Source organism: Vigna unguiculata, chromosome 10, assembly GCF_004118075.2.
Source record: "Vigna unguiculata cultivar IT97K-499-35 chromosome 10, ASM411807v1, whole genome shotgun sequence".
NCBI lineage: Eukaryota > Viridiplantae > Streptophyta > Magnoliopsida > Fabales > Fabaceae > Vigna > Vigna unguiculata.
In genome coordinates, this window is record NC_040288.1 from 3176509 (window position 1) to 3248597 (window position 72089).

The following is a 72089-nucleotide window of genomic DNA, read 5'->3' on the forward strand; positions in this document are numbered from 1 at the left end:
ATATTGTAGTGAAACAAAAAGTTTTTTAAATGAAACAAAAATTAATAATAACATAATAAAAAAGAATTTTTTTATTTTACCTAGTAAATGAAAGGTTAATGCGATTGAAAACTTAACTTGAGAGTGCTAAACATTCTCATGTGGAAAGAAAATGTACAACAAATAAAAATATTAAAGAAATAAAAATATTCAAATGTTAGATATAAAAAGAATTTCATTGACATACATCATTTGAGCATAATTGCATAAAAATTGTGATAAGAAGAAAAATATTTTAAAGATGCAAATGAATTTTCATGACAACACAAACAATAAGAAAAAAATAGAAAAATAAAAAGTGTATATATATATATATATATATATATATATATATATATATATATATATATATATATATATATATATATATATATATAATTACGTTAATCTATCAATGAAAAAAAAAACCTAATTAAATTTTAATTTTATTGAAATCTCTCCTTTGGGTATATTTTTTTCATCCACAAAAATTAAAACCCATTTTTTTATGGTTAAGATGAGTTCAACACCAAATTCCAAGATTTTTCCACTTAATTAATATTACTGTGACGTCTGGGTCCTTCTCAACAACCATCCTTATTATCTTCAACATTCATTATATTCAGCCCAAAGTCGTGAATCTCGACCTATCCATTAAACACTTGGTTTTTCTTCCTGCACCCCCAATTTTTCTTCCTACAGCCCCAACTTTTTTACAATTTCACTGCTACCCTTTTGGTTTGTAGTTACCAATTTTCAGAAATCAGTGTTACCGGCTTTCAGAATCCGGTGTTACCGGTTTCCAGAAACCGGTGTTACTGGCTTTCAGAAACCGGGGTATCGAATTTCATTATGGGGGGTGCGGGTTACGGAGGTATTTAGTTTATAATTGTTTTTATTTTTTTGAAAGATATAATGGTCTTCACAATCAAACTTGGAGGTGCAGGAAGAAAAATTGGGGATGCAGGAAGAAAAACCCTTCCAGATAGATACATTTTCGTATTTGATCCAACAATCTAAGTGTTTATCTTCCTGCACCCCCAATTTTTCTTCCTACACCTCCAACTTTTTATAATTCCACTACTACCCTTTTGGTTTGTAGTTACCGGCTTTCAGAAGACGGAGTTACCGGCTTTCAAAACCCAGTGTTACAGGCTTTCAGAACCCGGTGTTACAAGCTTTCAGAACCCGGTGTTACCAACTTTCAGAAACCGGTGTTACCAGCTTTCAGAATCCGGTTTTATCGATTTTCAAGATAAGAACAGTGCCGAAACATGAATAAAAATTTTAGGGGTACCAATTTAATTTGTTTTATATATAAATTAATTCTCTAGTTATATAAAAAGTTCTTCATTTTCTTTACTTAAACCATTTTTATATAGTGATTCACTTATGCACTTTTCAATTTCTAATATTTCTAAATTATTGAATTCACACAACAGAGGTATTCTAATTTCTATTCCAAATCAAGGTTTTCCAACTAATTCATTATGTGTAGTAGAATTTGTAATGCAACCCAATATATATCCATAAATTTTACCATTTCAGCAGAAACACAACCTTTAAATTTCATAATTTAAGGTTGTACTAATTTGGGTAAAAATATAATTAAGGTTCAGGCCAATTTGATAAAAAAAATTCCTAAATTATAATTAAGGTTCATACTAATTTGGATAAAACTTAATTTGGTAGAAACATAATAGGAGAATCATAAATTTAAGATACATAAACCATAATAAAATATTAATGATTTATGACAAATATTGAGATAATCATTTATCTCCTTACTTTTCTTGTTTACTTTAATACTTTCTTGATGACTTATTGAGAAATAATTTTATTATGATCACAGATAGAACCTTAATTTCTTTTATCAAACAACATCCATCAAATTAATTTTTATTTTTAAACAATAAAGATATAAAACTAAAAAATATATAAATAAAATTATTAGAAATTTTCTTAAACTTAATATAAATAATATAATTATATATAAATATAATTTTAAAATATATAAAAATATATATAAAAAAATTAAAAACAAAATTGGGGTTACCGGCTTTTAGGAACCGATGTTACCGGCTTTCAGAAACCGGTTTTACCGACTTTCAGAAACCGGGGTACCAAATTTCATTCTTGGGGATGCGGGCTACGGAGATATTTAATTTATAATTTATTTTTATTTTTTTGAAGGATATAATGGTCTTCACAGTCAAACTTGGAGGTGTAGGAAGAAAAATTGGGGATGCAAGAAGAAAAATTGGGGGTGCGAGATGCAGAGATATTTAATTTATAATTTATTTTTTTGAAGGATATAATGGTCTTCACAGTCAAACTTGGAAGTGCAGGAAAAAAAATTGGGGGTGCAGGAAGAAAAATCCTAAACACTGCCCCTTTGATTATTATTTTCACTAAGATTGAGTTTAGATGAATTTTAAACTTTTTAAAAAATTTAAATTATTATGATATATATATATATATATATATATATATATATATATATATATATATATATATATATATTCAAAATTATAATATTTTAAATTTTTATTTTGCACATAATAATTTAACTTATATTTGAAAATGACAAAAATTCTTATCCTCACGAGTATTTAAGAATAAATTCTCTTATAAATACTTCAAATATATATTTACGGATAATGAACAACTGATAATTCAATACCTGTCACTAAATAAATAACGTGTGGGTGTCATGTCACTCGACTTAGGATTATCTACTACCTATAAAATATTAAAATTGAAATTTAAAATATATGTAATATAATTTATATTATATTTTATTACTTTTTTGTAATTTTATTAAAATTTTATTTTAAAAAAATATAAATAATTTTTTTAAATATCTGCAAGTATGAATATCCATGAATTTTAAAAGATATGTGGATATTTTTTAATTGTGTATCTAACGTTCCATCTCCGACTCAATATGTTGTTATTCCTACTTCTATATAATTAACAAAGAAATTAAAACATTAATTAACTTTATATATTTAATGCAACATAAGATACATAATTTAAGAAAGGATAAATTAAAAAGCATTTCATTTTTGATTTATAATCTTATAAAAATGAAAGTTTACAATTTTATATAGTCAAATATTCTTATAAATTTTGAAAAAAAAATTTCTTCTTAAAGTTACCTACAAAACATTAATGTTTTTCCTCCAAACCACTTATAATAGTCTCTTATATTACCATTGACTAAATTTAATTATGCATCCAATGGTTAGAGTTCAATCTCTCCAAAAAATATTATTAAATATGTTAAATATGATTTACAAGTTCACCACACTTTATTACTATAAAAACTTTCGTGTCTGCATATATAACTTTCCTGGCGAATAAAAAATTATCGATAAAATTTCGATTTTTAAAATTTCTATTATTTTTAAAAGAATTTATTATATCTATAAAATTTGTTGTTAATTTAGTAATGTTATTATCAACGAATATTTTTATAAATAATAAATTCGTTAATAATTAAATGTTTTAATAATTTGTCAGTAAAATTAGTGTCAAAATTTCTGTCATTTATTTTAGACTTTGACTATTTCAATAATAAATATTTTTTTTGTAATTGAATGTTTTTATAAATTTGTATGTAACTTAAACATTAAATTTCCAGCAAAATTTGACGTAATATTCTATTAAATCCATTAAAGATGGATGAGAGGAAGAAAAAAAGAAGGAGGAGGAAAGTCAAAGGAAGAGGAGAAGTTGAAGAAGTAAAAGAAGGAAAAAAAAGAACACTCAAATCGCTAAATTATTTATAGATACATAATTGTTAATACATACATATTTACCGATGAACTTTTTAGTGCCGCTTTTTTATTAGAAAATTCATTTTATTAACGGAATTCCACTATTATCGATAGAATCTTCCATTTGATAATTTCTTTTTTTTTCTTGTAAACCGTATTAATTATTTTCTATTTATTAAATATATAATTATGAATTTGAGTTCTAAACTATAAAATTCAACAATATTTAAAAAATAAATAAATAAATTTATTAGTTTAAAATTTAAAATAGAAAATAATGTCGCAATATTTTATATGGATTATTCCGTATTAATATTGATTTTTTTTATATACATCTTTTTGAAATATTCAACATTCATAAGTGTGTCGTTGACATGGCATCCAAAGACTTAGTTCACCCGAATCATACACCAAAAAGAATCACAATTTTTTCTTCAATTTCCTTTTTTTGAATAAAAGATGTCAAATATAAGAAGAGTGCATTAATGTCAAACGTAATAAAAAGCTTGAAAATAAAGCACACCTACCCATGTTTTGGGTTATAAATTAGAATGTGTTGAATACATTGTGGTACGAACAAAAGTAATAATGGCTTCTAATAGAGTCTCTTTTATTTGGGTTCTTCTCTTTGTTTTTGTGTTAGGTTTGTTATTTGCTAGGGCATCAACACTTAAGTTAAGGTAGCTGATGCCTCCGGGTTTCATGCAAGTAAGTGAACTCTTTCATTCTTCTGGTTTTTTAATGTTGTTGTCTTTCCATAGACAAATATATATGTGTTAAATATAAATTGATTTCTACATTTTTTTCAATAAGTGATTGTTTTATACACGACTATTTAATCATATGCATGGAATGAAAATTCTTTCCATAAATATTTTTAAAGGTAAAAATAATTATTTGATAAACTAATTTTATTTTATGTATAAGTTAATTAACTTTGATGGAGATCTCATATTGACCAGAGATACAAGACAAATTTACTCTATGTAATTGAGTGTAAATCTTACCTCCCAAGTCAATATTTTATAATTGAATTATGTTTGTAGTTCATTACTTAAGATGGTAACAAAATTATCCAAAGTTTATTATAACAGAATTTATTTTTTGTTGGATATATTGTCTTATCTATTATCGAGTCATTATCATATCATCGTTAATATCATGTTGAAGATGTGTATGTTTCAACGTGAAGGAAATGTGTTAGAGATCTACATCAACTAAAATTAAAGTAGATGACTAAAACTTTTTAATAAGTAATTCTAAGGTAAATAAAAATAACAATACAAGAATAGTAAAGTTTTTTAATTTATATTAAGTTAAAATCTAATTTCAGAGATTGTAAATACCACGCAAAGAAGATAATACCATTTTGCATTTTTCTCCAAAAATATAATTTGTTTTTTCTATTCCAGGTAGTTATTCTAGTTTTAATAATCACAAACTTGCTCTTCTTACTTATTTAGTTCTAGAAGTTAAATATAATTTAAGTGACAAACAAAGACTTTTTTTATTCTTCTGGTACAAGATTTCATTCAATCCAACGTTGATAACTAATGATGGTTTTTTCTAGCTATCATTTATGTTGTGTTTGGATGAGGCAATTTAATGAAGTAATTAATTTATTTGAAGAAATTGAAATGCTTTGAAGTAAGATGACATGTTTGGATGAAGAAATTAAAAGGAAATTGAAACTAATGAATTTCAAAAAGGTATTTTAAATAACTAAAATAATAGAATTTGAAATTCACTCAAAAAAGAAGAAAATTGAAATTCCACTCCTAGAACGAGTCGGTCTAGAACGAAGGTCGAGCCAAGTCAGCACGAGCGGATGGTCAAGCCAAATCGACCTGGGCCAAAGGTACAGTCAAGTCAGCCTAGGCCGAAGGTTGAGCCATGTGGTTCGGGTCGAAGGTTAACTCGAGTTGGTCTAGGCTGAAGTCGAGCTGAGTTGATCCAAGCTAAAGTCAAGCCAAGTCGGCCTAGGTCAAAGGTCGAATCGAAGGTCAAACCGAGTCGATTAGGGTCGAAGGTCAAGCTGAGTTGGCCTAAGCCAAAGGTTGAGTCGAATTGGCCTGTACCGAAGGTCGAGTCTGTAACATCCCTATTTTTTTAATAAACTATATTATTTATTTTAAATAAAACATTTAGAAAATATTCTATTTTTACTAACGTTTTGTATTTTATTATGATGTAGTTTAAACATTAAAAATATTATTAAATAGGTGTGTGTAAAAAAAAATATATATGGAGAATTTTCTAAAAGAGAAAAAATAATAATAATAATATAGAAAAAAAAAGAAAAAAAAAGAAGAAGAAGAAGAAGAAGAAGATAAGATTAGAAGAAAAGATAAGAAGAAGAAAAAAAAATAAAAAAAAATAATAAAAAGAAGATAAGATTAAGAGATAAGCATTATCTCTTTATTAATGTAGGTAATGATAGTTTTGAAAGAAAAAGCACATGGCTTGCTTATATATATATATACATATGAATGTTACGTAAAGGGAGGTGAGAAAGTGAGAAAGAAAGAAAGAAAGGAAGGAAGGAAGGAAGAAAGAGAAAGAAAGGAGAGAGAGAAAGAAGAGAGAGAAAGAGAAAGAGAAAGAAGAGAGGGAAAGAGAAAAATAGGAAAGAAAATTTAGAGCAAAGATTCAAAGAGATCCTAGTCTTCTACAACTATTAGTGTGCTCTTCAATCAATAAGGTAAGGGGGAGTGAGGTTAAGCTCTTATATATTAATCTTGATAAGCTCATGGGTTTTATATTAATCTTTTATTTATTTTGACTCATATATTATTCTTTTTACTTTCATTCAACTTATTTTCATTTATTATCCTCTTATATGTATTTTATTTAATCTCTAATTATATACTGATCCTGTTTATTTAGTTTATTTTATTTATCTCCAGTTACGCACTGGTCCTGTTTATTTATTTTATTTATTTTATTTATCTCCAGTTACGCACTGGTCCTGTTTATTTTATTTATTTTATTTATCTCCAGTTACGCACTGGTCCTGTTTATTTAGTTTATTTTATTTATCTCCAGTTACGCATTGGTCCTGTTTATTTATTTTATTTATTTTATTTATCTCCAGTTACGCACTGGTCCTGTTTATTTATTTTATTTTATTTACCTCCAGTCACGCACTGGTCCTGTTTATTTTATTTTATTTTATTTATCTCCAGTTACGCACTGGTCCTGTTTATTTTATTTTATTTTATTTATCTCCAGTTACGCACTGGTCCTGTTTATTTTATTTTATTTTATTTATCTCCAGTTATGCACTGGTCCTGTTTAATTATTTTATTTTATTTAATCTCTAATTACGTACTGGTTCTGTTTAATTTATATTTTTGTTTATTTATAACGTTCTTACCCTTATCTAATTATTTACTTAAAGTTCTTGCTTTGATTCTTATTTTATCATTATTTTATAATTAAAAATAAAAATAAATGTGAAGTGAAGTGAAAGTAAATATTATTTTATTTAGTGAGCTTGGATAGAAGAAAATTGCATATCCATTTTATCGTTGTTTTATATCCTTTGTATATTGTTTATACAATGACATGGACTGATAGTCATCACATTTTATGACCTTTGAAAATACCCAAGAGTGTGTCAGTTAAGTAAGAGTTAAGTCTGGTTTCAATAAGTTGAGATTAAACCAGTGTCAAAGTGTTTGTATTTGGGAAGTCACAGTTTGGTACACTGCGGGATGAAAGGCAGGGACCATGGTGGGGTCTAAGGAAGTTTTACCAAGTAGGTGAATATCTGGATAGTTCAGAATAGCGCCCTGGACTAGGATATTCATAGGCCAAACTTGGGACTGTCCGATACTTGCTCGGCATCGCCAAGGTTAGGTAGTGAGTATATATCTCTTTTGTGAGCCGATGAATGGCCAGTATTCTCGAGAAAGAAATAATTATGATTGTACCAATGTTTTATGAGAAATACTCAACTACCTAATCACTTCCCAAAGCAACTTTTGATGTTCAGATTGGATCATCAGAAGTGGAATATGGATCCATATGTCTGGTAAAACAAGATCAAGTTTGGTGGTTATAGGTCCAAATCTAGGCCCCGGTGTCTGCATTGTTTGTTGAGTTTATTAAGATTGATATTTAAGGCTTATAAAGACCTCACTCCTTTCATATTTTTCTTTCATATGTACCTGTTGCATGAGCAGAAGAGGAACCTGCTCAGTGAGAGTTGTTCGGGATATTATTGGTGGATCTTCTGAAGATTGACTCATGGATAATTTCTATTAATATCTTCAGGAGATGTTAAAAATATAGAAAATCTTCTATTCTGATGTAGGACTCTTAATATTTAACAAATATATATTTTTGTAATATTTTATGAACAATTACATAGATGCAAACTACATATATGAATATGAAGTTATGTTATTATTAATATTCTCTCAAGGATAATCTTATGGAAAAAAAAAATTTGATTCCATATCTTTTTATCAAATAATAATTATTTAGTATAGTAGTCGGGGCGTCACAGAGTCGAGTTGGTCCAAGTCGATGGGCAAGCCGAGTCAGCCCGAGTTGAAGGTCAAACCAAGTCAGACCAAGACGAAATTGAGTTGAGTCAGTCTGGTCAAAATTGAGCTGAGTCTGGCTACCGAAGTCAAGTTGAGTCCACCTGAGCTAAAGTTAAGTCAATTCGGCTCAAGCTAAAGGTCGAAATGAGTCAACCCGGGTAGAAGGTCGAATCGAGCTGACCCAGACCGAAGATCGAGCCAAGTCGGCCAAGCCGAGTTGGTCCAAGTCAAAAGTGGAGTAGAGTCGAGATGAGTCATTCTAGATTGAAAGTCGAGAACTCAAGCGAAAGGATAAAGTTGAGTTTATCTTAAAATAGAAATTAAATTGCTTTATCCAAACAAGAAAATTAAAATCTAAAATATTTCAATTACTCAATAAAACAAACTATTTAATAAATGAAGGAATTCAACTGAAATATACATTTCAAATTTTTGAAATCTCTCATTCAAACACATGAATAGGATTTGCTTAAATGATCCAAGAATGTCCTGTTTTGGTTTTACTTTTCTAGTCATTTTAGATTCAATCATTGGACCTTTTTTCTTTTTTTCGATAAGTATTTATTGAAATTATTTATCCAATTAGAAATGCTTGCTTTACTTAGAAGTAAATTTCTTTGATAAAATAAATCCTTAACTATATTTTTCTTCACAGGTTCATATGAAAAATTTCAGAGTAGAAGGTTAGTGGACCAGAAACGAGCAGATATTCCTCGTGATGGAAATTATTATCCATGATTTGGATGTTGCATGTCTTGTGTTTGAAAGAATATTAAGAAATAAAAAGGTGTATTAGATAGCATGGTTATGCATATTTATAATTGGTTGGAATGTTCTATATGTTAAAATTTAAGTTATTTCTTTTATCTTGATAATTTTATTAGCAGAGAAGGTGAACTTATCATCTATCTTACTCTGCTTTTCAAACCCTTTAAATGAATTATCTTATATATTTCAAATATTAGTGTAAGAGTTGAATCCAAGGTCTCTCCAACCCTCCATTTCAAACAATGTGAAATCTTGTTTAAAATAGTGCTGAGTTTATGCTTTTATGTTTTAAATTTTACTTTGTAATTATATTTCAAATTCTATGAAAGAAAGACAATATATATTACAATCTTTATCTTTAAATTTTTTTTCTCTTATTTACTGTATTAAATATTAGTTTAAATACATCAAAATTTTGTAAGAAAAACTTAAAACGTAGAAACAACTTTTTCAAATATCAAGAGTGCGAAAAATGTTTACTTTTTGAAAGATAATAATAATTCAGGTAACGTTTAAAATGAATTCATATTATTTCGTCTCAGCTCTCATCTTAAAAAGTAATTGACGAGAGAAGTAAAAGATGGGTTTAGTCTTTCAAGAATTTTAAGTTAAAATTGAAAAATAAATTTTCATCTTGAAGTAATATTTAATATAAAATAAATTAGTCACAATTTTCATGATATTTGAAAGACTAGATAAACAGTTCTTTAAATTTTTTACTTGATATAATTTAAATTTTTTACTTGCTATATAATTATTAGTTCTTTAATTTTTTTTGGTTCATTATTTTTTGTCTTTTTATTATTTGTCGGTTCAATTTAGTGTTTCAATTATTTAAAAAGATTTAATTTGGTCATCTCTGTTAAGCTGAACTTGACATTCTGTCAATACATCACACATGTCAAATCGTGGAATTTTCAATTTTCTTTTAATTATTCATTAATTATTTTTTTCTAAAAATATATAAACTGTCACATTTCAGATTACAGTCAAGCCACGTGGTAGGTTATAGTTGTGCCACTTGCCACGTGGCAGTTGTAGTAGTTGTTTTCAATTTAGTCTCTAATTTAAATTTTTTATTCAATTTAGTCCTCTATTCTTTGAAACAATCCAATTTGATTCTCTGCTATTTGAGAACAAATTAGTAATTAAGTTTAATTACAAGTTATCTATACATGTTAAAATAATTTTTAAAATTCATACATCAAATTACTCCACCTAAATACTCAAATTATTTTAATTTTTACATTTTTACCCTTGTAATTTTTTACACTTGAAATTTTTTACACTTTAAAAAATAAAATAATTTGAATATTTAGGTGTAGTGATTTGATGTATAAATTAAAAAAAAAATATTTTAACATGTATATATAGTTGTAATTAAGCTTATTTACTAATTTGATATCAGATTGGAGGAGACAAAGTTAGATGGTTTTAAAGATTAGGGGACTAAGTTGAACCAAAAATTTAAATAAAGGACAAAATTATAAATAACTACTACTACTGTCACGTGACACGACTGTAATCTGTCACGAGGCACAATTGTAACCTACAACGTGGCACGATTGTACATGACACGTGACAGTTTATATATTTTAAAAAAAAATAAAAAACTTTTAAAAAAATTAAAATTTCCACGAATTGACACGTGGGATGTTAACTAATTGGAGGACTAAATTGAACAAACAAATAATAAGATACCAAAATAAACCAAACAAAAAATTAGAAGATTAAATCGATAATTATACCTTTTTACTACTAAAGAAGTTGGATTTTTTTTTTAATTCTAAATCAATATTTATATTTTATAAACCAATAACAATATTGGTATATATTAAAATTAACGTTAATGGTAGAAGAATTTAAAATAATACAAAATAAATAAAAGAAAATACATTCTTTTTGTCTTGAATAGGTTTTATGGTAAATAAATTACTTGTAAATATCCAGAAAGTAGATAGCATGATGAAGGTTCATTGGATTGTATGACGATGAATAATTACCGTAATTATTTTCGTTTTGCTTTTTTAAAGAATGAATGAATTGTACGAATCTTCATATATAAATGTAATAAAAAAATGTTTAGCTTTTATAATATAGAAGATGGTTTATTCAGTTTAGACTTTGTTTTGTTTTCTTATTTTCATTTCAGTATGATATCTAATTCACTTTACACAAGAGTTTTATTATTCTTGGTGTAAGGCCCAGTTTTCTGCCCTAATGTTTTAAGGACTACCTTAAAACTGTTGGGCCTAAGGGTTGGTCCAAAGGATAAAACCCACTCCTAAGCCTGTCCTAACTCACACTTTCTATTCACTTTCAGAAAACCTTGAGCTGCAGCTGTCAATCCCTCTGCTAGGGTTCCAAAGTTCCCTCAGATTCACGTTTAGCTTGGCCTTGATTTTGCTCGCCTTGCAAGTCTTGTTCTAAAGCTGTTGTGCTCTGTGGTTCAATGTCAAAGTTTCGTACAAACCCCTTTCCAGGTAAAGGAAGTTAGGGTTTGCTAAATCGTTGGTTTCCAAGTTTGCTTTGTTGATATTTCGTGATTTGATGGATTGTTTACTGCTCTAAGCTTATGAAATGTATTATTGCATGGTTTGGATTGGACTTTTGGTAAGCAGAGACTCGCCCAGGTTTTTTCACGCGAATGGTCGCTCAGGCGACCAGCTCAGTTTTAAGCGAGCAAGCGTCTCGCTCAGGCGAGGAGAGACTCGCTTAAGCGAGAATGCGTGGAGGCTACTGTTTCTTGTGTCGAGCTCTCGCCTAGGCGAAGGGAGCTCGCCTGAGCGAGGCCCTTCAGCCTGAGCGAAGAGCTGGGCGAGTGTGCGCTCTGATTTGATGTTTCTCTTTCTGTTTTTGGATGTTTGGCATGTAAGTGAATGGATTGTTGTATAATGGCATAAGGGGGATGAATATGCATGAGCAGGAGGGTGCACGGGTTATGAATGATGAACTTGGATAAATTCTTGGCATGTAATGAATATGAGATTGGTTGGTTATGAATATGGCATGGTAATGAGATGAGTTGAAACCCTATATTCATGGGTGAAGTATGACGAGTTAGTATGGATTTGACCTGGAACATGAAAGGGTTTGATTATAAGGGTTGACATGATACATATACATGCATGATAAATATTACTTGGTTGTTTGAATATATTTGGTGTGTGGTCAGTGCGTAATTCCTTGAAATCTCTAGGTGAGATTTCAGGGTCGTGCTTCAGTGGTCGGGATGTAATTCCATGACCCTTGTTAGTGGGTGTCCATGGTGGTGCCCTATCTATATAATTCGGTAAGGATTGCATCTTGACACTCTAAGGAGTCAGTTAGTCTCACTTAGAGCGGACTGACTCTTGTGGTAAGAGTAGCCGGAGGCCTAAACTCACTAAGGGCTAACCTTGTGTGGGAAGGATTGATTCATGGTAACACTTGTAACACATAGCTCGGGGTGAGCAGAGGTATCCACCACAAGTGCAAGCATCCGCTGAATCCGACCAGATTATAAGTATCCGGATGAGTCGAGTCTTAGTGTATTGATTGAAAGGTCATAACATGCTTGGATGGTATATGTATATTGGAGTGTGAAGGTATGTCTGATTGCATGATAAAATCTTTTTGGCTCTAGCTTACCCTTTGCTTGTTTGATTGCTCTGTATGTTGTTCTTCTACTCTTGCGATGATCATCAATTTATTGATGGGAGCATATGCGAGAGGTACTCGTGGTCAACAGAGGTGAGATGATCCCACTGCTTAGTCTACATGGGTTGGACTTCATATTCTTAATGGGCTTTTCTTTAGGGCTATGGCCCATATACTTGTTTGTCTTTTGATTTCTATATATTATGTTAAACTTTTTAACTAGTTTCCTTTCGGACATCGTGGTGTGCCTTAGGTTGTAAGGAGTTAAGTTTTAAACTCCAGGACTACGCTGTTATGTTATCTTTATGTGACACTTCCTTTAGTTTTGTTTATTAAATTAAATGGGATGTTACACTTGGACTCAAACTATAGCTAGGTTCAAAACATATTCTATTAAATTATAACAAGGTTAATCTACAAATTACATTTTTCTAGTATATTATTTATATAAAAAAAATATTTTATCTATCGAATAATTTCATCAAGACACGATGAAAAAAAAACACCACCATATGAAAACCAAATATTGGATTAAAAATAAAATAAAATCAAGACACATAGTGATAATATAGAACTGGTATTCTTGAATATCTTGTTGCTGATTCCGCAAATTGTGGTGTTCTTTAACACTCATATTTTGATATTTTCTTGGGACATTTTTCACTAGTCATTGACATTGTTATTCGATTTTAGACCAACCAAGCACTAACTAGGTTTAATGTTGAGTCCATGTTTGAAGTTCAATGTCAGCCACACATATATACCGGATGTTGAACTTTTAGCATTTTTGGGTACTTTTTAGTCAACCCAATACATTTTCATCAACAATTAAATAAGTCAAATGTTTTCTTTAATATTAAAAGTAAATATAAATAATTTTTAAAATTTTTATTAAAAGTTCTTATTTTAGTTTAAAAGTGATTAATTTAAAAAAAAAAAGTTAAATGAAATTTTTTTAAAATTTAACAGTTACTTAAAAAATAAAAATCATAAAATAATTATTTAATTTAAAAAAAATATTTATTAAAAAGTATAATTGAAAATAAAAATGTGCATACAAAATTCCATGTGTATGTTCTTTTTTCAAAAGACAAAGAGTGGAAGTACATACAAAAGGTGTGCTATGTGAATTAGAACCAAAACCAATCTCCCAAGTAGAAATTTTGTCTAATGTGAATGAATAATTTGGGAAAAATATGATTCCTACACATGGCCTTTGGCGAAGTACTTAATTGAAAACATTAAAAATATTGTAACTAATTCCTTGACTTGATCCTTAAATAGTCACTGCTCATTCTTGATTCTAGCATACCCATGTGTTCTAGAAACCATGAATCTTAATTTCTTCGGACAAAAACATCGGAAAGGATGATGAGCTAGGAAGGATCATCCTACAAGTAGTTATTGTTTTTATCTAATTCTAGATTAAGAGAAAGGGCAAAAGTTACCTTTTTTCACGAAACTGCAACAACTTGCTTGTTGAATAAATCTTCTGTGAACAAAGGGATTTCAAGATTTCAAAGCTCGGTCAACGTTCTGCAAAAAAAAAATGGATTAGAGTGCAAGAATTAAAGAGGGGACTTTTTCTTTGTCAGATCCATGAACTACCCAAATCAGACCAACTTGCATGCCTGTGTTTCAAAAGAACAAAAAAATCAAAATCAAATTAATGATGGAAGCATGTCATTGGTCCCTTCTTTGAGCACCTTTTCAGAAGAGCCATAGAATTAGAACGTTTCCCATTATTATCTTAGCCATTTGGGTGAGAAAATTTCAAGTTGAAGGAAAAAGGCAAATTATGTTTCTAAGAACTCTATTGGGGTAAAACTCAATCTCTAAATTTCATTAAAAAAATCAAACCTTTCTGTGACCTGTTAATAAATGTTTCAAAAGGGTCTCTATACTTTTAAAGATTTCAACCTTGTGATTTCAAATTCATGTAAAAATCAGACCAACTTGCATGGCTCTGTTTGAAGATGTGATGTTGGAAAGTATCAGATAGAAGCCAAATTGATAATGCAAGGGTATGTAGTGTTTCAAACATGGTAAAGTGGATGAGAAAGTGACTCTAACATAAATTATAAACCTTCAAACATGCCATTGAAATGCTATTTGTAGACCATCACACCACACAAACATTTTAGCAGAAAAAGCTAAGAGTCCAAGATGCAGTATGTGTGGCCCTGAAGCACTAAGGTGGCCAACCATTGAACATGACATGTGGACTCACTTTATGCATAATGCCACATGTTTGGTCCAAAATCTTTGACAATACATGAAAACAAAAATATCTCAACCAAAAAAACTGGGGAGTTAGCATATAACAAAGTTTACTACACCCTAATCTGTTTATATATGAATCTCTTTAGAACAACCAAAAAAATCACCTTTTGAATAAACTAATTTTTAACACTTATCAGTCCTGCCATGAACACTGAAATTCTCTCTCAGTAACATAAAACAGATTGGTCTTTGAGAAAATAAAATAAAATCTATCACAGTCTGTTATCAATTCATGTTTCATTTACAAGTTTCTTTGTGGAACAAATAAAGAAGCATCTTTTTTTAGTAAACTAAATACAAAGATGCAACTTTTTTGCACTATAGATTAACTCTACTCAGCAACACAAAATGAACTTATCTCAGAAAAAAAAAAAAAAATCTAACCGAGTTAGAAACAATTAATCCACATCTCATTATTGAAAAGTATCATCAGTGAAAAGCTATCTACATCCCATTTACATGATTCAAGATCCTCATCCAACGAAACATCAATGTTAGAAAACACAGTAGGAAGAGGTTGCTCATAAAGAGCATGATCAGAAAACAAGAAACTATCAACTTCATCGTTTAACCCATCAACACTTCTTCTTTGAATGTTTCTTCCAAAGACAAAGGTTCCATCCAAGGCTGAAACAACAGAACCGAAGTGGGTGAAGCACATGCGCCACAACTCCTCCGTTTAACCCCACTTTCACACTCTTTCAACGGCGGTTTGATGAAATTAGTGACAGCATCGGCACCTCTGAGGTTTATAGCTGCTCTGTCGTAAACCACAGCTGCTTCTTCTGCCGTGTCGAAGGTTCCAAGCCACACTCGTTTCCGCCGTATAGGGTCTCTTATCTCAGCGGCCCACCGTCCCATGGCCGCTGCCGCACGCCGCGAAACTTGTGCTCTTGTTTTTGTTGGTGGTGTTGCTGTTTCATAGCTTCCTTGTACTTGGTCGAACAACAACTATCGTTGTTATTGTCCATGTTTTTGTTGTGCCCTTTGTTTTGTTTGCATGCACAATTCTTATCTCACTAACCACTCTCTTAACTCTGTGAAGGTGAATAAGCTTTTCTTCGTCGTCTTCTTCTTCGCTAGAGGAGTCTGTGGCGTTGTGATCCGTTGCTGAAATGCGAATAACTTTGGGGAAGAAGAATTTGGATTTCGCGAACTTGGTGATGATGGTTTTCTCCTCGTGTTCTTCCATGGCAAGAACACTAAAGACAAAGGATTCTTCTTTATAGAGAATGTTCTTTTGGAGAACTATAGTTGTTTTATAGCATGTTTTGTTTCTATTTCCACTCTCCTTTCATTTTTCCTTAAATATATTAATATTAATTCTCTCAGTTTTTTTTTTTATGATTATATATTTTTAAGTGTATTTGTTTATTATATTTAATATTGTAAAGTAACAGAGAATTTGTAAGAAGATTTTAATAAAACAAAATACAACATTTCCTCTTTTAATAATTAAAGAATTCAATTATTGTGAGTTCTTGGGATACAAGTAACATGCTTCCTTGGTCACCAAGAAACTCACTCTCCTTGGGTCATCATCAGTTTCTTTTATGGACTACTTTTAAAGCTATTTATTTTTCTGTTAAAAAATATTAAAAAAAATTTAAAATCAGTGTGGAATACCATTATGTTACCTGAAATAAATTATATATATATATTATCAATATTGAAGAAATGTTAAGAAAAGATTGATAAGAATCTTGATGTTTGACTTATTCAGTTAAACTAAGACAGATAGAAGAGGAACGGTTAAATTTTAAAATATCAGATTTTAAAAATATATACTCTTGAAAGGTTTACATCTTTAATAAACTTCATTAGTGAGTCATAGGAAACTGTGAAGAGGTCAACGTCTTAATTAATATGTGAAAAAAGTTCTTTGGAACGGTGTTGTGTCTGCACAGTATTATATGCCGTTGTTGGTTTGATTTTGGGATCAAGCAAAGAAAACAACATGTTCCGATACTTTAATTTAATGATAAAATAATAATTGGAAACATTTAGTCATTTTAGTGTGTCGAATTGTTTTATTATAATAAAAGACTTTCATGTAATATCTTTAAATGTTTAAAATTCAATTTTAAAAATATTATATATATTATATATATATATATATATATATATATATATATATATATATTTAAAAAATTATTTAGTGAAATTAGTATAGATTTTTTTTTATCAAGGATAACAATGATAAAACGTATCTAGATAAGAGAGTAATTACATAACACAATTTTTATTAATTATCTTTATAAGGAAAGGAAGCACAAATAGTATATCCCTGTTAATTAATTTTATTCTTTAAATTTTTTATCTATTTTTTTAAATAATTTTTAAAAAAGTCTAAAATTTAATAATCTTTTTATTTTAATAATAATTAAAATAAATAAATTTTTTTATTTATTGTCATTAAATAAAAATGAACACAGGTGCACAAAAACACATATATATTTGCAATAATTAATGGTAAGAATAAATAACTTTCCATTCCAAGACATAAGAAAGTAAAATTTTCCCTCTGTTTTTTCTTTTTTTGTCTGAAAAAAGACAAAGTAAAGATAATGACAAAATGAGTTAGATTTGATTTGACCAACAAATTTAATATATATTTGAAAAACATAAATATTATTGAAAGTTTAAGTTTAATGTTTTCATGATGTATTTTACAGTGGAAGTATTTGTTAAATTATTGTTAATTAGTTTTACAATTTCAATTTCTGCAAAACTATGAGGAAAATTATTCAAATTAAAATGAAGTTAATTTGTTAATATTTTCATTCTTTGACCAAATTTATTTATTACAACTATGAAAAAAAGCTAAAACTTTTCTTTGGAGGATGTTAACCAATACTCTATAAGACTAATAATTAATACATATTAGATTTATCATTTTTACATTAAAAGTTGAAATAATTAATTTTATTAATTAAAAAAATATAAATATACATAATTTATTTATAAAGATAAAAATATTCTTTAAAATCTATAAACAATAAAAATAAACATTTTGGAAACTCAATTAAATCTCAAATTAATTTTTTTTAATTCTTTTTAAATGTTTAATACTATTTTTTTTAGTTTCTGTTAATTTAAATTTTTATGTTTAATTAAATTTAATTTTTAATAATATTAAAATATAATTATTTAATTATTTTTTAACTTTTTATTAATAAATATTAAATAAAATATTATAATAATTATATAATATTTATGGATATTCTTGTTTTTAAAAAGAAATTATATTAATGGTAATTATGTCTTATTTCATTTAATATTATAATTAATTATGAATATTTGTACATTTTAAATGTATTAAAGGAGACTCTTATTCTTTTTATAATGTTCTTCTCGATATTTATGTCAGTCTCTTCCCATTCCTTTGTAAAGGACTGAGAGAAGCAGAGAAAAATGGAAAGTTTTAATAAAGGACATGTCACTTCATTTATAGAAACAAAAATGCATACCAAAACGTATTGTCTAATTGATTTTAAAATAAATGAAAATAAATATATTTTTATTTTAATTATTTGGAAAATGTTTTAGAAAATTTTTGCAAATAATTTTGAATCTTGAAATAACATGTTACATTACACAATATCAATATTATGCATTTTCATAAATATATATTCACCAAAATGTTTAGGAAGCAAAACTAGAAAATGTACTGCAAGTTTTCCAAATTCCCCTTATCCAGGAGAGAGTTTCATGTACTGCGCTGATATATAAGATTTTTAAAGATGTAAACATATATTCAATAAAAAAAAAAATATACACGAAAATTGTTAAAATTTTGTAAATTTATTAAATTATGAATAATTATAAAGATCTGGTGTACATCTTGGGTAGAGAGAACATCTCTAACTATCGAATATGCCTCAGACCAAAGGACCGAGTATACTCCAACCCAAGAAAATGACACGGACAATGAGCGACTAAGAGGAGCATTGATATATTTGAATCATAGAAATGTACATTACTAACCAATGCTAGAAAGTGAGAGAGAAAACATCGGCCTTGATATATCTGAACAAGAAAGGTGTAGATTACTAAACAACAATAGGAAGTGGGAGAGGAACCTCAACCTTACGTAGAACGAATGAAGGGCGAGGCAATAACAACCCTGAGGACAATCAGTATCTCTCCACTAAAGTACTGGAAAAGTTGGTTGACGGTACAAATCCTCGCTCGGCAAATTAAAAGATAAAAGAGAGATTTAAGATAATAAGAGTTATTAGGAAAATCTCAAAGCCAATAGTCGTCACAAACCCTGGACACATGAAGCTAGGTCCATACAGGTAGTATAAAAGGCATTGTTCACGAGATAAAAATAGACTATTCATTACTATTACTATTTTATATGTATTGTCTAAAAACTGACTTGGGACGTTGGAGTGGCTTTGCAGGCTCCCCACTGGGACTATCCCATGACATCGAAAGAAGATATTTCGAAAGTAAGGCATATAGTAGAAAAAAAGGAAGATCAGTGGACATGTGTCACCCCTAAACTCCTTGGCTCAGATATACTAAATGTTCTACCAGATAAATATATACCCAGGTGAACACAAAGTATATCTGAGCCAAAGAGTTTAAGGTTGGATCAGGAGAAGTTGTAGTGAAAACAGTATTAGATATTGACTTTCTAAAGAGTCATCATATTGGGGTCAAGAATTTAGATGTTGAAGTAGTTGATGAAGAAGCATACTTTTATCATTGGTTTGCTGTAAAATACATAGAATATATTACCATGTCACACTACATTAAACAATTTCATGACCTTCGCAATGATATCGAGTATGAAAGAAATGACGGTGCATGCCAAGGTGTTTTTCTTCAACATCTTTTGGGCTTGGGAGGAGAATCACAAGAAACATCCTCAAATCTTCCAAATCCTTTTGCAATTGAATTAGGCAACCCTACAAAACTCAAACATCGATTTAAAGAAAAATGGCTATTTAACATTATGGTTATTGGCACACATGATAGAAAAGTTTTACAAAGTGCATGTAAGTTTTTCAATCTCCCAAAGGACTTTTACAATGTCACAACGAACATTAATGGTTAGTTATTGTCTAGAAATTATAAAGGAGGATGCTTTTGTTGTCAAGATAATTTCCAATACAAATTAAGAAACAATTTTCAAGGCCTAACTAGAAAGCTTCCCTAAAATACAAAATAAGATGGGTTGATTGGAATGAACACCAAATGTATATTATAATTGTCTGGTAGAAGTTTTATTCTAAGGTATAATATAATTTACAAATGATAAGCAAATTTTTGAAACTCACTTATGTTACAAACAAAAAATTAGTCTATTAAGTTTTTAATGAGTAAGTGAATGACATAAAATTTTTAATTTGTTATAGGCAGAATATACTATTCCAAGAGTTCGTGAGAGTAACTCTCCTCGTGTTAAAAAGTAAACATTTTAATGACAAAATGTGATTATCTTATATATGGCATTACTCATATAGACACTAGTATTGTCAATATTACTCTATATGAATAGGTAATATTTGATAATTTTTGGTGTTTCTATAAAAATCTATATCATATAGATAAACTTATAAAGTTTATGGCGTTCAAATATTCATCCGTAATAAAATTTGTTGATAAATTATATATTGTAACAAATTAACTATTTTAATACATTTTCTTTTTTTTTTTCTTAACTTGGATGGAAGAGTTTTATGCATTTCAAATTCAAAATATGGAACAGAAAAAAAGCCGAAAAAGAAAATTATGTTGTTGGAATAATGTCAGTTTTTCATCCAATACTTGGTTCTTGGTTCTTGCAAGATTCAAGATGATGAAAATCTAATAGTAGTAATTTATGTATGAAAAGGATTTTAACACCAGAGACATTTCTACATTTACTTTAATATTTGATTTGAAACTATTTATTTAGTAGCTTATTTAATTTATAATATAATGGTATTCCGTAATATTATTCTAGATTATCATTATGTATACCAATGTTGTAAGTATTTTTAAACAATTTGCAAGTATTCTTAGATTTTATACATTCGTTATAGGGATAAAATATAATTTATTAGCCTTATATAATTTCTCTAAAACTTAAATTTTTATAAATTTCATATAAATACGTACTTTTTTCCTAAAATTCAATTGCAATTTATTTATTTTTTATTTGTTACAATTTATTTCCTAAAGTTTCATACGATTGGAAATGACTAATCTATATTTACAAGTACAAACTAAATGAAATAAATTATTCTACTTAACTTTAAAATCCAAAACATCAGTTCGTCAATTAAGATGGAAAATTAACTGCAACTAATGCTAAACAATAGAAATAACATTTACATGATAATTTTATCTCAAGAACAAAAAAAAAGTTGCTTTTTTTCTCGTCAAGTATTGAAAATTTGACTTCTAATAATGAAACCCTTACATAACAGGGATAAACCCTGGAATAACAAGCCCATAATGCCATAAAGTTGTTCACATTATTTCTCAGAAAATCTGAGTTGCTTGGTCTGCATTTCAGGTTAGCGTTATTGTCACCTTCTAGAGTGAAAAAAAAAAAAAGTGCTTTTCAACAAACACTTTCTTTCTTCTTCTTTTCCATGCACATTCTTCTGATCATCGCCTTTTTCTACTTTTCTACGATATTGAAAAGCCTTTGTTCTTGTTCTTTTCTTTTCAAGTACAAGAACTACTTTTCCTTTTTCATTTTTTTCATTTCAATGGTAGCTGATTCTGCATGTTAAAGTTTTACTTTTGAAATCTTGCGATGATGATGCTATGGTCCGAACAAGATCAGTTCTTTTTCCATGAATGCTTGCCTCAAAGAATCTATAAAACTTCATTGTTCATGAAATTTGAAGCCTTGTTTTGGAAAGATCAAGGGATTCAAAAGCTTTCTTTGAAATGATGTTAGGGTTATTAGATATGGCAGATGAAGAAGCGAGGTTCCACATAGAGGTTAATGACATGATAGGAAGATGGATAGCTGATGTGGTTCGTGTGTGGATCATTTTATCGGATATCTGAGGTTCACCTTTGACACCCCTTGATGAGGTTAGTATTATGGAGGAGGCTCAGAGATTTGAGTTCTATGTATGGTGGACTCAGCCAACCCCGCCATATTATTCTCACACACCATCGTATTCTTCGTCTGATGAGGATTCTGAACGAACTTTCACCGACCCTTTGTGCCCGATCCTTTTGAGGACAATCTTGCAGAGGTTTCACCAGAGGGAGGAGTACCCTAGTGAGAACCCTAAGAAGGATGATCTTGATCACATTTCTTCACAAAGTTCCTGTTCTTAGGTTATTCTAACCTCTATGGCTTAGTGTTCTTAGGATTCTTAGGGTTCTTAGGGTTTTTGGTGTAGTTTCTGAAGAGGGTTTGTAACTAGTGATAATTGATCCAAGTGTTTTGTCCTATGTGTATGGCAATCTTACTTCAGCCCTTAAGTTGGGTATATCCTTTAATGCAATGGTATTATAGTAACTTTAATAAGTAATTTTTTGTTTATTTTACGATAACTCTGCTAAAAATTTTCATATTACATAGAAATTTTTTTGCAAATTTGTCAAAATAATTTTTTCTTGTTATTTTTTCTAAGAATTTTAATTGACAGGTAATTTTTTCGTGGGTAATTATTTCTTATAAAATTATAAAATTCGTAAATATATCCTACAAAATTTGTTGCGAACAGTGTTTTATACAAAATATTTTTGCAAAAAATTGTAGCAATTTTCTGAAACTTTTTTTTTCATAACAAAATTTATAAACATTTTCTAGAAAAAAATTTCAAAATAAAATTGACAGAAAATATGAATTTTTTAACGATGAATATCAATTATTACTTTTCACTACTTTCAAGTAACGTTACCTTAGTCATTTATTATAAACTTTGATATTCCCGTTACACTGATATTTCAAAATTCATCAATTATTTGTTATTACGTACAAAAAAAATCATTAAAAGATATAAAATATGAAGAAACCATACCAAATCAAGATAAAAATTACATTTCATGCAATATAAGCAAACTGAATTTTACAACATTTTTATTCTTTTATTTATATATATATATATATATATATATATATATATATATATATATATATATATTAAATAGTTGTTAAATGATGTAAATATATATATATATATATATATATATATATATATATATATCCTATTTTTTTGTATTGTTTTTTGTGGAATCATTCTAATAGAAGAAGAGAAGAACGATAAGATGAATTCCGTTATATCCTTTTGATTCATTTTGAATTTTCTAGTCCTTGTGTGTTAAACAATAAATGTATATAGAAAAGTTAGGTATGCTCGGAGTGATGTATGTATATGACCAGAACTTCGAAACTATAACTTGAACTTTCCCATATACTAATTATGATTGGGATAATTGAATTATTTTATTATAACAAACATACTTTTTTACAATTATTAATGATTGAGATTTTTCTTTAGACAAATGTACCTATTCTTATATTTACAAAAGACTAATCTTTAGAAAAATTTAGCTTCATATTTTTTACATTTAGCATCAACATCAGTAATGAAAGTAGCACTGGCAAATCTTGATTTATAATTAAAACTCATACATTTCATGGATATTAATTGTGTATTCTATAAAGTTCAAATTTGAGCCTCAATTTGTCTTCTTTTTATTTTTAGATAAGATTGCTTAGATATATTAGATGGATAAACAATGGGAAAATATTTACTAATGATTTATTTAAAAGTACAATAAGAAATATTAATAATAATTAAGATTTCTACTTAAATGTTGGCTTTACCTGAACCTCTTCCATAGTTGTAACTTAAATTAATTATTAATAATTTATTATTGTATATCATCCTCCATTTTAAATAACCTCTAAACACTCCTTCCAAACTTAAATATAAGATTTAAAAAAGTTAGTTGTCAACATAATAAAATATCTTGAACCATCAATAGGAGATTTATTTACGACTCATTTTGCTGACTGTCATTTTGATGAATTAATTTTTCAAACATTAAGGGGAGGAAGAAAATAATTGAAAAATAATATTGGTTGGAATGAATTATCATTATCTCATCTTGATCCTCGCACAAAAGAATATGAACTGGAAGTTCAAAGGATAATTCATTTGCAAAAATTGGCCAATCAATCACCAGATGTTTTTACTAACACAAAAAGGCTAACTAAGTCACATATACCAGCTGCTAATGCTCCAATTAGAATTGATATTTCATATGGACAACCTAATATCTCAAATGAATCCCAAACACACTTGAAGCGTGATAGGCCTATCAGTTCCAAAGATAAAAACCCTTGAATAAGAAAAGAAACAAAAAGGCAAGATGGTCTTATCGAGGAGGTGGAAATCCCAAAAGATTCACTTGACATAATTAATGATTCGGTTCCAGAAGAACCTCAAGTACTTGAAATTATTGAAAAAGATAAGATCTCAATAAATTATTTCATGAATAAGATAATATGGAATTGAAATGAAATCAACATTGACGAGACTTTTTCATATAATATAGTGATGAATGTTATGAGTGGAAACGAGGATCAAGAACCAAAGACCATTGAAGATTGTCGACAAAGAAATGATTGGCCAAAATGGAAAGATGTAATAGAAACATAATTAGATTCGCTTTCTAAACGAAAGGTTTTTGGACCTGTAGTTCACACACCTAAGGGTGTAAAACCCATTGGGTAGAATTAGGTCTTTGTGAAAAAATGAAATGAGAATGGTGAAATTGTTAGATATAAAGCATGATTAGTTGTTCAAGGTTTTTCACAAAGACTTGGTGTTGATTTTGAAGAAACATATTCACCAGTACTAGATGCAACAACATTTCGATATTTGATCAGCTTGGTTGCACAAGAATGTCTGCATTTACATCTAATGGATGTTGTTACAGCCTATTTGTATGGTTCTCTTGAGAATGATATTTATATGAAACTCCTTAAAGGATTTAATTTGCCCAACAATACAAATTATAAAGAGGATTATTCAATAAAATTGAACAAGTCCCTTTATAGAAGTACTTGTTAAAGAAAGATATAAAAATGATCTTATTTGTCCGTTGTATATATATGAAAAGATCAAAAATTGAATTTTTCATAATTGCGGTTTATGTTGATGACATAAACTTGTTGGAACTCCTAATGAGATCACAAAGGCAATTGATTGCTTTAAAGAAAAGAATTTGAGATGAAAGATCTTGGAAGACCAAAGTTTTGTTTGGGATTAAAAATTTAGTACTTAAATAAAGGTCAAAGGCTTATATAATGAAGGTGCTTAAAAGGTGTTATATGGACAAATCACATTCATTATGCACTTCAATGGTTATAAGGTCGTTAGATGTTGATAAAGACCCTTTTAAACCTCAAGAAAAGGATGAAGAACTTATTGGTCCGGAAGTACCATATCTTAGTGCTATAGGAGTATTAATGTATCTTGCTAATTATACTCGACCTGATATAGCATTTGCTGTAAATTTGTTAGCAAGATATAATTCTTCACCTATAAGAAGATATTGGTCTAGAATAAAACATATATTTTGTTATCTTAAGGGCACTATTGGGTTTATTTTATCCAAATGATTCAAAATCATATCTAATGGGTTATGCAGATGAAGGTTATTTATCAGATCCTTATAATGGTCGATCACAAAACAGGATATTTATTCACATGCGGTGGCACAACAATTTCGTGGCGGTCTGTGAAACAACCATAACAGTTACATCGTCAATCATGCAGAAATTCTAGCATTATGTAACATCCCGTCAGAATATCACTTATGTTTAATAATAAATAAATAATAGCGCGTCAACTTCATTTATAAATGCATCATTTCCCAAAAACGCGAGAAATTTAAATACTTTTATTAATTCCAATAATAAACCAAATCCATAATTTATAAAAATGGAAATAGTCTAAAAGCATCTCATAAGAGTTTACAATTTATTTCAAAATCATAAACTCCCAAGCTATCCCTGCTTCGGCGCTAAGCCTCCGAGAACCACCTGCAACAACATCCTCTGCTCACGTGCACCACGTACACGATCTCGCCAAACACAAGCAGAAGCAGATATGGTGAGCTTAACAGATAAAACATATAAAATGCATACACATATACAACACATTTATATATGCAACACAAACATCCCAAATGAATTCCACCCTTTTATTTCATACCACATGGCCACAACCATATGAATCGTGTTCTACATCTTCTAGTGTTTACCTCAAGATGACTTGATGTCATACCTATCGACCACAACCGATAGAGCACGTACGGGAAACCATTGCTATGGATCACAAACCGTAATGTCAGGTGGAGTTCTCAAATATGAAACATAGTTCGCAACGTCCTAAGACTACCAAACTCGTCAGCTAACTACTGAGGAAGGCAATCTATCTGGACTCATCCGTACTTGCCACAACCAGCACACTCACACCGACAACACTTGCCAACCTGAGCTCAACTCAAGGTTCCTCGTGTTCATCCGCCATCCCGAGCTCAACTCGAAGGATGTCATTCCGAGCTCAACTCGAGGAATGCCACGCGCTTAACCCCTATCCTGAGCTCCACTCAAGGAATAAGTTCCAAGCTCAACTCAAGGAACACCAACAACCCACCTTTGAAGCATCACTAAAATTATGTAGATCACGCATCCATCATTAAAACCCCAACATTGTTACAGTAGAAATCGCCTGCGGGGGACACATACCGCCAGGCGCAGCCGCTTCCAGACCGCCTGGCAGGAGACACGTATCGTCAGGCGCATGGCAACTCTAACCCATCAATCCTTGCAGACACCGCCTGGCGGAACCACCCTCACCGCCAGGCGCACGAGTTCTAGGTTTCACTAATTTAGCAGCTATCGCTTGGCGGAAAGCTCTCTGTCGCTAGGCGCGAACAATCCAGACTAACCACTGAATCATCTCTATCGCCTGGCGGTTCGTATATTACCGCTAGGCGCCATGACATTATTTGCACAATACTGGTTTCTGCTCTAGTCCAGGCACAATTGCTCGCATACTACTCATTTGGATATTTCCCTAAGGTCCTATAACTTAGTTGGTTACTAACGACAGTGAGGTTTAATTATCACCACCTAACTGATAACAGTGCATATCCTACTACTACCCATCACAAACCAAGTCCAGCTTTCTCCCTTCAAATCATATTATCACTCTTAGAATCCTTGCCTTTAAGTTACTGCTAAGTTTGTTACCACTGATAAGGAGTCTACATCACAGTCAAATGCAAGCATTGCCAAAACCATATTCCTTATTACACAATCCCATTTGCCTCAATGCCTTGTTCTATTCTATAATTACCAACCCATAGTTTATCCTATGAACTCGTACATGCACAAGTCCTTGAGTACCTACTAATTGTCTCACCAATCCATTACAACTCTATTTTTGTTTCTGTATCATCGACTATCCTTCCATCAATACCATTTTACACTCATTTAAGTCCTAATCATTCCAATGCATCACTCTAGACCATATAAGCTTTAACAACAATTTTCCTATTTAGACCACTCCCAATCAAATTCCCAAAATCACCCTTATATCACACCTGACCCCAAATGACTTTCCCAACACATCAAAACACCTAGCCCTGCCACTCTGTTACGGCGCCTAGTGACAACCTGCGAGCCCCCAGGCAATTACTGATCAACATATCAACCTGCTGCCTAATATAATTCAATGCTTATATCATTTCGCAATCATGATCAACATATATTAAAAAAAAAATATCACACAATTGACATACATAAGACTTAAACCTAAATTCTCTCACACAACCAAGTACTCTCAACCATTTAAGCTATTACTTTTCCACGTCATACAAATTAGAATTTAATGTCATAAAGGCTTCCACTACCCGTATTTATTAATTAATTAATTATTTAATTAATTAATTTCCACGAGTCTTACACATTATAGGAGGCGAGTCGTGAATGTGTTTGGTTAAGATCTATTATTCAACATGTGTGACAAACTTGTGGTTTATCATCTGGAAAAATGGAACCAACAACCATATACAAAGACAATAGTGCATGTATTTCTCAATTGAAAGAAGGATATATTAAAGATGATAGAACAAAACATATTCTTCCAAAATTCTTTTTCACTCATGATCTTCAAAGAAATGGTGATATAGAGATCCAAAAGATTCGTTCATGTGAAAATCTGGCAGATTTTTCTACATAGTCTTTGCCAATGAGAACCTTTGAGCAATTGGTTCTCAAGATTGGACTCCATCATCTTAAAGATGTAAGTTTACATGAGAGAGAGAAATAAAAGATGTGATGAATAATATTATATCGAAGAATGAAAATGATGTTCTCTTTCTCCTTAACTAGGTTTTTATCCCCAAAGGGTTTTTCCTAGTAAGGTTTTAACGAGGCACATTGTATCAATGGACACCCAAGGAGGAGTGTTATGAAATTTATGGATGTCCATTGAGTTGTTAGCAGTTACATGTTACCTATGATTGATTGTTATTGATGTTATCATTAGTATTGTAACCATTGAGTTGTATCCCTTGGGTTGTCTTTTGTATATATAAATAAGGACTTCTCTTATTGATAATGACATACAGAAAATCGGTATCTACTATTTATTCTCTTTCTCTCCTTTATTTTATAATAGTTACATATTTTAAGAAGGGAAAACATGTTTTCATAATATTTAATTAATATAATAAAGATTTTGCTTAAAATAATAAATATTAAGCTATTGTGGTGTAGTGGTGAGCATTTCCTGACTATCATGTGCACGACCTGGGTTTGATTCCCGGCATAGTTAAAATTTTAGGTATTTTTGAATTCTAATAAAAAGTCATTGGACAGTAGAGATGTCAAAATGGGTCTCAACTCGTGAGCCAACCCGACTCAGCACGGGTTCGAGTCGGGTTGGGTTGAGAAAAATTCAAAAACTTTTTTGAAAGTGGGTTGAACTCAACCCGGCTCACTTAACCCACGGGTTAAACGGGTTCGAGCCGGGTTGAGGGTGGGTTGACCCACTTAACCCACAACAATTTTTTACAATATTTTTTTATTTTTTTAATAATTATTTACTATTTCTAATTATATAGGTTCACAATTTCATATTTTTAAATGTTAGAATGTTGCTCAATAATATTTGAATAGTTTGAATGTTTTATTGAATAGCATGACAGAAATGTGTAATATTAGCCATGTTTTCTTGGACTATATGGACACTTTCTTGAAAATATTAGTTCTTGATTTTATTGTGATTGTCATCTCATGGATTATTTAAAAAATTATATAAATATTTTGAATACTTAAAAATAAATACATAAATAATTTTTTTATGTGCGTTGGTGAGCCAACCCACTTAACCCACCAACCTGTGGTGGGTTGAACCGAGTTGCAAAATTTCTAACTCATCATAAAGTGAGCCGGTTGGGTTTCACTCATTTTCAACTCGGCTCGTGGTGAGCCAACCCGTGTGAGCCAAATTGGCTCACTTCGACATGTCTATTCAACAACAATAACCAAATTAATTTTAATAACCACTATACAAAATAACTAAACTTCATTTCTTTTACTCTTTAATCTGCAGTTTCTAACATTCCAGCTAATTTATTTTATGATAATTAAGAAATTAAGAATATTCTAACATAAAAATAGAATATCAAATTATAAAGTTATACAGATACAAGTATGAAAAATTGTCAGAAATTTTTATGGTTATTTGTTAAAAAATGATTGGAATCAAACGCGCTCTTTGATTTGCAGTTTATAACATTCCAGCTAATGTATTTTATGATAATTATGAATATCCAACTTAAAATTATTAGAATCACGCTTAGTATGTATAAACTGAATTTTAATAAAAATTAGAAAAAACACAAAAATTTCACTGTTGCCACAGTTCGAACCCAGTCATACGAGTGACAAGCAGATAATTACACTTCACTACAATTTGAAAATCAAGAAAATTAATCCAAATTAAATATAGTTGGTTTTTGTAAACTGAATTTTAAAAAAATTGGAAAAATAAATAACTTCGCCCGTTGCCGGGATCGAACCGGGTCGTCCGCGTGACAGGCGGAAATACTTACCACTATACTACAACGACTTGATGATTAACAATTAAGACTATACATATTTAATAAATATTTAAATTGTTTATCAGCATTCTTAAAAACTGATTTCTGTTTAATTTTTACAGAGAGATCTTTGAGAGATTCTTTCGAACCTGAATTTGGTAATATTCTTGCAGTATTCTGTGTTGTGTATTATACAGATTCTTATAATATTGAAAATTAAATTTTTATTTCTATATTCGTTTTCTCTTCAAAGTTCGACTAATTAAATTTGGTTCTTTCAAGGGTCTAAAATGGGTTGCGTGTTAAAATTTAAAATTCTTTTTAAAGCTTTAGAAAAACATTATTAAATAATATATTTTAATGAATGAAATATATCAATAGTAACCATGTTTGTTCTTTAGAAAATATTTTATACAATTTTACTACACTTTTTCATCTTTATTGTTTTGTGATTAGGTAGTGATTGAAGTTGTGTAAGTGCTCCGTTAAATCTCATGCCAAATTTTTTTTATCATTCTTTCGATTATTTTTAATTTCATCTAGCATGAAAAAAGAGAGTACAAAGGAATAATTTTTCCCATTTTTAGCATAAACTTACTTTTTTTTATTAATAGTAATAAAAATAAATATTAATAAATAAACCTATATTTCATTGTTCATATAATTTTTTTTTACTTATTCCATCTTTCTTATATTTTATTTCAATAAATCTTAAAATAGTTTCATGTCCCATTTTTAAGTTATTTTCATATTAATATATTAACATATTATCTTTAAAGCAATAAAACATTTTCACACAAAAGATGGCTAGGAACACTAACTCATTCATCGTGATGTCTTAATTTTTTTGTTTATTTACTATTTTTTTTCCACCTTTTGTTGTTTTTATTCGTTTTTTTTTAATTAAGTTCTATTTTGTGTTAAATTAATTTAATCCAATCATTTTGGTTAGTTTTTTTTCACATACTAATGCCATCTTTTTGTAAATATGATTTTTAAATATCATGTGTCACTTTTTATTAGTATTTTTTCTCCTAATTCAATCTCTACCTTTATTTTTTTTACTCAATTGAATCCTAATTTTTTTAATTTTAATTATACCTTATATCAATGTTAGATTTTTTAGAATATATAAATTAAATCATTCTACCTAAATATTATAATTAATTTTTTTAATTTAATTTTTTTTAAAAAGTGCTTATTTGAAATTATAATTTTTAAAAAAAATTAATGAAAATTTTCTCTATCTATTATGTCTACTATGGCAATGAAGATTATTATTGGCCACACAAGCCAACTCACCCTAAACAAAAATATAAATCTTATCACCTAATCACTCATAAGGTAAATTATCTTCGCACGTACTTAGGATTTTATTAAGTTCAATGACTAGGACCTCCTCATCACATAACAAACTTTACTCTACTTGAGCATGAATAGTTATTAGAGAAAATATATCTCCCAATAATGAATCCTTATGACATTGTTGTTGGAAAAAACCCCCGAGAATCATTTTATTATTAGAGAAAAAAAATAAACAAAAGGAAACACATAGACAACTTTCCCATGCCCTTTGACCTCGAGTACATCCACACTATCCAAAGCAATAATTTAACCCAAACCTTACAACACTCTTATTACGAGAGTATAAGAAATAAGAAGATAAGAAGACTTAAATACAAACTTGAAGTGTCTTTGACTCGGGGCGAGGAACATCATGGACTTAGAGCCTCACTAACACCCACCCCTTGGTTGTCCTATGCAATGTGGGACTTTTCAAGGCATGTTATTTTCATCAGTCCAACATTCTCCACCCTGATTAAAATAAACACATCTTCATTGTTTGTACCAGCAATCATACTCCACCATAAGGAATCAAACTATCCCAAGAATTTCCACTTGGAATCAAACCATCCCAATAATTTCCACTTGAAATCAAACTATCCAAAGAATTTCCACTTGGAATCAAACCATCCCAATAATTTCCACTTGAAATCAAATTATCCAAAGAATTTCCACTTGGAATCAAACTATCCAAAGAATTTCCACTCGGAATCAAACCATCCCAAGAATTTCCACTCGGAATCAAACCATCCCAAGAATTTCCACTTGGAATTAAACCATTCAAATAATTTTCACTTGGAAGCAAACCATCCCAAGAATTTTCACTTGGAATCAAACCATCCTAAGAATTTCCACTTGGAATCAAACCATCCAAAGAATTTCCACTTTGAATTAAGTCATCCAAAAAATTTCCATGCATCATGCATCAATGCTAACCAATGCCCGTGTATAATCACCACACACCTTGCATAAATATTAGCCAATGATCGCGCATAAACACCACACACCCTTCGTCTGACGGAACCATGCCGCAACCTATGACGCAAAACCACAAAACATTGCGAAAAGAAACAAATCGCACTTTGCAGCCATCGTGCCATTTGACTCCCTCATTGGAGACGCAATACCTGTCGTCGTAACGCATGTTAATGTAGCACCACCATTGACTCTCGTCGAAATAGATATGTAAACCACAAAGCACTTCCTCCACGCACATGCCGCAAACTGTGACTCCCACAAATCAGATCTCCATCGTACATGACTCACCAAGCCATGCGAGCACCAACTGCGATGTCCTATGCAAATCCAGGAGCATCTTGCAACACGCGAACTCCACTACATATCCAACATGACTCATAGTCCTTGTACCACCACGAATCCAATTACATATTCACCGTGTCAACACAACACCGACAATGATCCTTCCATCTAATTTCTTATTGCAACTTCAACAACCAAGGATGATTCTCCAACAATAAGGAATTAATCTTTTCTGATGTAGAACATCATACTACGCTGCAACCACAAAGCATACTAAGAAAAAATCCTACCGAACCATAACTCTTGATACCATTGTTGGGGAAAACCCCTGAGAATCATTTTATTAATAGAGAAATAAAATAAACAAAAGGAAACACATAGACAACTCTCTCATGCCCTTTGACCCTGAGCACATCCACACTCTCCAAAGCAAATTTAACCCAAACCTCACAACGCTCTTATTACGAGAGTATAAGAAAAATGAAGAGTCAAATACAAGCTTGAAGTATCTTTGACTCGGGGCAAGGAACATCATGAACTTAGAGTCCATTATATAGTCACTAACACCTACCCCCTTGGTTGTCCTAGGCGATGTTGGACTTTTCAAGACATGTTATTTTCATCAGTCCAACAATTGCAAACACTAAAATATCACCATTTATAATTTCTCCTTGAAATTCTTTCATCAACAACACAATTCATGTTCATTATCATATAGTCAACTCAATTTATAGAATTAAGGACTATAAAATCCATTTCAAGTATACACAGAACATCCAAAGCAACCAAAGCAACAAAAATAAGAAAACGGGGCAAATGGTGTTATACATAGAGTACATCCAAAAGGTGAAAATCATTTCTCTAATCACAAACTTCAAAACAAAGATCCCACCAGTCAAAGTGAAAAGTCATGTGTCTAGGATCAATTGTCAAAATTTCAGCTTAATTGAACGGTTAATGAAGCAGAAATCTTCATTTTACCTAGAGGACACAATGCTAAACAACTGGGTAGCGCCCAACCAGAAAGTGGTGCCCAACACTGATTAATTTGTAAAAACTAGCGCTCAACGTTGCCATGGTGAAACGTTGTGTCAGATATCAACAATATCAATTTTAGATTTTTAGAAAATTAGGACCTATTTCATAGCTCAAATTGGTACTCCTCCTTTAGGTATTGGTCTAAAATAGTCTTTAAATCATAAGAGTTTGTGGCAACTTGATCAATAACTCAAATCCTACATTTTCTCAAATTCCTTCTCAATCAATCAACTAATCATACAAAATTCATTAAATAGTTTTATACCAAAATACCCATACAATTAATGATAATTACCAAACTCAATCAATGACAAATGTACACATATCAATCTTTATCAACTCACTCACATAGACAATACAAATTAGTTTCCCTTACCTGACCAAACTACACAAACAACCTTAAGAAAGCTCAACACCTTTAACTCCATAAGATGATATATGTACACATAGACACATCACAAAGATGATCAGGACATACCTATGATCACCGATCATTAGAGAGTCATCTTGATGACTTAAACGACACATGCAACCAAAAAAAAATTGCATGCAAACCAAAACAGAGAAAACCCACAAAAAACAAACAGAAGTTCAATTTACACGGTTGAAGAAATTTATCGAACAAAAAAAAAGAACTCACCAAGAGGATCATCATAGTGGTCTCTAATCTTCAAACAAACTAGTTGAGAAAAATAACTCTTAGAGAGAAGTCAAAGAATTTTAGAAAAAATGAATTTTTAAAAATGATATGTTTTAAAATAATAAAACTCGTTTATAACAATTCTATTTATTCTAAATCTTTTAATATTAAAGTAATGCATGCTCAATATTTTTAAACTTTCACTTTTAAAACACTATTTTATAAGTTCTTATAGAAACACGATACAATATTATTTATACAAGATTTTTTTTAAGAGAAGTATTAGAAACATTTTTTTTTCTGCAAAATACGCTGAGAAATAATAAGAACACATCTTGTAATGTTGGTCGGAATTTATTAAAAATTACAAAAAGAAAATTTATAGATCCAAAATTGTATTTAATGCATCTGTGTTATTTTTGGTTGTCAATAAATTCTCACCAATAAAAAACGTGTCAGAAAGAGTTTCAAGCATTCCTCTTTTATTTAGTAATAACATAGTATCCGAGACTAAGCAACAATATAAGAATAAAAAAAATATATCGAGTTAAAATAAAATAGACATGGATATTAGTTTTATATTTAGTTTTCAAATAAACTTATTTTTAGCATGCAAATTTCATTTATAATTTATTTTTAAAATGATTAAAAGTATCAATATATCAAAATGAATAAATGTAGAGATTCAGAAAAATTTATAAGGCAACTTCCACATAAATTTTTACTTTCTTCTTTTTATAAGAAGACCGTTGCAATTTAGAACTATAGATTCGGAAACCTATGTTCAATTGTACAATTTAAAACCTACTCTTAGAAAAATCACACTTCTTAATTGTACAATCTAAAAAAAAATACAATTAAAGATATCCAACGTTAATTTTAATTTTTTACATATTCTCATCAAGTACAATTAAGTGCTAAATGAAACATCTTTCTTTTGTTTTAGGCTCTCTATTTTCCGATAATTTTTCTTTTTCTTCAACGCAATTATTTTCCCTGTTTCAAGCATAACATAACCACATTATTAATTTATTCTATATTAAAAAATACTTAAAAAATATTTAAAAAATCTTTAAAATTACTCTTCATCTTTTCTTAATTATCCGTGAAAATTAAATAGCTTGTTAGAATTATTATATTATTAAATAAGTAAATATTTTTTAAATTAACTTGATCCAAACTTTATTTTTATTTTTTATTCATTTATTTATGTATTTTTCTCTGAAAATGTCTCACTTTTACTATTTTCTTTTCTCTAATTCCCTTTGACTTGCATCACAAATCCACATTTCCTCGCTCCTTCTCTCTCTGCCCCGTCATGTACAACTTCTGAGTTCCTTTTCCCATCCCTCAAATTTTCTTACAATCTCTTTTTCTCGGAGGTTGGCGACGTTTTGAACTTGCTGTCGGTGAGTTTCATATTCTGCATACGCGTTTCTCTTCTTCTTCTTCTTAATTTCATTTTCCCAATTTATTGTGTTAGTTTGTTAATTTGGTTTAAATGCTTTGTGTTTGATGCAACTGTGTTTCAAGTTGTTGTAGTTTTCCTTTCTTGTTATTTTTTACATTGTGTGTGCACAGAAAAACGAGTGTTTACAGAGTTCCCGATCTTTGGGAATTGTGGTAGGATGATAGGATGATGTTCATGATTGTGTGAGAAATTTGGGATGTCAGTAATGTGGTGAAATGAAATGGGTTAATTTTGAGAGTTTGTTTTGTGGTGCTAATTCGATGGTTATACTCATAATTGTGTATTGTAATTTGTAACGAAGTTTATGAGCATAGTTCTTATTATACAGAGAAAGTCTGTTTCATTCAAGAGATGAAGGTGAATTCAAATGATAAATGTAACTGCAAAACTAATGATAGTAGCTAAACTAATTATTTATTCTATATAACAGCAAACTTAATATGACAGAAAGAAATTCTGTCATGCGAAAATGTTATTGTGTATACTGCTTTGAGGTTTGTTGTTAGAACAATATACCACTATGTGTAATTGGCTTGATGATAAAAGTGAAAGGGAGGGAGGGATAAGTAGCGGGTTTGAGTATTCCCATTAACAAAATCTAACATATTAATAAATAACATTTAAAAAAGGAAAATTGTGTGCGTGTACTTGGGGTGTATTTGGATTATAGCTTATTGTGGTATATTACTACCTTCTTTTAGTGGTTACTGAGAGAGCTTTTAAGAAAAAAGTTTTGGAACAAAGGATCATGTAGTTATGTGTGAAGTAATGTATTGTGAATTAATAAAGATATGCTTTGCGCATTGAATAAGTTAACTCCTTGGTATTTGTTTCCTCTTGAATCGTTCCCTGGTACGAAGCCGATCATTCAGAAACCTTGATTTGGACCTGAATAAAGGGATCGTATGAAGGAATTTATTGTTAATAATGGATTGAATCAACTATCATTCAATTGCAGGTTATTTTGAAGGGGACCTTGTGCAGGCCATTCTATGTCTTCTGTTACAAATTCTTCACATGTACTACATAAAAATGATGGGGTTCCTGGCCAAGGCTCTAAGATTCTAGGAAGGTAATAAATTGATTCTTATAATACAATTTTTGACAAAAAAATCCATCATTGTCGTACATTGACCCTTTTTAAGATTGTCATTATGTTCTGCAAATGTTGTGTTCATTTTCATACTTTATTTCTACATTTTTTAAAGTTTAAAAAAAAATGATTGTTCTAATCTCTAGTCCAATCAACAGTGAATCAGTAAAATTTTGACCTTAAGTCTCCCAAGCATGGTTACGACCTATCTGGATTTGTTAAAGGTCTTGGACATTCAATGTCATTTTCTTAATAATAAAAGAATACACTTTTAACTCAAAAGTCTCCTAAAGTGACAATTGTTGTTTGGAAGTCCCCTGATATTGGGTATATTAAATGTAATATTGATGGTGCGACTTGTGTGAATCTTGGATTGGTGGCTTGTGCTAGTATTTTCTATGGTAGCAAAGGTGAATTTGTGGGGGGGTTTTATTCCTTTCTTGGCAATGACGTTGCGCTTAAGGCTGAGCTTCTTGGAGCCATGTTAGTCATTGAGCTTGCAGTAATTAGAGGATGGAATTCTTTATGGTTGGAAAGTGATTGACAGTTGACAGTTGGTGGTTGAAGCATTTTGCAATCCTTCCATGGTTCCTCGGTTTAGCTAAGGAAGATGGAAGTGTTGCGTGGCTTTGTGTAATATTTTGAATTTGAAAGTTCCTCACATTTTTAGGGAGGGAAATAGATGTATTGATAATAGACATGCTAATTTGGGGGTTGAGTTTAAGATTGAGATCGTGTGGCCATGAATGCTAGAGTATAGATTTTCTTGTGTAAGTTTTGATTTTTCAGAAATAGGTTTGGACTGCTAGAGTATAGATTTTCTTGATTCATAGGTTTTGTTTAGGTCCTCCCATGACTTTTTTTGTATTGTGGTTCCTTATTCTCTTGTATATACGTATCCTTGGGAGAGCAGGTGATTGGTGAGATGTGAAGTGTCAACCTAGTCGGGATGTCATATTCTCATAGTGATGCTTTCTTGAGTGATACATTATTAGAAGAAAGGTCTACACTTTTAACAATGAGTGTATTTACAAATAATTTGGAGGAAAAGGGTTCCACCTTAAGGAAGGTGATGTGGTGTTTCTGAGCTATCTTGAAAATTACAATCTGTTATGTTCAAGTTGTGATGTAATAAATTTGATGCTTCCATTGTAGGCACAATTTTGAAACACAACTGACTCAAAGAAATTTCAAAAGCAATGATGCACAAAATCACATCCAGGACCAAGATGCCACACCAGCCACGGTAATAAAGTAAACTAGTAAATTTTATACAGGAGATTCTGGCAGAAAAAAAATGCTAGAAGGCGTCACAATGCATTCATGCATTTTTTTTTCTTTGAAAGATACAAGGTGCTTCATACAATTCCATCATATTTTAAGTTTGTTTGTAGGAACTTTATTCACGAGCAAGGGGGCAAGAAGAGGAGATCCTCTCCCTCCGTGAACAGATTGCTTTTGCCTGCATGAAGGTACAAAATATACACGTGTCAGTTATGTCTATTTACATCTTCAACTTTTGAGGAAATTAACCAAATTTAATGGAAGCAGGAACTGCAGCTGTTGAATGAGAAATGCAAACTGGAGAGGCAATTCTCTGAACTAAGAATGGTTAGTAAATGTCTTTGTAAATAGTTATATTTTAGCATCTTACTTATATAGCATCAGTCTTAAACTTTGAATGTTACATTTCTATTAGGCAGTTGATGAGAAGCAAAGTGAAGCTATTTCATCTGCTTCTAATGATTTGGCTCGAAGAAAAGGTTATCTTGAAGAAAATTTAAAACTTGCTCATGATTTGAAAGTAAGTATTGTTTCATGATGATATCAATATTTTATTGACCCTCTTTTCATTATTTTATTGTGTTGTTGCTACTTTTATGGCTATTTATTATTGGTAGAGATGGAATGCTACCATTACCTATATAATTAAAGTTAGCTGGTGTGTTGATTCTCTACTGTGGTTGTTGATGTCGATTAATGGCTTTCTATTTTTATTTGAATTCATTTTAGAATGGACCCAAAATAATCTCTGCTTAACTTAAAAGTTCCCAATTTGCACACTAATTTTATTTCTGCTGGTGCAAGTATAAATTTTCATTAAAACGCCTAAAAAAGTTAAGTTGAAAGAAATTTTGATATAAGAAACAATTTACATCAAGAAAGATTTAATCAGGTTACACTAATCATTTGGTTGCTGTAGTGACACTCTCATGGACTTGGTTTCAATATGACAAAAACATATGCTGTAGTTCCCGTTAGGGCATATAGGGACTAAAACTTTAAAACCAAAGAATCATAGTTACAGCAGGAACCAATGTGTTAGATGGAGTCAAACTTAATTTTTTCCCATGTAGGGACTGATACCTAAATAAGTGTTACCCATAGGGACCAAATGATTATTTTAACCATTTAAGTACCCCAAAAGTTATACTCATGCGCATTGGTTCTCAGGAGACTGTTATATATTTTTATGTTACATACTCACAAAATTGAAAGCCTGTTAGGCCTGAATAATGCATAAACGGAACAGTAGCTAATCATGATCTATGGCAGCACATTGCCTAGACCTGGGGAGCAGGATTCTGTCACTATGCAAAGAGCGATTCATCTCTGTTTGGTGAAGTGGCAGGGTGAGTGTAATCCACTCCTGGAGCGGTTTCTCATCCACTACAGTGAATATGTCATTTTCTCTATCCCCCTCTTTGTCCCTCTCTCATTGTTCCATGCTATCTATCTCATGCAGTAGCTGCACTTATAAGCCAAAACCACCACATGTTGACATTGGTCTGTATTATAATTAAAAAATATTAATAAATATATTATAGCATTAAGGGAGAAATAAAAAAATATTGAAACTGCATATTCTAAAATTATATGCATCATTCTAGTATTTTTATAAAAGAGAATAGACCACTAAATATTTTTAATGATCTATTAATTGTTTTACTTTTTGTACTTTGTTTCTCCATAGTGATGAATACAATGATATTGTAAGATTTTAAAGAAGAAATATGATTTAAATTAATTTTTAAAAGTGTTTGCTGATAAAACTTTTAAAATATAATGAAATTTAAAAAGAGTTTGAAAAACAGACTAGTTGTTTGAAAACTTTTAAAAACTTTAACAAGAGTTTTGAAAATGCTTTTTGACTTTTAGATGTTGTAAGCACTTTTTCCTGATTATCTACTTTTGTTTTGTTTAGATATACTATCAGATTTTATTATTAATTATGAACAATGACTAGTACACGAATCTTGAATATTTTTTCTCTTTTGAGCATATATATGTAGTAATAATTGTTTAGTAGGTATGCAATATATTCAAATTGAAGTCTATCCATTTTGGGGGTCGGGCACTCCATGCTGCATTCCTGGATTGACTACTATGGAAAGGACAAACCATCATTCTTGTGTCGTTGTGTATATGTAAAATGGGATATTAATAATGAAAACATCTTTTCATTTACTAGGTTATCAGGTTAAGGTTAATAAAAACGCATTTATTAGACAATTATCTTCCGTCACATTTTCTCTCAAATGACAAAAATTATCTGGCCAATTTTTGGGCTTTGAGCATTATGAGCTTTATTATTAGGTTAAGGTATAAAGACAAATTCATAAGGAAACTATCTTCCATCCTCATTTCTCCAAAATTTCCAAAACTTCCTCTCTTTGACAAAATAATCTTGGCCACTTTTTGGGCATTGAGCAATATGATCAAACCTAAGAGGCAAGAGAACATCAAAATATAACTTCCAGAATCCAACTAGAGGCATGATTGACCTCCAGTGTCCATAGATTGGACAGTACATTGTGACTGGCTGGTGCTCAAATTGATATTAATGTGTAAGTGAATAACCTAAAGAATAGGCATAATGTAGGAATTCATCATAGTTTTCCAAACGTTGTAGCATAGTATAGTGTAGTCAGTACAGTTCATTCCTGCAGAAAATAACTAAACAAATTTTAAAGCCAATATTAATGACGCTTATGGAAAAGAAGTAAAGTAAGATAGAATAAAATAAAATAAACAAAGTAAAGCAAGATTAGTGAAGGCTCAAACAAAAGACACTAAAGATAAGGTTAAAAAAAGCAGTATAACTCAGTACATGAGAATTCTTTACAGTGGGTTTTGGGAAATGTAGAATTATGCAGCTTTACCTTATGACCAAACAGATTAATTCCTTGATTTGAACCTATGACCTCCGAGTCACTCGGCAAGTACCTGGTTGTGCTGTGCCTTGGAAGTAAAATGCTAATTAGTTTATGGAGATTAGATACAATGTATAAAGACAGACTAGTTGAAGGAGAATGACTGGAACTTTCTTTTTTCTCCTTCTTTCAATGATAAAAAAGGTCAAGCATTATAATGAAGAGAATCAAGTGATTGAAAAATGGAATATTTTATTTAAATGTCTTGAATCTCCGATATCATCCTTTCCTTCACTGTTTTTGTTATAATTATAGAAACAAAGAGTTGATCCTATATAATCAGGAATAACTAGATTATATATGCATTATTAGGAATATTTTTATTTATTTTCGTATCATATCTTTGTTTAGAGGATATTAAATCTTTCTATTTATTGTATTGATTCTTTTTTCTCAATATAATAAAGCACCCATGCTGTCACAAAAACACAGTTTCAGCTCAATGTTTGTTTCTTAAAATGTAATGATGTTATATATTTTATTATTATTTCTTTGTGGATACCCAGCTTTAGGGTTAGGGTTTAAGGTAAGGACCTCACCTTACTTTGTAAATCCTGCATATACATCAATAAAAAGCAAAGCACTGAATACACTGTATTTCCTCCATATTATTTATTCAAGTCTGTCTTCCCTAGAGTTTAACAATTTTTATATATGTGGAGGACCCTGCTCTATCCCTAAGACGGCTCATTGATGGCTCTCCCCTTTTGTTCTAGTTCTCCTCTAAATGATTTTATCTTTGATGGCTCCAATTACTAACTTACAAAGGAATGTATTCTCTATTACATTCGTCTTATCATTACTACTAAGTTTCCCCATACAGTTCTTTAGGCATTGCTTCTTTAGTTTCTGTATTAAGTCACTGCCAAATATATGTTTGATTGGTCTATTTTTATAATTGGGCCATCTTCTTTTGAGCATAGTTACTCATTTACTAGTGGTTGTGTGATGATGTTGTACTGTTTATGGTTGAATGTATAGCCTGGCAATGACGTCATAGCATTTTCTTAGCTTTGCAACAGCTGCCAGAATCACCTTGTTCTCATTTGTAGTTCAAGTTCCCTACATTACTGCATTTCTGAAACAACAAGGATTTATTTCTTGGAATCTTCATTGAGTCTTCACTTAATTGAGCCAAATCTGTTATTAAAAGATCTAAAATAACAATGATCAATTCATTATAGAAAAGATATTTTCTCAAATATGTGGTTGAAGTCATATATTAATAGAGATTATTTCCTTAATTATACAAATCAAGCGCTAGTTATATGCTTATTTTGCAATTGATCAAATATTATATGGATTTGATACACACACATAACTTTCTTTATTCCTGAACTTCTGATTACTATTCTTGATGTACATGTTCTTATAGGCTGTAGATGATGAGAGATATATCTTCATGTCTTCTATGCTGGGGTTGCTTGCTGAATATAGTCTTTGGCCTCGTGTTATGAACGCCTCTTCAATATCTAGCTGTGTAAAGGTATGAAATATGTGGTCTTGTATATGATAGGTTAAACATTATAATGCATTGATCTTTGCATGTCTGTACTCGTGTCATGTCACTTGTTTCATGAATTCTTAAGTGACCTTTGAATGCCAATTTTTTTTTGAGCTGACGAAAAATTCTTGGACATGGATTAAGAAGATTGAATGATCCTGAGAGCATAAAGCATTCATCCGCTGACTGTTGATATGTATTTGGTGCAGTGTGTATCTTTTTGTTTCGGAATTTTATATTTTGGTACATATTTGATTTATAATGGGCAGATTCTGCAATTTAGTTTTTAACAACAGAGAGAAGAGATGCTCAAGGATTGTGTTAATACATATGCAAGTTGATCATTTGATCCGACAAATTCGATACAAATTCTATGTGTTATATATTTTTAAGATATTGTTAGTTACAATATCTTATCCTAGTTACAATATTGTGTATTTGGACTAACCCATATTTTCTGGTATTATTCTTTATTATAAATATATTATCCTATGTGTATTTTCTTCACAAGGGGGAATTAATCCTATACTAGTTTTCACTATTCTCACACTTTGGATAACAACTTTTCCTGAATAAAATGACAATCAACTTCGATGTGTTTAGTTCTCTCATGAACACTGGATTGGAAGCAATGTGGAGAGTAGTCTTGTTATCACAATACATTTTCATTAGCTGAATATTACAAAATTCTGATTCTGGTAAGAACGTAAGAACTGTTTTACCATATAAGCTCACAAGTAAGAGATGACATGCTCTATACTCAACTTCGGTAGATGATCAGACAACAACATTTTGCTCATTACTTTCCAAGAAATAATATTTCTCTAAGCAAAACACATTATCTTGTAGTAGAGCATCTATCCATAGGATAACCAACCCAATCAACATCCAATAACTTAAATTTTGGGTATTCCCTTTATCTTCATAAAGTATCCTTGCCCTTGAGCTTTTTGAGATATCTTAGGATGCGAATGACAACATTCGAGTGATCAATATATGGTTTTTGCATGAATTGACACAACACCAGCTGCAAGGACATTCTGATCTAGTAATAGTGAGATAAATAAGTTTCTAACCAGTCTTCTATATCTTCTGGATAAGAAGCTTGTCCTGTTCTGCCATTAATTTTTTATTTGGATCCATGGGGTAATTACTAGTTTACAATCAGACATATATGTTTCTTTCAGGATATGAAGAGCATAATTTCTTTGAGAAATTACCACTCCTTTGATTGAGCTACTTCAATGATTGCATACATGCTCCTTTAACTGATGAATTTTAGGAAACATCATTTCTTGTGATAACTATATCATCCACATACTTTATTAAGTATACACATAGAGTTATGACAATAGAAAACAGAGTGGTCTGCCTCGCTGGATTTCAGTCCAAAGGATTGAACAATGTGGCTGAACTTTATGAACCAAATATGTGGAGATTGCTTGAGACCATAGAGAGAGCGGGATAGCTTACAATTCCTTTAAAACACAATTGAACTTCCCTTCTTGTGTTTTTCCTATTTCGAAGCATGTTTCTTGAGAAAGTTTGGTAACCTAGAGAAGCAAATAACAAGATAGTATCCTATTCTAGTGCAAAAAGATTTATTTTGAGCCCTTGCTCAAGGTGTGTGAAGGTTTGGATGAAAGTTATATTTGATGACCTTAAATTAAAGTTTGACATCCTATACAATTATATTGTGATAATAATTCAGCCATGAACATTATAGTACAACATGATATGACCAAACATATTAAAATTGACATACATTTCAATAAAGTTAATCTTGATAGAAGTGGTTACAACCTATGTCCCTAAAAGATTTTAGATAGCAGACATACATCTCACTAAGGGCTTCTTCAAGGCAGATTTCAAGACCTCTTATTGGGAATGATTGATATTCATTTACCAACTTAAGGGGGAAGTGTTGTAAATTAGTATTATTAGGATAAAAATATCCTCAATATTCTATAGTAATTGGAAGAAAAATATTTAGAATCTTCCTATTCATTTAACATTTTATTTCCTTATTTTAGAGTTTAATTGTTACAAATAGAGCTGATGGGAATGTAATTCATGTAATTGTGATCAATGAAATAATTCAGTATTTCCTTACACAGTTAGGTCCATCAACTCAAATGAATGATGACAATTTATATCTCTTCATTACATTGTTCATAATGATGATGAGCATTGGGGGAATGAGTTGGTTTTGATGATGATCTCTCTCTTAATTGGGCAATTGTTTATGAAGCTTTAGGTGTTAGTGAGCCAATAATTTATACAAGGAGTAAAGCAAACATAAAGAAAGCACCATCAAGTAATGGTATTGGTATGGGATCTTCTCAAGCTTCCAAAAAGGAGGTGCAACTTTGGCCTCAAAACAAAGCAAGGGCAAAGAGATGATTCAAGTTGTGGGTTGATGATGAATTGGAATTTGATAGTTCTAACTTTGAGTCTAAAAATATTGAAGAGGACGAGGGATATACGTAGATAACATCGAAGATAATTATGTTGGAATTGAGGAAGAGCTAAATGATTAGAAATCTAAGATATTTATCTTATATTTTGTTATTTAAGTTTTGAACTTGAAATTTGTGGTGTTTTTGATTGATGTAATTGTTATTTGAATTTCTGGAAATAATATTATTATTAGTTATGATTGTCTCTTTATTATTCTTGCTTACACTTATATTTTTGTATTTTTTAAACTATCTATCTATCTGTTCCTATCTCGATTTCAAGGATCAAGATCAAGAACGAAGTACTCTTTCTCACCCTTCAATATCAACAAGTACCCGGTATGATTGATTTAGTATTTGCCTATACTGCTTATGAGAGAAGAAGAGAAAGAATGAGAAAAGTCATTCTTTCTCTTCTCTCAAAAGCAGTATAGGCAAATACTAAATCAATCATACTGGGTACCGATTGATATTGAAGGGTGAGGAAGAGTGCTTTGTTCTGATCTTGATCCTTGAAATCGAGATAGGAACACTTTCTATCTACCTATATATATATATATATATATATATATATATATATATATATATATATATATATATATATATTGATATAGGATTTTTGGGTCCCCTAAATTTTCCATTGTTCGATATCTAGTTCTTGATAACACGTTATGGTCCCTACATTGGGTCCCCTTAATTCTTTAGATATTCTAAATTTTTTATTGGTCCTTGTCCAGCATTTACATGATCAATTACAATGGAGGATTCGAAGTTCACATGTAAGTTTCTGCACTTTTGATGATTCACTACCGGTCTTCAGCATTATAATTTGTGTCACTATCTTGGCTACATCCTTGTGAAAAGCAGTGTTAGAAATCTCTACTGAAAATTATAATATCACATGTTCATAGTGTAGAAACGGATGCTATACATAAAACATTGTTCACATTGTTGATTACATGTTCCTTGCTTCATAAATTTAGGCAGTCTTCATATCTAGAGGCTTCTTTACATAAATATGTGCTTTTACTGTATTCTCATTTATTTTTCCACCTAGTTATTCATTTTAATATTGTTTCCATTATATGGGTGATAAATATTTCTTGACGTGCATACTTTCAGTCGCATAATTGATTTATCATTATAGCTCCTTTTGGTTCATGCTTTGGTTTAAGTGAAGTCTCTATTTGATTTTGTCAATTTGCAGTCAATGGTTGATTGATTATTTAAAAGATCAGTGGCTACTCTTTTGGACAGGATAGAATTGGAGAGTTGAGCTCTGTGCTAGAAACCCGTGCTGATAACGGTAATCATGTTGTTGAAAGTCCAGGTTCTGGAAATTTGACAAGTCACAATCATAATGATTTCATGGTACTATTGGCATGTAATTTTCTTTCATGCTTTGTCCTTATATTTTTGTGTTTGTCATCTTATGTTTTTGTTTTGTCCTCATTAATTATAATTTAACTTAAATTCAGTTTCAGCATAACTCTCCCAACAAAATCTTATCGGTAATGAACAAACTCATCAGTCAACAAGCAATATGGCAGGATATATGCACCCAGCACTTAATGCAGATGTAAACTGGTCTATCAAAGCATTCAACTATCAGCAGATTTCTAAGGCTGATAGGTTCGTATTGTTTGTCCACTTGTGATGTTTACTAGTGAATATACCTTAACTGTCAATGGTTAGGAGCAATGTGTAGCATGGCATCTTGAGCTGTAGTTATGGGTCTGCAAACACTCATGGCCATCTCGTATTCTTTAGTTCCATCGGCAGTCTGAAAAGATTATTGGAAAATGGTCAAGAAATTTCGACTGGTGGTTTTTTGACCTAATATGATGGGAAATGTTTACTTCTATTTTACCATTTGTCTATCTGCACTTTCAACTTTGACAGACACATTTACACACACAATAGAAAAGAGGAACCAACTTGACTATTTGATCTAACTTGAATGTTCGTGATCAGAAGTTTAATTTTAAGGTGACAGCTATTTAGAGAAGTAATGTGACTTTACAATTTTATGTTGATCATACTGTATGATCCTATGGATGGATTTGTTCAGGGAGGTATTCCCGCATGGTTCAATTGATAAAGTTGGAGTGCAGGACAAAACATGGAAAGAAATTTTGTTAATGTCAACATGTATCAACCTCAACCTGAACTGGATGAGACGGCTTCGTCTGTTTCTGAGGGTAACTCATGTTTTTTATTTTAATATATATATATATATATATATATATATTATAATAGATAGTATATCTTTTTGTACTGACGACTGATATTTCTAGATGGCCCTGGCATTGAGAATTTCAAATTTCTGGTGATGCTATTCCGGGAGAAAAGCTTCTTGGATGTGGATATCCAGTTCGTGGAACTTCTCTTTGTATGTTTCAGGTGAATTATCTTTCCATTAATTTTGAAAACTTGGCATATCGTCCATAATTTCCATCTCTATTATTTACTGATATCGCCATTATTCTTGGCTTCAAACCAGTGGGTTCGGCATCTTGAGGATGGCACTAGACACTACATTGAAGGTAGATTGGACTTATACCTCTGGTCATTTATGTTTGGAATTTTATGCCTGTTTTCTTAGTGGACTGTTCTAATAGAAGTTTTAACATAAACATGATAATTGCTTTTCATCTATGTTTTTCTTGAATCAGGAGCCACAAATCCAGAGTATGTAGTTACAGCTGATGATGTTGATAAATTGATAGCAGTTGAGTGTATTCCAATGGATGATAAAGGCCGTCAGGTTTGAAATAAATTAGTTACATGCCCAGTCTATCATATATGTTGTGTATGTTATTGATATACTTATTGCCATATCTATGGATGCTATAAATGCATCGAGTTTTATTATTTATATTAGGATATGCTTGTTGGATAAGACTTTGCTATCATGTTGCAAAAGCAAAATATGGAATTTGTGTTTCAATTTTGAACCTATATTAGTCTTCTACGCTAAAGTTTTGTGATTCTATATTTATAGAAGAAAATTACATCAGAAATATTTATATAAGTTAATGCTGACAGCTCATAAGTATAACATATAACAATTTTCCAATACAACTACTAACTACCTACAGTAAATATCCATTCTAACAACTACCTATATTTAATACATATTCTAATTCTAACACTCCCCTTAAACTGAAGCATACAAATTGTATGTATCATGTTAAGAACAAATAAATTCAATTTGAGGTTCCTTTAGAGATTTTGTGAACACGTCTACAAGTGGATCATTGGATCCGACAAATACCGTACAAATTTCTTTGGACTCTTGGATTGAATGGTAGTCAAGTTCTATGTGTTTAGTCTTCTCGAATTGGAAGTAATGCAGAGAGAAACTTGGTTATCACAAAATATCTTCATTTGTTGGATCCACAATTTTAATTCTTGAAGAAATTGTTTCCCTATACAAGTGAGACACGCCATTACCCTATATTTCGCTTTAGCACTAGATTGGGCACCCAAATTTTGTTTCTTGCTTTTCCAAGAAATAATGATTCCTCCAATGAGAACACAATACCTTGTAATGTCTATCCATAGGAGATCTTGCCTTGTAAGTATTACAATACCCAAATATTTGGGTATTCTCTTTATCTTTGTACAACAGACCTTGTCTTGGAACCTTTCTAAGGTATCTTAAGATGCGAATGATAGCATTTCAATGGTCAATACAAAGGTTTTTGCATAAACTAAATATAAACACCCATTACAAAAGATAGATCAAGTTTAGTAATAGTGAGATAAATAAGTTTCCCAACAAGTCTTCTTATCAGAGAGAGGTTCACCTTGATCTGCCATTAACATTTTATTTGGATCCATAGAGTTATCTACTAGTCTGCACTCAGTCATGCATGTTTCTTCCAAGACATCCAAAGCATATTTCCTTTCGCAAACTACAATACCTTTCTTTGATTGAGGCACATTAAAGCCTAGAAAGTGTGAGACTTCCAAGATCTTTTGTCTAACTACTACATATATTTAATGCATATTCTAACAAATGAATAGTAGACTTAAGTATAATGCATAATTGAGCATCAATTTTCAACCAATGAGAAAGTGAAAAACAACCCTAAAAAATGTAAAAAAGTTTTAACCAACTTCGATCACAATGAAAGTTGCTGATATGGGAAGAGGATGGAGAAACAAGTCTAAGAATGGTGGTCAACACTAGAGAGGAGTCCTGACAACCGGGGAAGCAGCAGTGACAAGGGCTTGGGTAGTGTATCGGAGCTTCAATCATCGTGATTTTTGTGGCATAGTGGTCGCTTGTCCAGGATGATCACAACCATGGTGTCATCGGTCCAAACGGTGGTGGCGGCAACAATAGTAGTGACAGCAACATGACAGGGGTACCAAACTGGGTGGTAGTAGTACAGGGGCGGCCAAAAATTCCCCTGGGAAAAAAACCTAAGAATAATGTTGGGAATTAAAAGAAAAGTAGCAATTTCTGGAAAAAACATTTAGCATAGTGGGTTCACCAGAAGCAAGAATTAAACCTATCTCTAGATACAATGTTAAATAAAAGAGAGAGAGAGAGAGAGAGAGAGAGAGAGAGAGAGGCATAGGCTAAATCCCTAATGTGTGTAGAGCACATAGGGTTACACATTTATAAATAGGAAAACACAAAAAGATAGGCCTAAGCCCATACATCTAACACCTTTGACTTTTCCTCCTCTTTTTTAGCATAAATCTAATAGTCTTCTCTTTGAATTTAAGTATGGCTCATTCAAGACTTGATATATTTGAATTTACACTTTTTTATACAAAATATATAATGGAATTTGCATATATGTCTCCTGTTTAGTAGAATGTTATTCTTGACTTACTTTTGTCAATTTTTTCTTTGTTAGGGGGAACTGGTGAAGCTTTTTGCAAATGATCAAAACAAAATAACGTGTGGTAAGTTCATTTGCAATTTAATGTATAAGACCTACTTTGCACTTTTTATCTATTTGATGCTCAGTAATATTTTGATGGCCTGAATTAGATTACTACATGTTAGATATTGTAGAGTTGAGTTAGGCTTAAAACCCACTTCTAACATGGTATCAGAGCCAAGTTAGAGCCTATCCTAGCGAACTTTCTTGGACATTTTGTTTCACCCGATATCGGGCCGCTAAAGCGGACCACCCACTAATTTCTTGTCCCATGCACGAGATGAATATACCTCGGCGTAAGGGGATGTGTTGGAAGTCCCACATCAACTAGAGATAAGGTCAATTCACAATATATAAGTGGGTGCAATCCTCACCTTACAAGCCGGTTTTGTAGTGTTGAGTTAGGCTTAAAACTCACTTCTAACATAAGGAATTAAATAATTCTCAAATCCTTTAAAATAAGAAAATAAAAATATGTTGAAATGAATAGAAAGATTCTAAAGAATGTTTTCCTAATTACTATAGGGATATTGAGAATATTTTATCCCAAGAATATTTTATTTACAACACTCTCCCTCAAGTTGATAAATGAATATCAATTATTTTCAACTTGCCTACAAGATCCTAAAATCTGCATTAAGAAGCCCTTTCGGTGAAAATGTCCACTATCTGAAATCTTGTAGCAACATGGGTTGTAACCACTAGACCCCTGTCTCAAAACCAATCCAAACCAAATCGCAAAAATTGGTTTGGCTTTGTTTGGTTCGGATTTTTTACGTTCAAACCAAATCATAGTTGTTATGGTTGGTTCAAATGTATTTTATCCAAAAATTGAACTAAACTGCACCACGAAACACCCCTAGTTCTACCTTCCAACTTACCTATTGAGGAGATTAAGTACATATTTTCCCAAATTTTCCACCCGCATTAGGTGTAGGTTCAGGTGGAGGTTCATGTGCAGGTTCAGGAGGTTCAGGTGCAGTTTCAAATGTCCTATTTGGAAGCTTGAGAGGCTCATCTTCTCTTATATTCTCCCCCTGAAGATAAGGCTGCTTGAAGTAGCTCTCTTATTTATTGTAGGTGACATCTCTTGACATAAAGAATGTTTGGATGGTGGGTGATAACTGTTGGAAGTCCCACATCGACTAGAGATAAGGCCAATTCACAATATATAAGTGGGTGCAATCCTCACCTTACAAGCCGGTTTTGTGGGTTGAGTTAGGCTTAAAACTCACTTCTAACAATAACATTTATATCCCTTTTGCATGGTTGAATATCCTTAAAAAACACTGTAGTTCTAGGATCCAATTTTTTCCCCTTCCATTACTATGGACATGCACAATGGATACACACCCAAATATTCTAGGTTGAAGTTTATTTGTAGAGTCTAGGTATGGATAGAAAGAGAATAACTTCCATGGGACTATTTGATTCTAAGTAGTAGTAAGAAGGGCTTCCCCCAAAATTCTTAGGAAGATGATATTGAAAAAGTAGAGCTTTAGTTTGTTCTAGTAAGTGACTGTTTTTCTTTTGAACAATCTCATTTTGTTCAGGTGTGTTAACACATGAAGATTCACGAATTATCCCCTCTTTATGACAAAAAGAATTGAACTCAAGATTAAAGTAGTCCTTGGCACTATCAGATTTAATTCTCTTAACATTGACTTCAAATTGATGCTTAATCATTGTGACAAATTGAATGAAAGCAGAACTAAGCTCAGATTTTGTTTAAATAGGAAACCCCAAGTCACCAGGTACAATCATATATAAAGGTAATAAACAATCATATAAAGGTTAAAAAGGAAATCATATATAAAGGTTATAAAGCGTTTAGCACTTGACATATTTGGGACATTAGTTGGACTCCATACATCAATATGAACAAGATTAAAAGGGACAAGACTCCTCTTGTTTCTAATGGGAAAATGTACACACTGTGGTTAGCAAAGTCAAACACCTCATGATGGAGACTCTACACATTTAAATTATTAAACAAGTAAGGAAAAATCAATTTACAACTAGAAATGAAGGATGTCCCAGTTGACAATGGTATAGTTTATCTTTCTCTTTACTGGTCATGGTGGATTCATATGAGGGAGTGGCTCTTGATAGACTGATTAGGATCCTCCATCAAAATCCCGGTAGCTAGTCACACACTTAAAATGTCCAATACTCGATAGTGTATTGAAAATTCTACATCAAATTAAGTTATTATATAGAAACAGGTGCAAGCCTTATCTACAAGCTAATTTATGAAGTTGAGGTAGGCTTAGATTCACTTTCTAATAGAGCCACCAACTCTTGCTAATAAAATTGCATTATATTCATGCAAGTATGGTATAATATTTGTGATATTATTATAGTATGTTCTCCTTTAATGTTCTCTAATCGTAGTTTTCTTTCGGATTACTTTATAGATTCTGAAATGCAACATGAGATTGACACATATCTGTCTAAAGGAGAAGCAATATTCAGTGTTCTACTGTTGGTAGGTCTGGTTTATTTGAAAAACCTTTTATGATCTGATCTTATTCATTATATCTATGCATAATTTGTGGTTCATGATGTACATTAAGAGTTCTTGAGCAATCCAATATATCTCATGAACCAGCTGATCTTATCTTTTACATAACACAAAATATCAAATATTATTAAACAAGGTAGAAGAATACTTAATTGTACACAAACGAAAATCTCCTTTCAAATAACCTGAAACTGTTCCATTTGATAGGTTTGGCATTTCGGATCTTTATTAGTCTGCTAAAATTAAGTTCCAAGAATTTTGAAATCTACTCACTTTTTATTTTCTTATTTGGTTCAATAGTATCTCTTGTATAAAAATATTCCATGTTCTCCTTGCATCTTAATATGCATCCTTACTTTTTCTTGAATTATTTGCAATAGATGGATTCATCCGAGAATTGGGAACGAGCAACCCTATACTTAAGACGATCAGGATATCAAATTAGAATTAACGGTACTGAAGCTACAGTAGTTGCTGAGAAATTCTCAAAGGACTTATCGGTATGTCATTCCAACTTCTAGTGGTACAAATAACTATCATAAGTGCCATTAGTGTATTAATTACCAATCATAAATGTATAAAACCATGTACACCACTTCCTAGGAACTTTATTCATATCATATAACAATTTGTGCAAACAAATGTGATTGGAATACCTAGAGTGGAAATCAATCTGCCCGTCATTATATTAATTTTTTTTCTCTATTACTATATCTTCCCGTCATTATAAATAATAATACTCATGTTTCTACATGGAATACAATTACAAAAATCCTTTTTATATATTATATCATTTCTTGGGTTCAATCCCTCTCTTTTTCCTCTTTTTTTTTCTTATTTGCACAGTCAGTGCTTACGTGACTTACATCACACTTGCTTTATGGATTTTCGTCAGATTAAGGTTCCCTCTGGTCTCTCAGTGCAATTTGTGTTAACATGCTCAGATGGGTCTTCTCATCCTCTAAGCACATATAGTGTCAGGTAATAACATTGTTGTATTTGGCTTTAACATTAGAATGTTTGAAGGATATTGATAAATATCACTGGTCACTCCAAAAGTACCCTTCAGGATGTCTGACTTAAATTTAGTATCCAGTGGATGCTTCATTAGGTAAAAACTGCTACTAGATGTTGTATCTGTGATGTCATTGAAAAAAATTAACAGTATTATAATGCTCTTTCATCTGTCTTATCTCATCGTGTAGCTGATAGTTGTTTTTTTCTTCATACCAATTGTTCCAAAGTTTATTTACTTTCATCTTTGATATTTATTGTGCTCAGCGGTTATGCATCTGGTTTCAATTTCCAGCACGACAAACATAAATAAGAATGTTACTGTATTTTACAAACATGATTAACAGTGTTCATTACCCTTTTCTTTGTAGAATGAGAGACACACTTGTGTTAACTATGCGATTCTTCCAGAGTAAGGTATTCCATCTGCTGCTAACAATTGCCTGGGCATCAATTATCAATGACATGTAATATTAATCCTATTATTGTCAATTTTAGTTGTAAAGATGTAAAGGAGTGGCATCGAAATAGTGTATTCAAATTATATTAGCAATACAATTTATAGCGTCTTTTCTAATGGTTAAACTTAGTTTTCTTTTACATGGTCGAATTTTAGCCTTCCTCCATCCACTGATAACATTGCTCTTTGGTGACCTTTTGAACTATAATTCTCACTGGACCTCCCAACACATATGCTTGTCTAATTGTCAGTCCCTAATTGATCTACCTCCCCAACACATATGCTTGTCTAATTGTCAGTCCCTAATTGATCTACGTAATGAATTCCTCTTCGTAAGATAAGAATCTTTTTTTTATCCTTCAGAATTTGAAGACTGGTTTTGCATGCAATTCTTCTACATCCCCTAAAAGCTGTGTTATCAGATGATACAAATATGCAACTTTCATGATTTAAATTTGTATCATTTTTAAACACATCGCCAAGTTGGTTGATCATTTTCAACGTGATGAAAATGTGTTACGGCAGGTTCAATGACTTCGTTCTTGCCTTTGACTAAACTGGAGCATCATGCGCACTTCATTTACCAATATACCATAGTGGAACCATTCTGATACACTTTTTTAACAGCTATCTTAAGTACAGTTTGTTTTTTCCTTCTGACTCATTTCGCATTCTCTTGTAGTAACTGCACACTAAGTTTTATCGTGGTTTTCAATTATCCTTTTTACTGTCATTTTTAACATGTTCTATGCGGAAGTGTTTTAAATAAATTCTGTAATATTGTGTGCTAGCAGTGTTTCTGACAACATTTTGGACCCTGTTTTGGTGGATAGGCATTGGATGACAAAAGGAAAGGGAGAGCATGACCTCAGATTGCACTTCTGTATGGAAGAAAATAGAAATTACTGCGCAGATGAAGATTTTACTGTCATTTATTTATCTATTTTTGTAATGTAATATCCATGTGTAGTGTACTGTTGTAAAATCATGAGTGTAGAGGCTAAGAAGGTGTATCATGCGAAGAAAGTGAAAACAGTGTTAACATTTGTTTAACCTAAGTTAACAAGATAACATCATGTGCCTGTGATTGTGGGTAGTAGAGGGAGTTTCAGTAGTTAAATAAGTGCTATAGGTTCTGTTTAACCTACCCCGCTCAACTTTTATTTGTTCATGATTTTCTCTTAGTACAGAAACAATAATTTGTAGCTTCAAATTTCTTGAATTATTAAGTCGCATTTTGTTTATGCACAAGAAATGTGTAATATGATTCATGTTAACAGATCGTTGGAACCATGTTTTACATACACAGGTTTTCTTCCTGTACTCTGTAGTCCACACTTTTCTTCTTGCACCCTATAAATGTATTTGATGGACGAAAATAATTACTTGAAATCTTTGACACATTTTGAGAAAAGTTATATGGGATATACTATAAAAAAAATTAAGGATAACGCGTTTTGGATAAGATTTTGTGGGGTGAGAGGCGTTTCATATATATAATTTGAAATAGTGTCAAATAGGTTTTAGATTATCTATTTAAAATCAATCAAATATCTTTTTAAATAATTATTCTAAAACAGTAGTAAAGGACGTTTAAGAATGTAAATTTTGAAATTATATAAAATAAGTATAATTTACATAGTTTTAAATAAGGCATTTAGAAAAAGAAAAAAACAATATATTTATAAGAATTACAATAATTGTGAAAAAAATTAGTTATTTTTCTGAGTTTAATACATTAATTAATACACAGAATTAAATTTTTATCTAAACAATTGTTTTTCTTAAGAACCAAATGTACGTAAAAAATATTAAAATGACAGATGTCAGAATAAAAGACTTTCGACACTTACATTTAGTGTACTTTTGTGTTTCCCCTTAAACAAATCCATCTCTATTAGGATTATTTGTTTTTATCAAATTTACTTTCTGAAATATATATATATATATATATATATATATATATATATATATATATATATATATATATATATTGAAATGATTAGAAAGGTAAAAATGATTTTCTTTTTCTATAAACATAAGATGCAAAAAGAAACTATTTGTTAAGTCCTAATTTTATTGTTGTATGTCTATGCATATTAGAAAAGCCTAAATGTAGTCAATAGTATACTTTGGATTAATCCATAATATATTTTCAAATCTAGAAATAGATTATAGATTAGGTTGCATAATGTGAAAATGTATTTTGGATTATCAATCTAAAAGGATTCAAAAATACATTTCATATTATTCGTTTGAAGGATCTGGAAAATAGTTTAAAAAGTAGAAATGGTTTTATATATGATATTAAAATATTTTATTAAAAGGGTATACCATAAGTAAGATTTTTATTATTTGATCTTCATTTTATAAGAATCAACATCTCTCCAAAATTATTTTCTTATTCTTTTATTCTTTGTCTTTTCTCTAGATTTTCTACTTCATCCTTCATTTGTTTAACGATAGGACTATGTCATAGGAGTCTTGGCTAAGAGTGTTGCAATCCTACTCGAATAGAATCTTAAACAGAGTAAGTTTATCTTTTGTCCTTCTTTTGAGTCTTTAATGAGGTTTGTTGCATTTGAAGCTAATGCCTTGCATGTGAGGTTGAATGACTCAAAATGAATCTCTATTCAGTTAGGATTGTTAGGGTGTGATCAGATCATTGATTTGACTTTTCTATGTGCAGATATTGCACCATGTGTGAGTATGGTCTATAAAGGCAATGGGGGCTCTTTTGGTAGTGGATCAAAATTCAAATAAGGGAAGTTATTTAACACATTTAAATTTGGCTGATTGTGATGAAGTATGATGTGATTGATAATAAAATTGATGATTGAACTAGTATAATCAGATGTTTTAGAACTATTGATAGAAATTGATAGTTTTAAAGTTGTTATGTGTTGCTCATTCTAATTTAACATCTAGTAGTTGTGATGTTTAATCTATTATTGGGATCAAGTAGTACTATCTGAGGTATTTTTGATCTAAAAATTTGAAGTTTTAACATGATAAATAACTAAATTGACCCAGATAGTCCTTACGTAGCATGATATATCAGATTTTGCATATGAAAATTATACAAACTCAATGAACGAGTGATCTGGCCATTAGGTGAAAGTATGTTTATGAAAATTAGAGAAGCATGGGTGGCCTTACTCGTTGAGAGAAATACGGCTTGTTGAGTGAGTTTGTGAAAAATGCTCCCAATGGTCTTATTTGTTAAGCTAGTGAGATACTCGCTGGATAAAAGGTTTTAACAAAAATTCAGTGAGCCTGGGATAATCATGGTCGTTGGGCAAATCATATTGCTCGTTTAGCGAGCTAATTTATAGGAGGGTCTTGTATGTGAGAGTATGGACATTGAGTGAAAGTAACCAGTTTAAGATTTAGGAACTTCAATTTGTTTCTTTTAATTATTTGTTAGTGACAATGCTTGAGACGAACTAAGTAATGAATGAATTGTTACAAGAATGATTAAGGGTATGTGGGTGTGATGATAAAAATGGTTTGAGTTGAGATGATAAAAATGTATTGAATGTTGTTTGAATGACAATGTTGTGTCTTTCTGGGGAGGAAGCCCTTCACTCAATCGATTTTAGGGTGTACTGAAAGGGGATTAAGGACATTATTTTGACTCTACTTGTATCTAACTCATGTAGAGAAAGATATCTAGTTGGAAGAGTTGAGGGAGGTTCCTATAATTTGGTGCTTTGGTATGAAATTGGATCAAACCACATGGGTATAAGGAATTTACCTTTTCATAGTTGAGGGGGGCACTGGTCCTAACTTATTGCTCAGTGGGAGTGAGCTCCGATGGAGCATGAGATAGTATGACAGGTGCAAAATCTATGAGTTTACTCAATATGTCTTCTATAGTTAAATGTCTAAGTCTTGAGAGCTAGTGAGTCGTGATTATGTATGCCAATGATGGCGAGTTTTATTTGATTCTTGTTGAAATGTTGATAAATTATTTGAGTCAATTGATTTGAGTCGTTCGACTCTTAACTGTTTTAGTTATTTATTGTTGGACCATGTGGATTAATTAATGATGGGGTAAATGAGCTATGATGATAGTATATTATATGAGAAGTTGAATGAGTAATTTAGAAGATATAAATTTTTTTGAGATTGAAAATTATATATATATATATATATATATATATATATATATATATATATATATATATATATATATATATATATATATATATATATAAATTAATTGTACTATTTCTGTCATAGAAATGATTATATGATGTTTATTCTCACTTCCTTCCTTTTCTCTTTATGATATCTCTTCTTATCAATTAAAATGATAAACAAATTTTGAATGTGTGCATGGCATCCCTATATGTTGAGAAATTTTCCTTAGTTATAAGTGCTACATTCTTAAGACTGCAGCGGAATACAGATACATAAAACAATATATTGACGTTTAAAGGACAACGATCGTTATTTGATAACAATACTAGATTGAACCGTAAACAATTTCTATCGCAAGTCCCATTACTACCATCTTCACTATTTGAGCAACAAAGATGCATGTTAATCCATTTTATATATACCAGTGGATTAAATTCCTTAGAAATGATGTAGTTAAATTTTAAATTTTGTAAACACACACGTATATGCTTGTGTATAATTATAAATATATGTTTTATGAATGAGACTAGCATAACAAGTGAAATGTGGACCTTTAATATCGTTTAGTAGTTATATTAAACATCAAGGAATATAGAAGCATCTTAAGGTAAACGTCTAGCATACAAAGTTCATCTATTGTCTTTCTAAATAAAAATGTCCATGAGATGAAAAGACTTGTGTGTGAACTTGTTAATGATATTTTGATAGACTCAAGAAAGTGAGATATTGCCTTAATTTGTAATTGTCGAGAATAATCCAAGCATGAGTCAAAAGTCTCATATTGAATAGAATAGACAAAGTTAAACACTATATAAGAATAAAAGCTCATAACATCATTGCCTTATGGTGTGTTGGATAGGGTATTTTTTTGAAGCAATTCATTTTTTTGAAGCATTTCAAATGCAAACATTTTTTTGAAGTATTTCAATTAGCTAAACTAGTAGTAATTCAAAGACCCTCAAAATAGGTGGAATTTGAAATTCTTCTCACTCAACCTCACACTCTGACTCTCTGGTAGAGTTGTCAATTTGGCCTAGTCCACATACAGGCTCGACGAGCCAAACGAGGCGTGTGGGTATAACGACCCAAATGAACCAGGCTGGCTTGACGACACAAACAGGTCGGGCAGGTCCAATGACCCAAACAAGTCTGGCAGGCCCAACGACCAACACGGGTTTGGCGGGCCCAATGACCCACATAGCTCGTGTCGGCCCGATGACCCATATGTGTCGGGAGAGTATGTTAACCCAGATGTATCGGGCCAGCTCGACGACACAAACGGTTAGGACAAGCCCGACGACCTAAATGGACTCGATGACACAAACGAGACGGGAGAACTCGACGACCAAGACGAGACAAATGGGCTCGACGACCAAGATGGATCGGGAGGGCCCAATGACCCAAACAGGTCAGGCGGGACCTGCAACCCACACGGGTCAGACGACCTAGAGATGTCAAGCGGGTTGGATGATCAAGACATGTCAGACATGCCCAATGACCCCTACAAGATTGACAACCTAAACGAGCCCGACGACCTAGATGGGCCCGATGAACTAGATGGGCTTGATGACCTAGACGGGCCCAACGACCTAGATGGGTCGGACAAGCTTGACGACTTAGTGGAGCCAAGTAGGGCCAATGACCCAAACGGGTTGATCCGGTTAGGTCGACGAACTTGACGGGTACGACCGACCTGTATGGGCCATCATGTTGGTCAGGCCTATTTGGATCGTTGAGCCAACCACGCTCATCGGGCTTTCCTAGTCGGCCCGACCCATCTGGGTCATCGAGCCTATTTCCAAATTTATCATGAATTCAAAACATAACTAAGCATAAAATAAATATTGTTAAAATGAAATTTTATCTCACACGAAATTCAATTGTTTTGTCCAAACAAGAAATTGAAATGTAAGATATTTTATTTCTTTATCCAAACAAGTTATTTAAAAAATGAAGGGAATTTAATTACAAGCAATTCAAATACAATGCATTTCAATTTCTCAGCATTGTTGAAATGCTTCACCAAACACAAGGTTAAGGTTTTGGGGTTAAAAGTGGTGTCAAATGTCTTATATGTGTAAGACAAATGTCATATGTATAGAACCACAATCTCTTTATAATTATAACCATACATATAAGAATAAAGGGTCATAACACCACTCCCTTAAGATTTTGGGGTTAAAAGTGGTGTCAAATGTCTTATATATGTATGACAAATGTCATATATATAGAACCACAATCTCTCTGTAACTATAACCATATATGAAAAATATATAACCCAATACTAATTTAGTTTATATATTTAGTCATGATCCACTTGGTCTCTATTTTTTTTCCTCAATTGAGTTCCAATATTTGTTAAATAAAGTCAATTTTTAGTCCCTTATGTTAAATTAACATTAACACTACTTTGGACCCCTTTGATTTGACACGTTATTATCTTTATAAATCATGCATTGATGATCTTTTAATAAAAGCATAGCATAATTGAATTTTACTGTATTTATATTATTTTGCATAATTTTAGCATTTAGACATACATATATCCATCCACATTACATTTATTCATCCATAATTATTAATATATTATTTTGTTAGCACTAGAAATATAATTAAGGTTAAATCATTCCAGAGGTCCTCATTTTTGTAACAAAATCTTAAGTAGGTCGGTCCCCTTCTTTTTATTTGACTCAATTGGGTCCTATTTTGGAAGATTCGTTGCAATTAGGTCATTTTCGTTAATAATACACTAATAGTGTTAACTATGTGCTACGTGTCAGCACGAGTTTTTTTTTAATTCTTTTTATAATTTAAAAAAATCATAATTGACATGTATCAATATAATGTTGTGCCACATGGCAAAGATAGTGTGATGTGGCAGTGACAATGCCACATGTCACAATTCGATGTGAAAAGTCTTAATGTAGTTCCTGTATTTGTTATTTTGTCACAATGCCACATGTCACTCCAATGTCGCAACTCCTTAGATGTTTTGTAAACAAAAATTTGAAAACTTGGGAAGAGTGGTTACGTCATGTGAAGTTTGCTTATAATAGGGTAGTTCATTCTACTACTTAGATGTCTCCTTTGAGGTAGTATATGATTTTAATCCTTTAACTCCATTAGATTTGTTACCTTTATCTGATATTGATTCTATGACTAACAAGATGGACTTGCCAAAGCAACCTTTGTCAAGAACTTGCATAAAGAGGTAAAGGCCCAAATAGAAAAGAAGATGGAGAAGTTAGCCTCTAAGGCTAACCAAGGGAGGAAGCATATCAAGTTTGAACCTAGCTCTAATACCATATGATACAATGTTATCCAGGAAAGAGTATGATTGTTTCTGAATTTGAATCCTCAAGAGGCACAACATGAATTAATCAGAGAAGAATGCGGAATAAGACAGAGATGGAGGATGCCACAATCTAGCACATTGACAAGTCAAGTGAAGATTCGTCACAAAGATGTTAATCTTTGATAAGAACTGGAGGCCTAAACCAAGAACAAAGAGAATCCTCTTTTAATGAAATCAAATTCAATATATGACTAAAAGTCCCTACATTATTTTTGGTACGTCTATATATAGGCACATAAGTTTAAGGAAACCTGATAACTCAACAAGATGGCCCAAGTCCAAAACATCAAACATAAACTAATTTATAAAAGAAAGTCCAAAGCCCAAAAACATAAAACATAACTAATTTCTAAGAGGAAACCTAAAGTCTAAAAACATAAACTAATTTTCCTAAAAACTATCTTCAAGTGTGCTTCAAGCCATGACTTCATATTCTTTGAATTTCAGAGTTCTTGTAGCATTAGGAGCCTTGAATAGTTTTGATCTTTCAATCTCTTGCTCCTTGCCCTTGTCATAGGTCCTTTAAATTGTAAAGGTTCATCTTCAAGTTCTTCTTGTATGGAATCTTGGGATAGTCCTCTATCATTCCCTCCTTCTTGAAGATAATTTGTCCTCAAATTTGTCTCACTTGAAGATTCTTTATCATTCTCTCCTGTTTGGAGAGAATTCGACCCGAATTCTAAAGGTCCTATGCACAAACACAAACATAAATCAAAGACACAAATCGAAAATAAAATAATAGAAATTCTACTAAAATGAGATTTGGATCATAAAAGAGGTCAATCTCTTATTATAAAAGATTTTGGAGTTTTGCCTCCAGGGTCAAATACCCACTTGCACCAATCATCAACAATTTTACATTAAAGATAAAATGCTCAAAGAAAAGAAAAGGAATATTGCTCAAACAAGCAACCCAATTATAAGTATGACTTTGATCACCCATAGGTTGTTAGAAATGGGTAAACAAGCTAATTCATGAGCATATATTTCTAAGCTTGTGTCTTTTTTATCATCATTTCGTCTTCCCATTGTTGATCTCCTTGTTGCTTGATGAATAAGTCTTCCCTAAGTATCCTTTCGTCTTTCCATTGTTGATGCCATTGCTCTTTGATGAATAAATCGTCCATAGGCAATAAAACAATAAGAGGAAAGTTAGTACCTTTTTTCATTGACAATTCATAATACTCTCTTATTTCTTTTTCTTTTTCTCTCTTTCTTCCTTCTCTCTTTTTCCACTCTCTTCTTTCTTTACTTTTTCTCGCTCTTCTTTCTCTTTATCTCTCCTTCTTCTTTCTCCTCTCTCTCGCTCTTTTCTTTCTCTTCTTTTCTCTCTTTTCTTCCTTCTCTCTTTCTACTCTCTTCTTTCTTTACTTTTTCTCGCTCTTCTTTCTCTTTTCTCTCTCCTTCTTCTTTCTCCTCTCTCTCACTCTTTTCTTTCTCTTCTTTTTCTCTCTTTTCTTTCTCATCTCTTTCTCTCTTTTCCTTACTTCATTTTCTATAAGTGTTTCCTTCTGATGGGCTCTTTTTAGCTTTCGCTCTTGCCTTCTTTTCATACATCTAATTTGTACATTGTCCTTTCTTCCTCCTCTTTCAAGTATGAATGTTCTTGAGGTCTTCATGAGTCATGGGACTTGCATCCCCATTAGAACATTGATGAGTTTCATGCCCATAGCCTTCACATTTGGAACATCTTAGTGTACTTGTCTTGGCAATGATTTTCTATCAAGATTGTGCTTTTGTTTAATGCTAGAAATCTTGCCAATTAGCTTTATAATTTGGATTCCAAGGCATTAATGTCTGCTACCAAGACCTCATAAACACTAGGTGTATCTCTACATGCCACTCTCGTGGTACGTTCAAGTCCTTGAACCAAATGATCTTGGTTAGGAGTAGGATAATTTAAACCATATGTTAAACCAGTCCCAGAAGGATGCCTCTGTGAAAACATGTTTCATTACTCAATATTTGCTAATTCCTGCAAGAAAATGTTAGTATAATAAAATATATTTAGGACCTCACCACTCCGCTAAGTGTTTCACTCAATTTTCCACTCGTGTATCACACTTATAAGTTTTTCTTGAATGTACTCTCTTGCCTTTTACCACTCAAATTCCCTTTAGGGCTTGGCAAAGAACTCTAGTAACTTAAGCAAAGAGTCAACAAACCATGTGAAAAATGTTGCGAGATCTAAATCTTGACTTTAGAGGACAAAGAAAATCCAAAACTCTAAACAAAACTTCAAGGAATTTTAAACACACAAAACAAGAAAATTAAAATTAGAAAATAATAGGACTACCAAAGAGATTTAAAGGAGACAACATATAGACTCTAAGAGAAAGACTGATTACAAGTAGATATCAATAAACCACAAATAAAATTGTAACAAAAAGTTGTGTTGAACTCCCCATTTTTTTATCCTTTTTTTTTCAATATATATTGTTTCCTTTTGACTTTGATCAACAATATTTTTTTTTGTATATATATATATATATATATATATATATATATATAATATATATATATATATATATATATATATATATATTTGCAGTTCAACACAAAAACAAACTAAACAATTTATCCTTCAAACCCTCATACTCATGTAAATCAAAGTAAGTGCATTTAAAAATCCCAAATACAAAACCAAATAATTTCCACGAATCAAATGTAGAAATACACAATTTAAACAGAGAACATAAAAGAAAGAAAAAAAAATACGCCAAATAAAAAAAATTCAACCAAATTGGAAACAACCTTAGGGATTTTACTCCTTACAAATGAAACAAACAAAATTTAAAACAAAACACTGAACAAGCAGACATTGAAAAATTGTAGTTTTTTTTCATATGACAGAAAAATAACATAGAAGAGGAAATTCAAACCAAAACCTGGCTCTGATACCAGATGATACGATCCTATCCAAGAAAGAGTATGATCGTTTCTGAATTTGAATCCTCAAGAGGCACGACACAAATTAATTAGAGAAGAACGCAGAATAAGACAGAGATGGAGGATGCCACAATCTAGCAGATTGATAAGTCAAGTGAAGATTCACCACAAGATGTTAATTTTGATAAGAACCGGAGGCCTAAGCCAAGAACAAAGATAATCCTCTCTTTAATGAAATCAAATTCAATATATGACTGAAAGTCCCTACATTATTCTTGTACGTCTATATATAGGCACATAAGTTTAAGGAAACTGAGAACCCAACAAGATGGCCCAAGCCCAAAACATCAAAACATAAACTAATTTATAAAAGAAAGCCCAAAAACATAAACATAACTAATTTCTAAGAGAAACTTAAAGTCTAAAAACATAAACTAATTTTCCTAAAAACTATCTTCAAATGTGCTTTAAGCCATGATCTTCATATTCTTGAATTTCAGATGCTTGTAGCATTATGAGCCTTGAATAGTTTTGATCTTTCAATCTCTTGCTCCTTGTCCTTGTCATAGGTCCTTTAAATTGTAAAGGTTCATCTTCAAGTTCTTCTTGTATGGATCTTGGGATAGTCATCTATCATTCCCTCCTTCTTAAAGAGAATTTGTCGTCAAATTTGTCTCACTTGAAGATCTTTACCAAAAGAGTTGCGTCTCCGACGATTTAGAATAATGATATTTTGACAAACTTTTTCACTTACTTATAACTTATAACTCCAATCATCTTTCAATTATCACAACACACCACTAAAAAAATAATTGATAAATAGTTACAATAATGGATTAAAATAAATCAAAATAAGTGGGTTAAAATATTATTATTCAACTATTAATTATAAATTTTGGACCAATAATAAGTGTTTGATCCAAAATTTAGTATTATTTAGTATTTATGAGATCATCATGAATGCTAAGGTGACTTTGAACCACTAATTATATATATATATATATATATATATATATATATATATATATATATATATATATATAAATTAATATAGATTTTAAAATATTTTTATAAATTTTAATATATTTACCCGTCAATATATTTTATATATCTATACAAATATTTTGACACCTTCACAAGATATGCCATTTGTTACAAGTTTATTTCCCAATGTGCAATTATTCCAGGAAAATTATTGCAGTTTAAAATATATAATAACTTATTATTTTCTGTTGTTATTTTTAATAATTTTTTCAACAAAAGTATTTATTTTACATTTATTATATTTCCGGTGCTAACTAAATAATATATTAATAATTGTGGATGATTATCTACGTTGAGAATTAATTTAGTATTATATTAATCTATCTTGTTCTTATTTGAATTTCAAATTAAAAATAAATAATTGTTTGTTGAATGATGTATTAATTGCCTTATGGTGTTTGTTAGGTAGGTCAAATTACATTGAAATTATGACACTCGAATATTATATTTTGTAGTAAAAAAGTTGTGTTTCTCAGTATTAATTATAAGGTTTAAATACCTTTTTGGTTCTCATTTTCGCAGTGTTTGTTGCGGATGGTCCTCATTTTTACATAATGTTTAAAATGATCCTCATTTTTACCGAATGTTTAAAATGGTCCTCATTTTCACAATTCGTGTTTTATTTGGTCCTTTTTCTGTAACGCCGTTTAAATCATTAACGGAGCATTGTACAGGTGACACGGTCTGTATTAGGGTGTGTTACGTGTACTGTACATATGGCTAATTAACCAGAACACTAAAAAGACACAGAGAAAGCTAAGCGGACATCCAAGTCCACAAACCTAAGGAATGACCACTCTGATACCATAAATGTAACACCCCATTTAATTAAGTACACGAAATTAAAGGAAGCGTCATAAAATAACATAAAGCGCAGTCCGGGAGTTTTAAACTCAACTCCTTACAACCCATGGCACACCACGATGCCCGATAGAAAACTAGATAAAGAGTTTAACCAAAAGTACATAAATCTAAGGACGAACAAATACACGGGTCACAACCTTAAAGAAACTCATAAAGGAATTATAAACCAGTCCACGCGGACTATGCAGCGGAATCTCCACCCCTTGTTGCCCACAGGTGTTCCTCGCATCTGCTCACACCAACAAGTTGATGATCATCGCAAAAGAGAGTACCACACAACATATCACACAACAAAGAAGTAGGGTAAGCTAGAGCACAAAGATTTCGTTCATCGAAACAAATATAATTTCACAATATCATACACTCAAATCAACCAAGCATGTTATTACTTTCAGGAAATACACTATGACACGACTCAACTCATCTGGATACGTATAGCCTGGTTGAATTCAGCGATTGCTTGCACTTGTGGTGGATACCTCTGCTCACCCCCGAGCTATGTGTTACGAGTGTTACAATGAATCAATTTCCCTCACCACAAGGTTAGCCCTTAATGAATTTCAGGTCTCCTGCTACTCTCACCATAAGAGTCAATCTGCTCTAACTGAGACTAACTGGCTCCTTAGAGTGTCAGGATGCAACCTTACCTTGAATCCTTACCTAGTTATACAGATGGGGCACCACCATGGACTCCCACTAACAAGAGCCATGGAATTACGTCCCAATCCTCATTCGTATCACATGTTGAATCCATACCACTGGTCATTACCACCCCATGAGTCCAGGGCCTCATCTCATATCAATATCATGTCCTTTTAATTCCAACCCACTCATTTATTTCACATGCCAAGTTCTTACCATATCCATCATTCACCATTCATGAATTATGTCACGCATACATGGCAATCCATTATATATATTTCTCATCATAACAATCATACCCAAACAAATACCATTCATCCAAAAGCAACCAAGCAACCAAGCACCAAACAACGCACTGCCTCGCCCAACCCCTCGCTCAGGCTGAAGGGTCTTGCACAGGCGAGCCCCCTTCGCCTAGGCGAGGGCTCAAAAATGAAACAGGAAACCAACGCGGGATCTCGCTTAGGCGAGACCCTCTCGCCTAGGCGAGACACTCGCTCGCTCAAAAACTGAGCTAGTCGCCTAGGCAACCTTTCGCGTAAGAAGGTTTGGGCGAGTCCCTATCCATCTCGCCTAGGCGAGATTGGCTCGCTTGGGCGAGATTGGCTCGCTTGGGCGAGATTAGCAGGTCTCGCACTATTTTCCTACAACAGTCACCCACACCAAAACCAGAACAAGGCATTCATACATTCACAGTTAACATATCATCGCATCAACCACATGAACTCGAAATAACAACCAACAACATGGAAACCAGTAATATAGTAGTAAGCCAGAGCTTCCCTACCTGGAATTGGGTTCGTACAGGACTTCGACACAGAACCAAGGAGCACAGCAGCTCTAGAACCCGACTCGCAACTGGAACAGCAGATAAAAACGAGTTATTATAGAGTTTCCACTGTGACTACGAAAGCTATACTAGACCAAGGCGGTAAGGATTAAAAGGTACTTACGTGAGCAAAACAATGGCCAAGCTAAACGTGAATCTGAAGAACTTTGGAACCCTAGCAGAAGACGACAACAACAGCAGCTCTAGGAGGTGTGGTTCTGTTTACGAAAAGTGAGCATAGGTTAGGGTTTGGGCGGACTAGGTCCGTTTTCCCTTTCTGGGCCAACCCTAAGGCCCAATAGTTAAGGCAGCCCTAAGAAAAGGGGCAGAATGGAAAGTGGGCCTTACAGAAAACAAATGTGTAATTAAAATTATGATAAAATGAAAAATACCTTAAAGATCTAAGAAAACTTTTCAAATATCAATCTAGAGGGTGCAAAATTATTTTAGCAAAACAAAATAGTCATTTAGATGAAACAAAAATTAATAATATAATAAAGAAGATAATTTGTTTTTATATAACCTAATAAATAAAATGTTTATGTTATTAAACCCTTAAATTGAGATGTTAAACATTCTCACGTGAAAAAAGAAAATACTCAATAAATAAAAATATTAAAAGAGTACAAATATTTAAATGTGAAAATAAAAAATATTTAATTGACTTACATCCTTAACATAATTGCATCAAAGTTGTGATAAGACAAAAAATCTCTTAAATATGGAAATAAATTTTATGACAAACTAAACAATTAAAAAGAAATAAAAAATAAAAAAATATGTAGTGTGTATATATAACATTAGATTCGTACAAGTGCTCAATCCAATGATATCTATAATTAAATGAAAATTATTGAATTTATAAGTAATTTTTAAAAACAATACGTCTCTTTATTTAATTAATTTTAAAAAAAATTAACATTTTTCAGTAAAAGTGTTTAACAATTTTATCATAATATATACAAAAATTAATTCAAATCAAACTATAAAACATTGGCTTAATAGTTAACCTGCTCAAATAAACACAAAAATTATAATTAATGAATAAAAAAAGGGTGTGGGTGACTTGTAAGCCACTCTAAAAGAAATTTCTACTCTCTATTATGTTGACACTTATTTTTTTATTTAAATAAAATCAAACTAAACTATACTTCAGTTTTATATTTAGTTTTAAATAACTATTTAATAAATTATCAACGCCATCCCACCCATTATAATATGATCATAGCATTCTGGATTAAAACTTTGTATATATAAAATTTCTCTTAATACCTTATTTATAAAAGAAGTTCATGCATTCAATAGTTTATTTGTTTAACGCATAAACATAAATTTTCAATTAATACCTTATGATGACTCAAATAAAAGTATAAGCATTAATTAATTTTTTCCTGAACTCATTAAATATATATTTTCCATTCAATGCTTTATTTATAAAACAATACAAAATTATTAAAAGAATATAAGACTTTTTTTATTTATTTACATAAATACTAAAGGAAACGCATGCCACCCACTATGCATTCACAACAATTCAAAAATATAAATAATTTTATAACAATAAAAAGTAAGTTATATAACTTATTTTAAGTTAATTAAAAATGAACAAATTATGTATTTTATCAAATATGAAATGATTTTAATTCAATAAAATATAAAATTGGTTAATAAGAAACACATAAAAATATTTGCATACGAAGTGTATCTTAAAACGTGTCTAATTCATTCTCTTGTAATTCTAAGAAAGTTTTAATTTAATTTAGTTTCAAGTTATTAATAAATTTTCGAATTACATTTTTTGTTGTTTAAATTTTTTAATTGAATAATGTAATTATTTTTCTACATTGCTTATTTGTCTTTATATGATAAAGAAAACTTAATTAAAAATATTTAAACTTACAATACATTTAAATTTCACTAACCCTTAAAAATAAAGTAATTTATTTTTTCTTACAGAAATATTTAATTTAAATTATATAATCTTGAGTAAAAAATAAAGACCTTAGAACAAGAAAAAGACAAAAAAGAAGAAAAAAGAAGTTTCATGAAAAAAAAAAAAAGGCGGGGTAGGGAGGGAAACAAAATTACAAACCCCACCAAGAAATCCAGAGAAGAGAAAAAGACTGAGAAAAAAAAATTAAAAAGGAAAAAATCTGAATGAAAAAGAAGAAAGAAAGAGGAAAAGAGGCGAAAGAAGAAAAAGCGTTAAATAAAAACCTGAGCGATGGATCACGCTTTCAGGCATAGATACCATAGATTGACAGCTCATCACCTCACCCCAGGTGACACAACTTTTGGTGCTTCCTCTTCAGTAGAACAAGATTTTTTTTTTCTTCATTCATCAGCAAAACCAGAACAACAAAATAGAGAGGGCACTGCTCAAGGTTGCTGCAATGAAGGGTGGTGCTAAGAAAAAGGCCACGGCGGATGCTCCGCCCGAGTGGTGGAGCCTTCTGGTGCTGCGGATTCGGGAGGTGGAGAGGTGGGAGTGACAAAGTTCAAAGCTTTGAGGGGAACGAGGGACCCAGTTGCGGAACGGGAGGATGAGGAACCCCAGGTGGGGATTCTGACGGGGAGGGTGAGGAAGGAGAAGGGGAGGGGGAAGAAGAGTATGGTGTGGGGGGAGATGAAGAAGAGGAAAATGCTGGTGGTGCTTTCCAGGGGCTCAGGGTGTTGTTCTGGCTGAGAATTTTATGAAGTTGAAGCTATACGTCGCAAGAGGGTGCGCAAGGTAAAAAGTTCCCATCTTTTCCTCTTCTTTTGCCATTGGTGGTGCTGTAATGGAGATTGTTTTTTCCCTGTTGTTTTGCCTGTGCTAATTTTATCTGTATGGGAATGTTTTAGAGTTTTTTTTTTTTTTTTTCTTTTCGTAAATGGCTTGTGATTCATGTAGTCGACCTTGCTCTTAGATAGACTTTTATTGCTGTTCTATGATTGGGTTTATGTTTTCTCCCTCTTGTTCTGCTTTGTGTTGTGTCTGTTTTTTTTTTTCTTTTAAATGATTTATTTCCATGGCTGTTTTTTGGCCTAGTTTAATCTGTTATGTGTTTTTTTTTGAGTAATTTTTTGGTTAATGGGGTAACCAGTTGCCGAATAATGTCAATTATGTCGAGCTATTCATGTAGCCGACTTTTTTTATGGGTTTTGTTGTTGTCTACTTATTTTTTTAGTGATTGAGGATCGCCTGTTTTTTCCTCGTTTTGTGTTGTGTCCGTGATTTTTTCTTTTTTGAATAATTATATCTGCAGTCGATTTAGTTTTGGTCCCGCTTCCTCTACAAGAGTGAATTTTTTGATTTTTTTAGTGGTTTAAAGGGCCACCTAGAATGTTGTCTGATTCATGCAGCCTTTCATAGGATTTGTTGTTGTTCCTATTCTTTGGTGATTGAGGGTTATGTTTGTTTAATTATTTGATATGTAATGGAGTTTTCTTTTTATAGTTGTTGGTCTAGTTTTATCTGTAATGGGAGTGTGTTTTTGGTCTATTTTTATCTAATAAGGATTCTTTTGAGTTACTTTATGGTTTAATTCGAACTTGATTCGAGTAGCCAGCCAAACTTGGAGAGAATTTGCTGTTGTTGATGTAGTTCTTTGGGCTAACTGTTTTCTGTCCTGTTGGGGGCTTTCCTTTACGATAATGTGGATTTCAAATGCTGCAAATACAGGGTCAGGTGCAATACTTTATCAAATGGTGAGTACCCCTTTTGCTCCTTTGTCTTTTGTTCTTATTGATTGACTTGGTTGTGATGCAAATACTTGAAAGAAAAAAGGGTCTAGTGTGAAAATTTTATGTATGTATTTTTGCTGATCTGTTTATTGGTTTATTGCTGATCTGTTTACTGGTTTATTGCTGAAGGAATGGGTGGCCTGAGACAGCCAACACTTGGGAGCCACCAGAAAATCTGGTTTCTGTTCCTGATGTTGTTGAAGCTTTTGAGGAGAGGTATTCCCTTTTTCTTCCATAAAAGATAGAAGTTTTTATATCTTTCTTTGGACCCTGTGTTAAATTATGAGCTTAGATGTGAAGGTGCATATATTCCTATCATATTTTATGTCTGTGTTCTGTTTTTCCTGTTATTTAGAATGGGTTGCTTTGCTTATAAAAAGACTGTAGCTGCCTGAAACTGGATGGACGTATAATATGTCTAGATTGTGAAAATCACCTGTTCACTTATACTTTTGTGGTTTCAAAGCTTGAAGTCAGGAAGACACCGTAAGCGCAAACGCAAGCACGTGGTGCATCATACTCAACCCAAG

The 72089-nt window shown here is 31.4% G+C and overlaps 2 protein-coding genes and 1 pseudogene across 2 annotated transcripts in view; 2 read left to right on the top strand and 1 right to left on the bottom strand.

The window, feature by feature from the left end:
- Positions 1-15610: 15610 nt before the first annotated feature.
- LOC114166961 (ethylene-responsive transcription factor CRF4-like) lies at positions 15611-16235 on the bottom strand. The gene is made up of 2 exons (XM_028051843.1): positions 16068-16235; positions 15611-15994 (listed from the first exon to the last, which is right to left on the bottom strand). The coding sequence occupies exons 1-2, from the start codon at positions 16233-16235 to the stop codon at positions 15611-15613; spliced, it is 552 nt and encodes a 183-aa protein (XP_027907644.1).
- A 19454-nt stretch (positions 16236-35689) lies between these two features.
- LOC114166964 lies at positions 35690-55021 on the top strand (annotated as a pseudogene).
- A 15036-nt stretch (positions 55022-70057) lies between these two features.
- Positions 70058-72089, top strand: part of LOC114166965 (chromo domain protein LHP1-like) — an 11655-nt gene continuing 9623 nt past the window's right edge. Inside the window, exons 1-6 of the mRNA XM_028051844.1 lie at positions 70058-70115; positions 70251-70442; positions 70521-70564; positions 71498-71523; positions 71689-71775; positions 72026-72089. The exon at positions 72026-72089 is cut by the window's right edge and continues 692 nt beyond it. Coding sequence (XP_027907645.1) covers positions 70058-70115; positions 70251-70442; positions 70521-70564; positions 71498-71523; positions 71689-71775; positions 72026-72089 — 471 coding nt within the window. The remainder of the gene's footprint in view (positions 70116-70250; positions 70443-70520; positions 70565-71497; positions 71524-71688; positions 71776-72025) is intronic.

Bases quoted from the DNA above. Each gene is read 5' to 3' on its own strand.
- LOC114166961 (XM_028051843.1), bottom strand. From the start codon at position 16,235: ATGGAAGAACACGAGGAGAAAACCATCATCACCAAGTTCGCGAAATCC. The intron at 15,995-16,067 runs GTTAGTGAGATA...TAACAACGATAG, and splicing joins TTCACAGAGTTAAGAGAGTG to TTGTTGTTCGACCAAGTACA.